We start from the raw sequence: 70,080 nt of genomic DNA on the forward strand, positions 1-70,080 counted from the left end.
CATTCTTTCCGACCGATGACGCCATGACTCAGCACTGTTTGGTTTAGTGGGAGGTTTCATGACTTCAGGGTCTCTTAAATACTTGTGGAGTGAAGCTATGGGGCGCTGACCCCCGGCTTGACACGACAGATGACATAGCCTCCATCTGACTTGGAGTTTGCCTGTTAATTAAGCCTGTAAACAGGTGGGTGACAGAGGCTTTGTAGCTGGCTTTGTGCTTGACAATCAAACTTCCTCTTAAGGATGTTTACCTCTTTATGTCTTGCCTTGAAGGATGGAAATGTTCCTTTGACCGAGCACACAAACACAGGTCCAAACGCAGACACACAATCACACGCGATGTGCGGAATACCCATTCAGCTGCTTGTTTTATAACATCAAGTGTTCTTTCTCTCTTTAGTTGCTTCCACGGCAGAATTTCATAAACAACATTTTTAACTTGGCATGAATAATATGCCTGATGAAAATGTGGCTTTTTGTTAAACTACTAGGAAGATGTGGTATATTCTGCCAGTTACAGAAAACATGAAGCATAGCCTTTTTTGCAAAAACTGCTAAGTATAAGGCTAACGCCTTATCTGCCGTGCTGAAGAAATCTCCCCAAAAATTCCTGGATTATCCGGATGACTTCAAAATTGAATGACTTCTTCCTTTGATTGTGTCCAAACCCTCATCAAAGTGTCAGTGCTATAATTTTGACACAAGCCTGCTAACAAAACAAAAAAAATGCCAATGAAAACAATAGAATGGTGCTCAGAAAAGTGCATATACCTCCACTAAGGCCCAACTCAAGTCAAACAAATTTCACACACATCAGCCCCTTAAGTACTTGATTTACTTTTTATTTTTATCAAGATCCATGAATATATTTTGAGCATGTTCACTGCAGCGGAAAGATGGTGCTTCATTTAATTTTGAGCTTTATGCTAATATATAATACATGCACACCTAATTAGATACAGGGAGTCAAATCTAAAAGAAAAAGTGAAAACGATCGGCCCTCAATTCCAATGTCAGGACAGGTTGTGATCACTGCATCAGTTAAAGATTAGATGTGTGAAGACTGAGATGATTTTTCCTATTTTATAATATCTGTCACACTCGGAGCAAATCAAGTAGAAATGTTAAAAATTTAAAAAACTAAAACATGCATATATTTTTAATAGAAGTAAATATTTCCTTGAATACTTGAAATGTGTGGAACTATAATGGGCCTGGAAAACAGGAAAGAAGTGGAGTGTGGGGGCTCCTAGCAGCTGCTGTTATATTACAATATGCACATAGTTAGATATCTGAGGAGTCGCAATATCTGGCGTCCTCTGTCGGAATAAAGTGGCATCACAGTTTAGTCCTTCAACTGGAATTAGGTCAAACATTGTCCACGAGGGAGAATTCCATCTAACCCAGGAGCACCGTTTTCACTGTATGCCTCCAGTTGTTGTCTTAGCCCGGTCTCAGACAGAGAGTGTGTTAAGATCGGATGCCTTGTACTGTTGTCTTTAAGCTTACAGCTGGAAAGTTGACTGGCTTCACTCTGGGGGTCTGAGGGAGAACTGATGCCAAAAATAACAGACAAAAAGAATGAGAAACAACAGCAGAGAGCTCGAGGAATGCTCCAGGAGAGAAATTAATAGAGGAACAGAGACAGAGAGCTTGCATGTGAGAGCTTCCCAGCAGTCGTCCTCAGGGGGATGAGAACAGAGCCTGTGTTGTGTTGGCAGCCACAGGGGGCCGACAAAACACCTGGCAGAGGGAAGAGCAGGATGACAGGGAGTGTCAAGGCTCACTGAGACAAGGGACAAGAAGGCGGTCAAGAGAGTGTGTACTGATGAGACTTTGTGTGTGTGTGTGTGTGTGTGTGTGTGTGTGTGTGTGCTAATGAGAAGAAACAAAAAGAGATAATCAGATGAAAGACACATATATATAAATATATGAGCCTGTCTATGCCCTTGTGTGTCTGGTGAAACAGGTAATGGGTAAAAGTGGGACATGAGTCTGGGTATTTATGCACATGTGCTTTTTCGTGCTCTGTAATCTGCAGTCAGGGTCCCGTGGGAAAATTCAGTGTGTGTGTGTGTGTGTGTGTGTGTGTGTGTGTGTGTGTGTCTGTGTGTCTGTGTGTCTTCTGGAGGAGCCCCGCCCCAGCCCTGGCTGAAATGTGACTGTGCTCCAGCCAGGTCCTCAGCAGCTCAGCCAGGCTCAGAGCCGCCACGGCTGCTGCTGCTGTGAAGCACTGGTTTCCTGTACACATTCCCCACCTCACCGCCTGTGTTATTGTTGGCCCAGACAGAGGGGTACACAGTTAAGAACCAGGGGCCTCCTGAGGCCCTTCACGGTCCCTACGACTCATGGCCTTCAGAGCCCCAATGAGACTGGATGTGAGTGGTGGATCCTCTGCAGGGAGGGTTGCTGTGTGCAGCAGCAATGTTGTCCAACAACTGAATGGGCCGCTATGGACTGCTAAAACAGACATTAAAGACTGGATAAATCATGACAGAACTTATCCTCTATGGCGCCACCAGCAGGTAGACATGTGTTGTTCTGAGTGAAATGTCTCATGGGACGGGTTTCCACGACATTTGGAGCACACGTTCACTTTTTATGCAAATCGTTTTCATATGCTGAGGCCCCCTTGTGGCTGCAATATGGCGCAGGGTATTGGCCAGATCAGGAGCTGGTTTATGCAAGGATACACCTCCGCCAATTTAATTTCATACCTTAATCTACACCATACTGCAGGTCACACTAAGAACAAAGTGCATTCACTCAGTAGAAAGTAAGAGAAAGCGTTTATCAGATAGGAGAGGATGGTTTAAGGGAGCAGAGCTGAACAAGGTAACAGAACACAGCTGTGTAGGTCATTCAGACTCCACAGGGAACAAGAAAGGGCAGCGGAGAATCCAAGTTTCTGAAAATGTCCATAAAATCTTTATAATGCAGACCAGGCTACTTTTACACATGACTTTAAGTTGAACAAATTCAAAGTGCTGTTCTGTATGTTCAGCAATGATTAATATTTAGTACCTTATCCATTGTACTGCATCTCTGCATCAGTTGTTGTGATTGGCTTTAAAAGAGGAAATGAACTCACTAGCCGTCATACTCGTTTGGAAACCAATGTTCCACTCATTATACCAATCATGCAGCAGTTATCCAACGCACACACACACACACGCACACATATACACACACAAATACACACCACAAGTCCCACTGAGGCATGTCTGGGCACATACACAAAACAACACCAGCTTCCATGTGAAAACCACTCTATAAAAACACATGCTCTCACTTCAATCCAAACACTGATTTTAATTTTTTGCATTTTACAAAATATTGTAGAATATTCGTTATATTTAACGTTTTTCTCTCCATAGTATGGAGAGTGTGTTTTTTTACTTTCTCCCAGCCTGATCGACAGATTACTAACTTATTATTCTAGACAGTCCACATTCCTCCAGCAGTTTTAATATCATAATCATGTCTCGCAGATAAAACTACATGAAGGTAAAAAGGGGTGGGGCATGTGCAAAAGTTTTTTCGTGTACATACACTTCTATGCAACAGTGAGGGCATGACAAGCATTAGCTGTGGCATGTGAAAAACACAACAGCTAGTCAACACTTGTGCAGTGATAACAGAACACACCCAGCTCAGTGACACACATCCCTGCCATTATTTTAGAGATGGTATCATCATGGTGACACACTGTCAAAATGGCTTATCAGGGTGTCACACAGAAAAGTATTCATAGTTCTGAAAACAGGTTTTTAACCGTAGTTTTAGATTCTCTGCATTGTGAGTATTCAGTATCTAATAATTCGCCCCGAAGTGCAACTCCCAACAACATATTAGACAACACAACAAATTAAGAAGATATAACAGCAAATCCCAACACGCAGCCACATATAACAAAACACAAAAACAAAACACAACAAATCACAACAACAAATATAATCCCTCCACCAAAAAGATCGGATAGATTTTGTCAAATCTTGAACTTAAATATAATAATTTAGTTATATTTACATCTACACCTGCAGTAACCCTACCTGCTGGTTAATGGTTTGAAATAAACGTCACACTAGGGAGTCAGAAATGTCTGTCTGTGCAGCGGTTTCCTTGTGTTTCTGTGAGAAGAAAAAGAAAGTACATTTTTATATTTTTAAGGTGCATGTTATAAATTAGGTGTTGTTTTCTGATAATCTAATGTTCATTACATATTGTATTACATGTTAATACCACCCTCTGCCTCGAAACGTGACATAGCGATTCATATAATCAAAGTTTTTGAAAATAAAAAGAGTGAGTTTGTTTATTCTATTTAAAACAAGGGAGTAGAATACAGTATGACTGGCATGGATGGCAGCGTCATGTGAGCATGGCTTTAAATCTTATCCTATATAGTGTGACAGGATTGCACACACATGAAATTGAAATGGCACGAATAGAAAAAGATTATTGCACAGGTAAATTATAACTGAGTAAGATAATATAAAGTCCAGTATTTCTTGTTTTACAGTGTTACAGCAGCAGGAAGTAAATGACAAGCATGCTGTCACATTCATATGATCCTCATAGTAGGTGTTGATGATGGGGATGATGATGATATAGGTGATGATGATATAGGTGATGATGATATAGGTGATGATGATGATGATGGTGGTGTTGGTGGTCTCCCTCTCTCTCTCTCTCTCTCTCTCCCCCCTCCCTCTCTGTCTCCACCCCTCAGCAGCAGCAGGAGCTGGTTGCGTCAAACACGCTCCTCCTCCTCCTCCTCCTCCTCCTCCTCCTCCTCCTCCTCCTCCTCCTCCTCCTCCTCCTCCTCTCCTGTGGCTCCGCTGAGCGCTGGACATCCTGGTCACCACCATCACCTTCATCACCTTCATCACCATCAGAGGAGCGCAGACAGGTAACCGCAATGTCGCACTTGTTTTCTTCTGTGGAGGCTTCTCTGTGCTCTCTGACTCAGTCAATAGATCCGTGCAGGGTCACGGTGTTGTTGAGGCTGCTCATCAGGATGTGAGGGAGGAATTCCTCATTGCGACTTCTGCGCATCAACTATATGTCGTTTAACGTTTAGCCTCGTTTGTTTGTTGCAGTGTGTGTGTGTGTGTGTGTGTGTGTGTGTGTGTGTGTGTGTGTGTGTGTGTGTGTGTGTGTGTGTGTAGAGGCGTCTCACTGTGAACTGCATTATGTGTTTGTTTTGTTGCGCAGAGGATCTGACATGTTGTTATCATTGTGTACAACCAGGCTGTGTGTGTGTGTGTGTGTGTGTGTGTGTGTGTGTGTGTGTGTGTGTGTGTGTGCGTGTGTGTGTGTGTGAAGAACTCCTTTCATGCATACATTTGTGAGTTATTGTGTATTTGTTGGTATACATGTAGAGAATAATGGACCCACTGTGTTTGTTTCCATGCCTTGCAAACTAATAACTATATGTGATCCAGAGCCCAAGTTCTATTAGTTAATTAATTAGTTAATTGACAGAAAATAATCAATTCATTGTTTCTGTCATTTTCCCAAGAAAAGCGAAAAAAAGTGTAGCATGCGGAGCATCTGTTTCCCTCAGTCACATACTATTATAAGTGAGTGTCTTTGGGTTCAGGACCGATTTAAAACCTTGGTCTTTGGGAAATTCAAATTTAATTTCACCTCTTTTTTAATGTTTATTTGTATTTTATAGACCATCAATCAATCATTTTGGATCAAGAGATAAAGATATTAACCTGCTGATGAATGTGTGAACAAGACACAGCTTCATTCCCTCTAATCTTTCATCTGTTATTTCAAATCTTTAGAGTCTCAACTGCTGTTTGGCATAAATATGAATAAGGCATCAATGTTTCAAAAGCTCAGGTCGTCGAGGGAGTCCAGCAAACAGTCACACGGAACACTGTTCTCCTCCTCTCCTCTCCTCTCCTCAGAATGGAGGCCCTGTTAAACGAGTGGCTGTGGCAGGAGAAGTACTGGCTTCCTCCTGGTATCCGCTGGCAGGACATTGAGATGAAGGAGGAAGATGGACGCTTTCCTCTACCCAGGGATCTCATCTACACCTTGCCTCTGGCCTTTGCCTTCATAGCCCTCAGATATGTCTTTGAGAGGTGAGAAACTCCTTCCGGATCTCGGTTGGACCATAAAATCACAACTTAATCTCACTTCTTAATTGTTTTCATCAACTTGACATGTGCTATGCCTGTTTTACCGGAGCAGCAATTTGTGAATATAGACGTTTTCAGACATGAACTATCTTTTTACTTTTTTTCAGTTTCTTGTGTAAGAACATCATCAGTGTGCCCACTTGCTCACAGTGAATCCTCAGGATAATCTCCTGCTATATTCTCACATGATCTCAATCTGACATTATCCAGGAGAAACTCCAGAGAATGTCCTCCCTAACTCAGATACTTCGGATACTTTGAGGAGATTATCCAGAGTTCTGTGCAGGAGTTATTTATGATAGGCCTGCAAGCTTGAAATTAAATATTACAGTTTTATAGGAGTCAGCTGTAGTCAAGTTATTTGGATCTGTCACCACATTAAAGAGAACATTTTAATATAGTAATATCCTCTGATTTCATCTCATTTTGCTCTGCTGGTGTTGTTTTACTGACTGGCTGCCTTGCTGCTTATAAAACTGCTTGTGTGGCTCAGGATAATGACTCCTCTCCTCTTCATTAGTCCTCAGAGTAGATGGAGGCTGCAGATCAGACTTGCAGCAGGAGGCCGGCATCATGAGTAGACAGTTTCAGCTGCTGACAGTGCGAAAGCCCTTTCTCCTTCTAGAGGGATTGCACTGTACTGAGCAGATTAAAAATGTGTGTGTTTATTGAGGAAAAGGAGGATAACGACTGTAATATCTAGCTGATGGGCTGAGATAATGGTAAATTAAGCTTTTTAATGTCAGCCGCCAACTGATAAAACAACACCCTCTGCAATCTCTTATAGTTAAAACTACCACCAGAAGTCACGATGTATAAAAACAGATGGGAAAAGGTTATTGTGAATCCCCAAGTAGTGCTTTTTATGAGAATCCTGCTCCTGGAACATCAAGACACTTTGTGGTTAAAGGTCAAAAAACACTTCTGTGGTGACGACAAGAGAGAATCTGTGGACTAGCTTTGTAAAAGAAATTAATAGGATTTAGAGCTGCAAAGATAAAAAGAATATACATTTATTCAACCTACATATATTTTAGATTTGTTTGTGTTTTTCTAACTTGTTTTATTACCTCAATGTAATTTCCAAGTGTCCTTGCAGCTGTTGAAAGGATTTACATTTCTTGCGACAATACAATTTATTAATTCATTGATGGGCAATAATATTTAAATGCAGCCTCTGTATGACTGTTAAAATACTTGGGCGACGCACATTCCCAGGAAAATTTGACTCCCCTGATCACAAAAAGTTTTCAGATATCTGATCATTTGATGACAGTGCATTTCTTTATCACTTTCCTACACCAGTGTATAAAAAAGATTGTGGGATGTTATTGAACTGGAAAATTAGATATATTGAACCCCCCAACATAATGTTAATTTACTCATATTCATATCAAATTTTAGAATCCAATCATATTGAAAGCAATTACCACACACAAGTCAGAAATTAGTCATCATGATTAATTAAAAATCTTATACTGTCTTTAAAACAAGTAGTAGTGTAAGCTCATGCATGTAAAACTGTAAAACCCAACCTTAGGGACAGTGTACCTGTACATTTACAGTAACTTGTTCTGCTGGTAATAAGACAGGAATCGTGAATGATGGAGACAATGTGTATGAGCATGTGATGGATGGACTGACGTCTTTGCAAGCTGTCCCCTTATCAGCTGTATCTGTTGAAACTATGTGAGCATGTTTGACTGAAAGATTAGTGCTATTGTTTGGTTTAAAGTGGATTTTCATGTCGCCTTTACTCGTATGAGTGGTAATATTAAATGTATTACTAGCAGCCAGCAGTGAGTGTGTAATAGCATGTGCTGAATATCGTGCTTGTGTGTTGTCGAGTTGGGCATCTGTGTATTTTGCTTTTGTGGTAGTTGTGAGAGTTGTGGTGGATTTTTGTGATGTTATTTGTGTCTGAGGAGCAGGCAGTCAGCAGAACGGTCTAAAGGTGTGTTTTCATTTCATCATCCCAGACCACAGCTGTTTAGTGTGTGTGTGTGTGTGTGTGTGTGTGTGTGTGTGTGTGTGTGTGTGTGTGTTATGATGTTGTAACCTGAGACTGTGTTTGTCTAATGCAAAGCTGTCCTACCCTTCTCATTCTCTCTAGTCTCCCCCCTCCCTGCTGACTTCAGGGTGATTATCTCTGAGATAAAGTTACTGTACACACGTGATTATGCACCTGCACATGCACACACACAGACACACACACAGATCAAAACATCTCACCGGTACTTTTACACTCACACACATGCAGATCAAATGTCTCTTGATGCCATATCAGCTAATGATAAAAGCTGCCTGGCCAAATGTCACAGCATGTCCCATGGGAGTGGCCATGTCACCAGTAGAGTAATGAGCTATCTTGTTGCCATTACTCTGCATTGTGCTGTGATAACATCACACAGGACAGCTGTTGATGTCACCTCACACTAATTCCTCTGGAATTATAATATATTAAAATAAGATTGATTGTTGACGTAGAAAATTAATTTAACTTCTCTCTCCTGCTCTCTGTCCTCTCAGGCTCGTCGCCGTCCCCTTCAGCAGACTTTTAGACGTGAAGGATCAGGTTCGGATCCGAGCCACTTCCATCCCAAAGCTGGAGACCTTCTACAAACAGAACAGTCGGCAGCCATCGCAAGTTTGTATTTATATTTTTTCCTCCTTCCCTTCTTTTGCTCATGACGGAAAATCCCTCTTGTCTCAAAGCAGAATTTTCCAACAACCGCGTACTTACCAGCACCTTTTATCTGTGTTCTTATCACATATCTACACTCCAGAAATATACGTACAAAAAAAAAGTCATTTATACTTGTAGCCTTCAAAACAATTTTGTCATCATTATTTTAAAAAGCAAGTTAGACAAATAATGTAGTAATTACTTTATACTATACTTAAAGCAGTAGAAAATCAAAAATAGAGATCATTAGTGGATACAATAAGAAGAGAAGAGAATGTAGCTCTAAGACTTCTCTTTTTTATGTGGACTGGTTGTAGTTGAGTTGTAGCTGTCTCTAGTTGGAACAAGGAAAGGAAGCTTCAGTAAATTCATGAGTCACGCTGAGGAGAAGTGGTGGATGTGTTACAAAGGTAAAATGATTATTCAACACAGGAACTTTAGGTGAGTTGTGTAGGGTGTGTTTACTGTACAGTGTGTGAGGCTGTCATTTCCATTAAGATGCTTAACTATCAGAATGCTGTCTGGTCTCTTCAGTCACAATCATCACTTCCTCATGTCACTGTTTCCTCCTTTTAAGCTGCTTAATAGAAAAGTAAATGAACCTCTGCATCAGGAAACAGAACAGAATAAAATGTTATTGCAGTTTTTGTCTTTTGTCTTATTTTTTCCTTCTATTGGTAAATAGGTGTGCACAAGTAACGTTTGGCATCATGACACTGATGTCTCTGCGAGGACAAGCAGGGTTTTTCTCCTGTCACAACAAGACGTGACTTGATATGTCAAATGAAAATCCACAAGGTCACAAGTACTTGCTCATCACTCCGATCGTATCTATGTTATCATATCTGAGGGATTAAGTCGGAGACTAGACGCCAAAGAATAACCTGTTCTAGCGTTGCAATGAACATTTGAACGTGAGTTGTCTGACTGAACTCTGAATAACACACTCTTCATTCAGTACAAGGACTCTTTCCAAGGTAACACAACACTTTGAAAAGTATCTGGTTGCAGAAAGAGAGAGCAGGCAGTGTCGGATAAACAGTTGTCTGGTTACAGGCTCATCAGTACAGAACAAATTGTTTGATTAAGCACATTTAACATGTCCATGTTGACAGGTACAATGTGCAGCTTGTATGATCTGAATTTTCCTGTGATGATGTTGAAACACAACTGACAGAGAGATCAGCATGTTGCTCAGGCCAGTGATAGCTCACATGGGAAATACTGCATCTCAGACAGTGAGAGGACAGCTCGCAGCTTTGAAGTATGAACCTAAATATATGAAAAAAGTGCTAAATTCCGTCTAAACTCAAGCCCCACACATGACGTGTAACCATGTGTGTGTGTTTGTGTGTACTCAGAGTGAGCTGCTGAGTCTGGGGAAGCAGTGTGGCCTCTCTCAGAGAAAAATACAGACGTGGTTCAGACACAGACGGAACCAGGATCGACCCAGCAACACCAAAAAGTTCTGCGAGGCCTTGTGAGGTTTTTTTTCTACTTAAACACTGTTGAATAAATGAAACAAACTAAAGCTGCAGTAGGTTAAATGTTTTGGAAGGGTTCACTGGAGTGGATTTGTGGCAGAGACGAACATCACACCATTCACACTCTTATTGTGAAGATTTGGTCACAACTAAACAGCAGGAACTTAGACATTAGTGCAAAGATTTCTGATGCTGCAGCTAAGTTTATTTTAAATTCTATTTAGTCATCTATGCTTTATAAACTGAGGCTAGTTTCACAAAGAACATGTTGATATTAAATTCAATTTATCGTGATGTCATGCAAATGTGTATGATCATATATTATTTGCCTATTTTATCTATTAGTTATTGATTATTTTCAGTCTCTAACACAGGATGTTCATGTTTATCTTTGCAGCTGGCGGTTTCTCTTCTACATGGTTGCATTCACCGCTGGGCTCGCCTCTTTATTTAATGTAAGTCTGTTGGTCACCTGCTTTTGAATTTCTTATCCTGAATTACACTTGTGAACAATTTATTCAATGTGTATGAATATAAATGTGAGGAGGTTGTTGGGCGTGAGTGTGATGGATTTAGTATTTTATATATATGTACAAGTACAATATAATATATATGTACAAGTATATATGTACAAGTACAATATAATATATATATGTACAAGTATATATGTACAAGTGTTTTATATATATGTACAAGTGTTTCATAATCCTAAACCTATGTATATTGTGAATAATCTTCTGTTTTCTAATGAAGTTTAAATCTTGTCCAGGCTACAACTAAATTATTTTTCCTTGGTTCTTCAGAGTGAGTGGTTGTGGGATCACAGAGAGTGTTGGAGGGGATATCCCAAACAGGTGAGCAGGAAACACTGTGATTTGAGAGGAAGGATTCTTATGATGTTGTTGATTATAAAAAGATCAGTCACCAAATTTTCATTTTCAAAGAAACAATCTACTACCAATGAAGGTCAGTTAGACAATCTACTACAATTAGAGTTGGTTAGACACAGATGTTTTGTTCTGGAATTCTGGAATAACAAAGATTAGTTAGACTAAGTGACAGAAAATGTCAACAGTTTTGAATTTTTTCAAGCAAAAATGTCAAAATGTTTCCTTGCTATTCAAATGTGAGGTTTTGCTCGTTTCCTTCATTTTATTTGATTGGAAATGTTATCCTTGTTTTTGTTGATCATAAAACTGGAGTTGGACTCCTCAAACTCGTAACAGGCATCTTTCACTATTCTTTAACTTCTCAGATGTTTATAGACTGAATCATTGAGCAACATAATGGAACCAAATAGAGCACATACCTCCGCCAAAGCCCAACAGTCCCCTTAAACTTAATTAGGCCTCATGATATTGCACATACTCATAGATATTAGTTCCCTAAACGAGCCTGATTTTAATCATCAAGATTAATGAATTTAATGGGATGGGATATTGGCGAAGATGTTGGCCACCTCACTAAAGAAAGTGAAAAAAATAATCCTGGATCCAGCCCTTTACACATGAATGGTTTCTTTCTTGGACCATGTTTCAACCAAGTTTTCTGGAGATTCTATCTCAACACTAATACTAACAAAAAGTAACAGAAAAAACATTAGCTGGGTGTCAACCAACCTAACAAAGTCCTGAGTCTGTAAAGGAGTTTGTCCGCAGCAGATTTGGATTTCTATCAGAGATTGGTCAGATCTCTCTATCCACCAACTAACTAAAAATCTTCATTCCTTTCACTTTCTTTACAGTAAGCTCGAAAGCTTCTATGTTCCTAGATGTGTTCACATGAGTAAGACAGCTAATCTCTCCGCGCTGATGACAGTTACGTATGCCTGCAGGTTAGCATTCCTCAGGGGAAGCCAGCAATCTCTAGAGAGGTCATGACCACGAACGAAAAGAAAAAAATGTAAAAAAGAAAAATGCAAAGCCACATATCTCTCTATCTGCTGTTTGATTGATTACAGCTCCTGCAGGCAACACTGCTGCTGACCTTTTTCCAGAGCACTGTGGTCTCTGACAGAGAAAAGAAGGATGTGTTTTCAGGACTTAAACGCCTCAGTCAACTTCCTGTCATTGTGTTGCTGCAGACTGTGTTTGGATTTGAGATAGCACACCACCACTTTCTTTGAATGAAAACACTTACCCATTTAGCTGTTTAACACTTTTGTTGAGGTCTCTATAGGAATGGTTAGGTGTTTTTTTATTTGACCATCCAGAGCTTTGGAAAATCTGAACTGTGCATGCTGCTGGGGCCAAAATCAGTGCCAATGTCAGTTCATTACATTCGTTTAGCTTTCACAATATGCAGTGAGACTGTTCTGCTGCACAAAATCTCCAGGAAACATCCACAGTGGGTTTTCCTGAGGCGACACAGATGTTGGAAATGCTTTTGTTGCACATAGCACTGCATGTAGACTCTGACTCATTGATTCTCTCTTCCTCTCATTTTTCAGCCCGTGGCCGAGGCTCATTACTGGTATTACATCCTGGAAATGGGTTTTTATTTGTCGCTGCTGATGTGCGTCTCTGTTGATGTCAAGCGAAAAGTGAGTGTGACTTTCAAAATCACACACACACACACACACACACACACACACACACACACATCTACTGCAGTTTCCTCTGTACCTTCTTTTCGTTTTAATCAAATGGTCAAAACCTCAAAAAAGCTAAATGTCATCACTTGCTCACTTTTTTTTCACAAAACCCTGTTTTTCTCTGGCATGATTACATTTAATACAGATAATTTGTTGGATTATCTGCTATTACCTCGTAATACTGAGTACTCTGCGTTTGCAGGATTTAAAATCTTTCATTAACTTCATGACACATAGTGAAAAATAAAACACAGCAGACACACACATTAACTCTTCAGGTAACTTTGCTCTACAATATTTCATTCCTTTTATTCTGCTGTTGTCCAAAAATCTTTTGTTTCTGAAGGAGACCTTAAATTTTTTTAGGCAATTTTTGAATTTACTGAGAGGACCGCCCCCTTGAGATGTCGCATCTAATTTTTGAGCGGGTCCTATTAACACAAATGCAGAGTTAAGAAAACATGCGAACATACAGCCGACAGCCTGCTCACCCTCTCCCACCCACACCCACAGACCTCAGCTACTGGACAACAACAAAATTACAGAAAATCTAGCATTTCGAGGATTAGAAAATAAAGATAACCTGAATCCACAAAAAGAGATTATAGATCTCAAAAAAAGGGTAAAATTATTTCAGTCAGAGGAAGCTTTGTTATATTGCAGATGTCTCAGTGGACATGAAGACCTTCGAATAAGAGGGACAATTATAATCAACACATTTCAAAATGAACTGAACCCTGTGAAATTGCCTTCTGGGTTTGGGCTGCAACCACTTATGTGATTCAAACATGAAACATTCAAACATTCAAACATGGGCACAAGATTCAAGTTTTCACATGAGAGCCAGAGGTGTTTTGATAAATAATATCAGTCAGTAATGGGTGAAATCTATTTCTTTAAACTTGAATGAATATTCAGTTTTGTGTGATTCACAAGAGACTAAAAGCTGCTGCTCAGAGACATCTGACCTTTAACAACGTGTAAGCAAATGACTGCAGTCAACATGTAAATCTGACTTTGCTCACATGGGCACATCAGACCAACAAGAAAACGATCTGCTAGGTACTGATGTCGTGGTTTGACTCCTGTTCTTCTCTCTCATGCTGTGTGACGTGTGTGTTCACTTGTGTGTTCCAGGATTTCAGGGAGCAGGTCATTCATCACATCGCCACCATATTCCTCATTGGTTTTTCCTACTGTGCCAACTATGTGAGGGTTGGCACTTTGGTGATGCTGGTGCACGACTCCTCTGACTTCCTGCTCGAGGTAAAACACCAAACTGTAATTTGCATATTTTCCACCCTACCCCTCCCTCTTTGCATTGTCGTATATTGTGGTGGAACGTTGCATAAATCTGAACTTGTAAGTAAGAGGAAAAGGAAGGAGGAAATACTGTACATCATTATGATATATTTAAATGTGCAATGCTTTGGAATTTCACAAAGGGAACTTGACTTGAAAACAGTTTTTTTTTAGGTTTTCTTCCTCTTACAAACTTCACTCATTACACCACTTTGTCTAGTATAACACACAGAATATCATTATGGTCTGTGCTAAACATTAAAATACCATTAGCTAAAAAATAATTCTTACCTCCACATTGCTTGCTGATGCAACAGGCCCATTGTTCCTTGGTTGTCTTATGTCACATTTCACCGATAACATCTGAAAAACAAAGATTGTCAGTATCATCTCAGAGCTGAGGAAATATTTGGAATTTGTTATGTGAGTACAGACGTGACTGGGTGTAGTCTGGTGTCTGATAAGTCATAAAGGGACAATAACTCAGTCAGTGACTCTGCATAGGCTGGTACATGTTTTCTGAAGAGAAACATTTGGTAGCTTTTGTTGCTACTGAAGCTTTAACCTCAGATTTAAAGTATGTTTCATATTTAGAATATAAACTGTTCCATTGCTTTAATGATTAAATTAAACATTTGAACATTTAAATAGTGGAGAGTGGAGTGCCTAAATTATCACAAATCCAGAAACAGATGGCAATACAATCCTGCAGCTAAAACATTGTAGTACAACCACTGGAGTGGACTCTTTTGTTGCCCACCCTCTGTAAATTAAAATAGGGGCGTTGCAACAGGGAAGGCAAAGCAGGCAACAGCCTGGGCCAAGGTCAATTTTCTGAGAACCCTCTTAAATTCTATGACCGACCTTGAACAGGTGCATTGTAATTGTAGAGGTTTGGTTAAAGACTAGAACTTCTAAATGTGAATGTATGATGATCCTGTATGTATGGTAAGATCTGAATTGTTTGAAGATTGAAATTATGTGGTTTGGTAACATATGCCCCCACCCCCCCAGGTTCCCTTTGCCAGGTCCCTTGAATCATCCTGCTTGAATTAGATTCAGACTCTTAATATGTGGTCACACCTTCTGTGATTAGTAGATCTCAACAAGAACATTTATCTGTCTTTTTCATACACCAGTCTGCTAAGATGTTTCACTATGCCGGTTGGACGAAGACGTGTGACTCACTTTTTGTGGTCTTCGCTCTCGTCTTCCTTGTCACAAGGCTGGTGGTGTTTCCTAGCAGGTAGGACCTTTTACTGTATATCAGCTGATTTCAGCTTATTGCAGATACATTGGAAACACTGTGGAAATTACATGGTAAGTCCACCAGAGGGCACTGACAAGTTGATTTGTCCTGTGTCGCATGTCCAACCCAGTGTGTATCATGATGTTTGATTGATCAAGATGTTTATGATATATATGAGTTGGAATTGTGTTACCATATATTGGAATTTGCTGCGTCAAACAAGTCATATCACACATTACCTCAAACTTGCCAAACTGTTTTATGCTGTGGTCATTTGGTTAAATATCTGGTTTAAAATTACCACAGCAAACGTTTATGTGCTCCATCATCCACCATCTTGTTTAAGACATGGTTTTTGTAGTCTCTGCAGTCTGCAGTAATGTTTTGTTTGTGAATCTGCTCTCCATTGTTCTGGATCACCAAAGTGTTTCTCATATTTCCAACATGCATCTTGTCTCTGTTTTTCCCACCAACTTCACATAATTGGTTTCTTACCTGAGAACAAAATGTGAATAGATCCTTGCAAAGAGTTTATTTGGTCATTTGAGAAACAGAACGTCGGAGGTCGAAATGCTCTCAACTTCTCAAGTATTGAACAACACTGAGAACAGGTCAAAGCTGACTGTGTCTTATTGTTTCTGTTGTACAGAGTCGTCCACACAACCCTGGTGGTGTCTTCACAATTTTTCGAGCCCTTCTTCGGTTATTATTTCTTCAATGCTCTGCTCTTAGTGCTGCAAGCCCTGCACGTCTTCTGGGCATATCTCATTCTGCGCATGGTCTATAAATTTGCGTTCTCGGGCAAGGTAAGAGGATGACGTTGTTCAAACAGCACCTTATGGGACGGGGGAATACAAATATGTTCATCACCCTTTAGTTTTCTCCTTAGGTGGAGCGTGATGAACGCAGCGATGCAGAGAGCGAAGTGGAGGATGAAGAGGAGGAGCCTGAGGAAGAAGGGGACGAATGCAGCTGGGAGCAAAGGAAGGGGGCCATCAACTCCAAACTGGCATCACTGGCGAACAACTGTGTCCTGAACAACCTGACCCACCAGAGGAATATAAACAGCAGACTGCCTAAAGCCAGATAGTGGAGAAGCCCCCAACTCCTCGTCCACCAAGCCTCACTGGAAAAACAGTTGTTTCACCCCGTCGCTGATTGGAAATGAACTTCTTTGTGACGTATGATACACACCTGGCTTGTGAACACATAACAAGGTCCATTGATGATTTCGGGTAAGTCTGCATCCTATTTATCTTCACAAAATAAAGAGGGGAAAGAAGCACCGATGATTGTAAATCTTTGGAAGACACGCCATCATGAGTGTCACCCTGACTATTGTAAATTCGCAAAACGAGGAGAGAGTAAAAATTTCCTTTACGTCTACTCAAAAGTGTTCTTTTTGCAGATTTTGTATTTATGCTGTTTGTTTTCATTGAATGACATTAACTTGTTTGTAAATACCTCAGTGTAGAAACTCTGTTATGATTCATTTATCCTTTCTTTGGTCAACAAGATAAACTGAATATTTTATATCAAGCAGTTATCTAATATGTATTATAAGGTGTTTTAAAATAAAGCTAGAATGATGTAGTAATGCGCTCCCCCAGCTTTCACATGCACATTATGGTTGATTGTACTGAGGCTGTTAAAAACATTGATTGTAGTAAAAGTCATCAAACCACTTAATAGAATATTTTTATGAACCATTTACCCAACAGATAATTTGTATTTTGTTTTAATCTGTGACAGAATCGATAAAAGATCTTTAGACATTAAAAAAGATATATTTTAATGGCAGAGTTTGATTTGCTCTGTGGATTCAGTCTGTTATGTTGAAGAGATGTGGCGCCTTTGGGAAGAAAACTACTTAAATCAGGTGTGTATGTACGAATGTGTGTGTGTGTGTGTGTGTTTATAAATGTGTATGCCTGTGTGCATGTGTGTGTGGCACCATTAATTCTCAAAGATGTTTTTGTTGAGGTTTGACCGACTGTTGTTTTGTTTTATGGCTTGGCTGCTGTTTTTACACTGTTCTGTGACGAGCACTCGATATGTGACGCTCTGTGTTGGTAGGATTATGTTTACTGGACAAACACATGGACCAGGTCTTACTGTGACTATAGTTTCAATGTTAGTGAGTTGGTGGTGACACCTGGGTAAGCCATGATAAACAGTATATGGGCACTATAAAGACATGAGGGGAATGTTAGATATTTTAGGTGGTTAAGTTGTCTCCAACGGTCCAATAATAACAGGCTCAGATCAACGAAAGTCTTGCTGAAATGTAAGGATTTTGCTGTTTTTATAAAAGCTTATTTTGATACGACTTGACAGACACTAACACTATACTGGAAAAGAGAGATTTTTTAATTTTACATATATTTATCCAACACCCTGGAACAATGATCTGACATCAGTCATGTTCTATAATATGTATATAATGTGGTTTGGCTCCAGGTTATCATTTCACTGCTCTTCTCGTACACAGTTTGTCATCCACTATCAAAAACTGAACTGGTACAGTGCAACGTGGGATTTAAAATGACAAAGAAGAACTTAAAGGGCTGATCCACTGAATGACACACCTGTGATGCCACAAAGATATACTAATATTTATAAAAGAGAGAAATATAAAGTGCATAACCAGCAAATGGCAGGAGATATGTCATGTTACCATCTATTGAGTTACATTTAACTGTTCTCTTATGAGTGTACAAGGAGGCTCTATTGATTGTGTGGAAAGTTTCAATAAATTATATTGAAGAAACAAGCACTGGTGCCTTATGTTATCTTGAATATCTTTTAATTAAGTCAATATTTGTTTTCATTTTTATGCCTCCATGCCGGCACAGCCACAGACCATGAGGTATTATGTTTTTGTGTTGTCTGTCCATCCCACTGTTGTATCTCAAGTATGCCCAGATGGATTTTTTTTCATATGCTCAGTTTGACTCAAAGATAAACTGATTAGATTTTGGTTTTCAAAGGTCAAGGTCAGGCTGTTCTCACAAAACTATATTTCCTCATGAAAGTGTTATCATAAGAAGGCCTTGAGAGAATCTTTTCAAATTTGGCAAAAATGTTCACTTGGAATGAAGGATTAACTGAGTAGATCTGGGTGATCAAAGATCAAAGAACAAGGTCTTAGTTGACTCACAATGCAGGTTTTTGGTCTCTTAAACATAATTTCTCAAGTCTGGAATTTCTACACAGTTTGGCCAGTTGTCACTTGGACTCCAAGATGAACTGATTTGATTTCAGTGGTCAAAGGTCAAAGGTTGCCGTGACATCATATGAGTCTGGAAAAAAAAAAATGTAGACTTAAACCGCACTGGTTGGAGGGGGCCTATAACAATATGGTTTTATTTATTTCACCAAGAAATCACAACCTGTTACATAGAAATCTACTTGTTCTCTTCAAAGCAAGAATGGCACTTGTATTATACATAACTGCACATAGAGTTATAAGAGTATTTCATTCACATATCCATTCTCATGGTGACACACCCTCTGATAGGCACGGGGCAGGGTATGGCATCGTCTACCTCAATGCATGTGTCTATATAAGGGTCCATCAGCACCATGTTAGGAAATGCTTTGTTACTCCTCCTCTCACTGACCAGGTATATCTGTCCACCGACTGTGGTGCAGCCACAGAAGAACTTCCTGTCCATAGATTCCTCCTCCAGCACAGTCCACTCGTCTGTCTCCACGTCAAAACGTAAGCTTTGGCCTCCAAACAGGTAGAGGGCACCGTTGAGCTCAGCGGAAACCAGGTCATACCTATAGGAGGGTTTCTTTAAGCAATTATCATGTTTAGTAAAGAATGCAATTTTACTTTGACAATGTCAAAGTGGTGAGAAGTCCTTGCTTTATTGAAAATGTACTCACCTTGGAAATGGAGAATAGGAGACTACATCCCACTGATCCTCCTTCACCAGATACCTCTGAATTCCACCGTACACCTCCCCGTTTTCATCTAGGCCACATGCCACATAAATACACGACCCAAGAGCAGCAGTGGCTGCCCTCTCCACGGCCCTAACCATGGGGCTGACCCCCTCCCAACCCTCCTCTGACCCCAGGACCAGCCTTTCCACATCAGCGACAAGCCCTTCGTCCATGCTGCCACCAAGGACGTACAGCACTGAGTCCAGCCCTATGGAGCAGTGGCTGTGCCTGGATTTCTGCAAGGCCGGCGCATCCACCCAGCGTTGGTTCCCACATTCATACATCCTGACCCAGTCCACGCTGAACCACAGCACATCCCGGAAGTAGCCACCTGTTACGACCACATTGTCTCCTACATGATGAGAACATCAACAAAGTCAATACATGATGATTTCATTGTCCAGTGTATTGTTTGGTTACTTTGCCTAATGAGAATAAAAGCAGAAGACTGATGAAATCTTGTATTTGCAGACTTTGACAATAAATACACTTTCAGCTGCTCACATCTTAATCATTTTCATTATCATCCTCATATCCAAAATCATTCTCCTCACCCAAACATTACCTACTGCAGCTACCGAGTACTGTGTAAGGTTCTTCCTCTGCAGAGGCGCACAGCTTTGCCATCTACTGCTGTGAGGGTGAAACTGGTACAGAGCCTGTTGCTCCTGATCGTGAGGTCCACCCAGGACAAAGAGGGTCTCTCTGGCCCCCATCCTCCTCAATGACCTGCCCATTGACCAAGACGCTGGGAAATGTTCATTCAGCATGCAGACGAGCTTTGCTCTGGGGTCAGAGCTTTTCATTCTGGTCAGAAGTTCAGTTATAAACGGTAAAGAGAGAGACTCGGGCCTCACCAGCTCAATGAGCTCCAGAAAGTGTTCTTCTCGTTTAGGGTCAAATGATGCCCAGCGTAGAGTGGCCTCAACGGCCAGATCTTCTTTATTGATAGCCAGGTCTTCACTTGCGAGAAGATCTGCTATGCTCTCCTTGGACAGGGACAGGAAGTCCTCTTCAGCGATAACAGCAGAAAAGTGTGTGAGCACCACCTGTCGTGCAGCGGTGTACAGCTGAGTGCAGCCCAGCCACCAGGCGTAAGTCATCATTTCCAAACAGTTAGTAAGGTGCAGCTCACGCTCCAGGAACTTGCAGCACAGCAGCCGGGCTCGCTCAAGCTGGAGGAAGTCTGCGGTCTCGAGGATCCCTAGAACATTTTCTCTTTCCAACACCAGCCTGGACGTCCTGCTGTGCTCCATCAAAACCCTGAACGGCTGCAGACACACGCCTTTAATCTCCACTTTCCTCTTGCTGCTTTCTACACCACAGCCAAAGAACAGAGCCCTGAAGTAGGGACTCTGCTGGGCCAGACGGCAGCGGTTGACATAGAAACTCTCACCCTCTACCAGCAGAGTAACATCAGGAATATCAGGATCAGGGTGTTTCAGGTGTTCAGATGATTCCTCCTGTTCTTCAGAGAGAACTGTCATTTTAAAGCTCTGAGGCGTTGGCTCAGTGTCCGCTCTGCAGGCCATGTTCCAACAGCCGGTCTCTGCCTCGTTCTCCTTCTGGTCCTCAACACACCAGCTGCTGGTAAAAATAGACTGACTGTGCCCCTGACATCACAGTAAAAGCAGGTCAGTTTAAAAACAAATACTGATTAAAACGTAAACAGGCTAATAACTTATAATTCAACACTTGATCTTTTCTTAAGTTAAATGACCATTTTCTCCTCTTCTTTCTTGGTGTCTTTTATAGAACAGTCAACAAACCAGTTACGTCACCTACAGGCGCTCAACGATTTGATTGGTGGGGCGTCCCCGGGGTCAGGGTTTAACTTCCGTGTCACGCAGCTAACATGGCGGTGAGTTCGCCTTGTGTTCATCTTTCATTCAAACACGTTTTTACCAGTTCGCACACAAACACACTGAGGGTGTATTCTCCACCATGAGTGGTTTCATACGAGCATGAGCTGAGACGCAGCGCTGCTCTAACGTAGCTAGCCGAGAGAAGCTAACCTCAGAGCTAGCTCAGTGTTTGTGTGCAGCTAGCTCGCGTGTGACTCCTAACTATGTCCTCTTCTTCCACTGTGCAGGATAAAGAGAAGAAGAAGAAGGAGAGCATCTTCGACTTGTCCAAATACATCGACAAGCCGATTCGTGTCAAGTTTCAAGGAGGACGAGAGGGTAGGTGGACGCCGCTTGCTAATATGCTAATGCTAACATGATTTAGGTAACAGGAGCTAAAGTTATATGTTTGAGCTTTATCCCCTGAAAGTTTAGTTAATCTGATCCTGACCAAAGCTCCATTCATAATGTGTGTGTTTCAGCCAGCGGTGTCCTGAAAGGGTTTGATCCCTTGTTGAACCTGGTGCTGGACGGTACAATCGAGTACATGCGTGGTAAGTGGATATAAAACATACTTAAAAAGATATTCAAACATAATATTATCCCTCTCATATACTTGTTTTGGTTTAGCTTGACATCATGATCATGTCATATGTGTTTGTTGGTTAGAGGGTTTGTGAACAAACCACATGGTGAAAAGCATGAAATCAAATAAATAAAAATATATTTAAGAATAAAGAGAGGGTGTAGAAAGATGTCACAACTTCAATTTGAGAGAAACCCACCATTTATACAGTTAGGGTTAGAAAACTTTACCAACTTATTCAGCCTATGATAAAGTCTGTATCACCTTTAATTTGTTTCTTTAACCTGAACCAAGCTTGAAACCCAAACAAGTCATCTCTGCATTCCTGAATTATAACCTCATCAGCCTTGGATAAACCCCAATCCCACCACTGAGGCCAGCACTACAGGAGACACTATTTAGATAGAGGGGAAGTTGATTTTGTATCTGCATCTTCTTTCAGACATGCACTGATTATCTGAAGTTTTCTGGAGGGGCAGTATGTGAGAACACAGATGTCTGAGTCACTTTCTCCAGACATATTCTGGATCTTTTCTTACCTTTCAGCCCTTATAAAAAGAAATCCTTAAAATTCATAGCAAGCGGGTGGGTGTTTAGATGATGTTTCTAACACGTCACCAACCTAAAACTGGAAGAATATAAATATCTCAGTATGAACATTGTTGCAATACGTGTAAAAAAAAATGCCTTGAAGTATTGTTGTCAACACAAAAACAGACATTAAGGCTAAACCAGTAGCTGCTTCTTCCACCATCTTGATGATCTTGATATGCTGCAAACAAAAACACTCCCCAGGCATCACTCAACACCTGAATGTTCTGAAAATATTTGTGTTGTTGTGTGTGACTCGAACAATGTCCTGCAAAATCTAGAAATATAATCATTGTTAAAGATGAAATAAGGCAAGGGATATATATTATAGTGGCTCATACAACGTTAAATCTTAAATTCAATACAGTTTTATTTGATTAGTTTATTAAACCACAGCATACATTATCGCCAAATTTATTTATTTTTTTGCTAAGGTCAAGACCATTACAATATTATCAGATGATGTACTTTAAAGCCCAGTTTTGAATCAGATTGCACAACTGACCTAATAATAGTAAGTGTTTTGCTCAGCAGTTGAAAGCATGGAGTAACTAATTTTAATAATTAGTTGATTAATTTGAAATGACTTCCAATAATGTTCAACTTTACATGGTGTGTGATTTGTGTCTGTAACCATTGTGTATCCAGATCCAGACGACCAGCTGAAGCTGACAGAAGACACCAGACAGCTGGGACTGGTGGTCTGCAGAGGAACGTCCGTAGTGCTAATCTGTCCTCAGGATGGCATGGAGGCCATACCGAACCCTTTCATACAGCAGCAGGACGGCTAACACACACACAAGCCTGTTGCCTGCTGAGTTACACACTCGCACAAGTTTTTGTTGTTTTAATCATAACAGTGATAATGCATACAACAAAGGAATTTTCTGTTGTTAACAACATAAGTTGATCAGCTGAGGACACTTCACTTTTGTTTCAGTCAGTGGTGTGCAAATGTTCAAAAGATTTGAGTTGCAAGGAGCCTTCATGTTTTGGAGGCATTGACAGGACTGTTTTCTTTTTATCCAGGATAAGTTAACTTTTTAGTATTCTTTGTTGTTTTTGATAAGAAAATAAAATGAAAAAAATACGTTGGCTCTTGTTCAATTTTTTTTTTCTTGCTTTTGTACATTTTGTATGGCTGGAGAAGTAAAGGCTGAAATATCACCTAATTCTAATAATACATTTAGTTTCTCACAATTTGAGAGGGGATGTTTCAAGAACTAGATTTAAATTTAAATTATTTCCGAAATTAGTGATGTTTCCGATTTCAACATCCTGCCAAAACATCTACAGCTCAGAACAGGCCCATAAGATTAGTGAAAGGTCTTCTTGCTGCAATCTTCCACTTATTACACAGATGTAGATACCGGGGGGGCAGCAATTTTAGACATATGTTAAACTATAATCCTCATTGTACAGCAAAAACTAAAGGAATTTATTGTACTGGACTGAGAGTTTTTTAGGGGAAATTCTGAATTTTTTGCAATTGTAGTAGGTCTTGATCAAGAGTGATAAGAGTGTTTAGAAGAATAAATTGTGTGTGTGTGTGAGAGAGAGAGAGAGAGAGAGAGAGGGAGAAGATAAGCCATTCAAGCCTGTGTGCACACTGACAAAGAGACATTTGTGGTATTAACTGCTTTGGGGGAGGTGTTTTAAGCAGGGTGGAGAAATATTGTAAGTAAACTGATTTAGTGTTTCTTTAGGGGAGTTGTCAGGAGATTTACTTGTGTTTCACATGTGAATAATTTTAGGCTGTCACTAAAATAATGATCAGAGGTTAATTACTGTACTGTATTTTTTTTTCAGGAAAAGTTGCCTTCATGCTGAGAGGCTCCAGATTTTACTTATATTCTGGACTGTTGTAGTTTACTAGGTGTTGGGAACCTGAAGTAAAAAGGTTGGATTCCAGGAGTCTTCGCTCCTCCTCTGCTGCTCAGTCACTGTGTCAATGGAGCACACACAGACAGCGACTACTGAGCTCACCTCAGGATTAAAGAATCTTTTTTAATGCCCAGTGTTTTCAGTATAAGTTGTTTGGTAAACGCGTCTCTCCCTTTGGTTGTTTACCAGGAGACACGATGGAAGCTCTGAGGTGACAGTGGAGATGCTTGTGCACATCGAGGTGTAACCAAGAGGATCAACACCGATGGGTGGAGGGTCGGCCGGAGATTTCTGTAGCCGAGTCGACTTCCTAAAGTAAACTGAAGAAGGTGAGCTACCTGCGGGACGCGCACGACACGCCCCTCCCGGCCAGGTGGAACAAATAGCGGACCTCTCTTGTCTCTGTCTCTCGTCTTCCTCCATCCTTCCATGTGTTCCTGTGTGCACCCGGTCACGCACTGCGCTAAGGACCGCGTTATATGTTGAAAGTCAGTGTGCAGAGGAAGGAGAAAAGGAAGAGGTGAGTGTGTTTGCTTCAGAACATAAAGACTGTATTGTTGAATGTGCCACCGTGAGACCCACCGAGTCACCGTGCGCACTGTGTGTGCACTGAGTTATCCTCAACACTGGAGTTAATGCATTTCTATCTCGTTATCCGTAAATTGAATGTCATCTGATTCTCGTGTGTTTGTTTTATGTTGTGTGATCTTCCTCCACATCTGATTTGCAACATGGCCACCATGGTCTCTTTTTTACGCGCAGCCAACAGCCCTGCGCTCTCTCCACTCCTCTCGCATATGGAAGTTTAAAATACTTTGATCAGGTGCATGTCTTTTTTTAGATATTGACCAGACAACTGGATTTACTTTTAAACAGTTTTTCCACAGTTTGCTACAATTTGATTGTAAAATTAAAAAAATCCTGGATCCGCCCAATCATTTGGTTCTGCTCCAAGATTTATAAGATACTGCCATAACACATACTGCATCCTTCCATCACGTTATGTAATTAATATATTGTATTATCCAAGCTATTGTTTTATAATATTTCTTCTTAATTTCATATCATAGTGTCTTTTAAGTTTTGGGGACAAACTCAGTATATTGTTGTCATGTTCTCAGGCCTGGATCGTTTTGTCTGTCAGCCTTGATGATGCTGGAGTCAGTGGAATGTGAGTTGTGAGGTTGGTGCTTTGAAGCCAACATGGAGGGAAAGAGGGATGGAGGAGGAGGAGAAGGGCAGTGGTCCTCTTCTGCCTCCTTCTGCAGGAGCAGCCTCATAGCCCTGCTCCTCTTCTTCCTCGCTATCGGAGTCAGTGTAGGCCTGTTGATCGGTGAGTTCACAAACTATATACTTTCAATTTGTAATATGTGACGACTCTGTAAAGCCCCAATCCACAGTTTTTAAAATGTTTTCTAAACTTTAGGAAACATGCAGTCTTAAATGACAGAAGCCACCTTTAGGTGCTAATCATTTCTTACTTGTTACTTGTTACCAGCGTACCTGGTCCAGGAGGAGCATTATTTCATGGATACAGTGGAGCTGAAGGGTCTGAAGTATGATCCGGCTTTACAGGATAGGGACTCTGGTTTCTCTTTAGTACTGTCCTCAGTCTTAAAGTCCAAGGTTAGTTCTGTCGTCACCTGAGTGAGAGGTCAATTCTTCCTTCAAACTGTACTAAACTGCTCATTTCACTTTCTTTCAGATTGACAATGTCTTCACTGCCTCATCAACATCACATCACTATGTTGATTGTAATATTGTTGCCTATGGGTAAGTTAGAGCTCAACTGAGAGAGATTATTTATTCCAAATGAAAAATAAAGGCTCTGACATTAAATTAACACTGCTCTTGGTCTTCCCTCCCAGTAACAGTAATGGTGATGTGATGGTGACCCTCAGATTGGTCTTCAGGGTCTCCAAGGTACAGCAGTACTCAGATAATTTCATTCAGGACTTGCTGAGAGCTGGACTCAGCTCAGTCATGCACGGGAAGCCGCTAGAGGTGCCAGAATTTGGAAAGATCAGCGCTATCATCTTGCTGGGTAGTAAAACTACTGTGGTCAGCTGACTGTGTGTGGCGGTCTGGAGTGGAAGTGACAAATATTGTCTGCAGGCCTCCACAGATTGCACTCAATCAAATATTTTACTCTCTCCTTCTAGGTGCCAGTGGGAAGTCATTTTATGCAGTTGGAGATGAGATGATAGGTAAGTTAAACCACATAAAATATTACCTGTAAATATCTAGAATAGTTGTGTTTTGGGTCTTTTAAATTCACTGAATATTATTAGGAATAAATTGTAAAGCAAGTCATCCATTTTCTGTCTAAACACATCATCAACTTTTCATGAGCAAAGAAAACAGCTTTGTTTTCTAAGTTTTGAAACATTTATATTCAGTTTAGCTGTTGAGACTTGCTGTATGGGGGCTGCATCTTGTGTACACATCGCATTAATTCCTGAGAATGTGCACAACCTACACACCAAACAGATGCACGATCCATAAAACAGCCATATTGAGTGGGAATATTTTCTATTAAGATGTTTAGAAAAAAGGTTTGTTGGGAAGTGACCTTCAGAGAAATTGAGTAATCGTCAGTATTATACATTATTTCTTACAAAAAGATTGTTCTTCTGTTTATATTGTCACCTTTTCTCCAGCCAGGTGTCCTGACAAAACTTTCACTTGTGACAACGGAGAATGTGTCACCAAATTAAATCCAGAGTGTGACTTCATCCCTGACTGTGCAGATGGATCTGATGAAGCTCGTTGTGGTAAGTGACACTGAAACTATACATTTGAGCCTTTTACTATCCTTTCAAGCTTCATTATTTAATTATTTTTCAAACGTTTTTCATATTTGAAAAAATAAGCATTTTACTAATATCTCCAGCAGAGTATACTGGAACTGCCTGGTCATAATTTAGGTTAATTACAATTAAAATGGGAAAATCTGAAAAAACATAACTGCATTCTCTCTTACTCATACCCACATGGTTGAACTTCCCTCCTCAGCCTGTGGAACTCGTCCTGCCATGGGTAGTCGGGTGGTTGGCGGTGAGGATGCTCGACAAGGCGAGTTGCCGTGGCAGGTCAGTCTACGCTTCCATGGACGCCACACCTGCGGAGCATCCATCATCAATGACCGCTGGCTGGTCAGCGCAGCACATTGCTTTGAGAGGTAAGCATGGATCGTCATCTCTCAAGGAGATATTTGTAAATCTATCAAGTTGTGGTGTAAGAGCAGCATTGAGATATTAATGGATGAAAGACCCTAGTGACTTGTATGTATTTTTATTTAAAGTTTTGTTATCTCTTTCTTTTCTTTTTCAAGGGACAATGACCCCAGAGAGTGGACGGCCCTGGTTGGAGCCAGACTGGTGAGTGGTGAGGAGTCGGGGACCAGGACGATCAACATCAAATCACTGGTTGTGTCTCCAGACTACAACCCCATGACCACTGACAATGATGTAACAGTGCTGGAGCTGGAGACCCCTCTCACCTTCAGCTCTTACATCCAGCCAGTCTGCATGCCCTCGCCCTCGCACATCTTCGCTCCAGGCCAGACCTGCATGGTGTCGGGTTGGGGCGCATTGCACCAGTTTAACTGTAAGGCTCTGCATACAAGCGTACACCAATTTGTTGTGAAAATGAATACATTTTAGTTCAGACAGAGAGAGTTATCATCACATTTTTGTTTCTGTCAAAACCAATGCATCAATAATATGTTGATATTTTGGGACTAATCTTTGAAACAATATTATCCGCTAATAGATAAGATATATCATAAGATATATCATAGCATATATCATAACATTTGTGTATATTAAGATGTATAGGATCACACATCATCATATCTTGTACATTAATAAATTAAAGAGTTAAATGAAATAATCATTTCAAATTTGTGCAGCAGGATTAAAAGCTGAAATATGATCATTGTGAGTAAAGAGTAATTCAGTTGTTCTACGTAATGCTCTCCTTTAGTCGAGGTGCCTCCTACACTGCAGAAAGCTGTGGTGAAAATCATCGACTCCAAGGTGTGCAACAAGTCGTCGGTGTACAGAGGTGCCGTTTCTCACAACATGATGTGTGCCGGATTCCTGCAGGGCAAGGTGGACTCATGCCAGGTCAGTGCTGTTTCTGCAGTTCACATACGGTAGCCACAATAGCATCAGCTATCAACTAACATGTTCTTACAATACTTTCTTGTCTTAGGGCAGAGTTTTGTCTTTTATTTTCTATCTTGAAACTAGAAGAAACCTGTATGTTGACACTGCTCATGCCCTGTGGCCTGTAGGTTGTTTTTGTTACGTGCATCTAAGAATGACATAATGATGAGTGTTGGTACTAGGAGGAGGACAGAGGGTGAGAGTCTCTCCCACTTCAGGCCCTGTCCCAATCTCTCAATACAATTTAATCAACTAAATTAATCTCGACTAAACTAACCTGTGCAGGGTAATTAATCTCAGTGTAGAAAGATTACCTTTCCTTGCACGCATCATAAAATAGAAGGAACAACTTTCTTTCAAAAAATGACACAATGACAACTCAAAGGTTTGTATGGGACATGCTGAATTATCATCTCTTGCGTGACAAAGTCTTGTGTTTTCCCTGCAGGGTGACTCTGGAGGGCCTCTGGCATGTGAGGGGGCCCCAGGACGGTTCTTCCTGGCTGGGGTGGTGAGCTGGGGTATGGGCTGTGCCCAGATTAACAGGCCTGGGGTTTATTCCAGGGTCACCAGGCTCCGCAACTGGATTCTAAGTCACACAGACCCCAGCCTGGTCCATTATTACTCCCCGAATGTTCCCACTGTGCCAGTTACTGTGAAAGAACTGAGTTTTAATAATCCACCAGTACCAGTGACAACAGACATGGATGTGTTGTCTCCACTGATATCATCTGGTAAAATAATACCAAAAGAAACTATTTGAATACAATGTCACAAATTTGAAAGTCACTCATTCATTTTAATCCTAATAGCCAAGCTTTACTTTCCATCATGTCCTCCAGTCTCGAACTGCAGTGGAAACTTCCAATGTAGCGCCACCTCCTGCATCAATAAGGTAAACCCAGAGTGTGACGGAGTCCCTGACTGTCCCAACCAGGCAGACGAGAGAAACTGTGGTATGTTTACATCAAATGCATGAAGAAGACTACATGTGTAATTAAAAAGAAAAGCTTCTGAGGTGTTTCTCTTTCAGTCTGTGGTGTGCGTCCTGCGTTGGGCTCCCAAAGGATTGTGGGTGGAGTGACAGCTCGAAGAGGGGAGTGGCCTTGGATTGGTAGTCTACAGTACCAGAGGCTTCACCACTGTGGCGCCACACTCATTCACAGTAAATGGATACTGACTGCAGCGCACTGCTTCAAAAGGTACTTTGCTTTTAACTAGATCTAAAAACTATGACTTTATAATCTTACTGAAAATAACCTAACTACATAAATTAAATAACATGATAGAATATTAAATGTTCAAGTTAACTTAAAACACACCATTTATTATATTGATATCAACAGTGACCCTAGTCCCACTAACTGGGCTGTGGTCCTGGGATCTGTGCTGCGCTCTGGGGTAGGAGCCCTCGTCATCCCCATCCAGAGGGTCATCATTCACCCAGCTTTCAATGGCACCAACATGGATTATGACCTGGCTCTGTTGGAGCTGGCAGTGCCAGCCCCTGTGTCCTACACCGTCCAATCTGTCTGTCTCCCCTCACCAGTGCACCTCTTCATGGCGGATGCAGAGTGCTACATCACAGGCTGGGGATCCATGAGGGAAGGAGGTGAGAGATATCCAGAAAGCATCGTACAACTCCTTAGTGTCATAAACAAATTGGGTTTGAAACCATTATGTCAGTGGAATTTTAAACCAGATGTATTATTTCCTTTCCTCTAATTTGTTATACAAGTTTGTGTGTGAATGTAAAAGGTCTTCAAAAGTCTGAGGGTAAAGTTTGAACATCGGAGCAAGTCAAGTAACCCAAATTAAAATGATGAACCTAAATATGAGCTGTAATTAGAATCCGTTACGACCAGAAGCTTCCACATTGTTATGACTCTTAGGACCTGAAACATTGTGAACATGTATAACTCACCTATATAATTATCTTTTTATTACCTTTCACCAGGTTCATTGACCAACCTGCTGCAGAAAGCTGCAGTGAACATCATCGAGCAGGCAGACTGCCAGCACTCATACGGAAACGTGTTGACTCCTAACATGATGTGCGCCGGTAACATGGAGGGAGGCAGGGACACCTGTTTGGTAAGAAGCTGTACATTTAAAAAAATAATTTTTTCCCATCCTGGACATGGGCGAGACTTCTGTATTACCAGAGTGGTAAGATTGGGGACCAAGATTACACGAGTGCTCCGAGGCTCTGGGAAACAGGGCAATGGCTCGGAAAAATCTTTTCACAGTGGATGGTTAACCAGGTCAAACCATCGCAACTGTTGCCCTTTAGTCTTTAGAAGTTTTTTTCACAAAACAGTCAAACCATATGAATAAACATGTTATAATTATAGTGCAGTGTGATGGATAAAAACTAGACTTCCTTGTTCAGGAACATTGAGGCACAAGTCAGAGACAGAGATGCTTATCTGATGGGAGAGAGTAGACTTTTATTGCCTAAAAATACAGACACCCCCCCCCCCACTTACCAGCTCCCTCTCTGTAATCTTCTTATGTAAGGAAATCCACATGCATTCCTGTCTCGGTCAGAGCACCTGGCATCTCAGCAGCCTTCCAAGTGACATTCTCTCAGTACCTGCTGTGTCTCGTATTCTCTCTCTTTCACTCCTCCTCCTTAATCAATTGTTTTTTATTCTAATCATAAGAGCACTGAAGTAAATTTAATTTCTTACAAAATAATAACTAACTTTCCTTTGTCATCATTCAGGGAGACTCTGGAGGCCCCCTGACTTGTCGTCAGCCCTCTGGCCAGTGGTTTATTGCTGGAGTGACCAGCTGGGGACATGGATGTGGGCGAATAGGATTTCCAGGGGTTTACACCAGAGTCACATCTGTCAGGAAATGGATATCGACATACATGCCTTTCTGAAGAGGTATAAAAAGCAGCTGTACCATCAAAGAGATGACAAACCATGTGGACACATCTTCTCCAGAACGTTGTACTGTACAAGCACTCAAGTCATCCTGAAAGCCAGAAACATATACTCAGTTACCACAGTACTGACCTGTTCGATCAACAGGTCATAGTTGCTGTGTGTAAAAATGAGAATCCTGAACTGTTACTTACAGACAAAGTGCTAGAAATATGCATGACTGTAAGTATTTATTTCAGTTATTTATTTTCCTGAACGTTAACTGTATGATGTGAGGGTTTTTTTTTCATTTTGTGTGGGGTTCATATTATATGTGGTTCATTTATGGGTACATTTTCTTGTCTTTTTTGTATCTGTTCCAATGTAGTAGTAGCTGTTGATAGGTGGGTTTTTCTGGGGGAAAATAGATCTGTATGGCATTGGAATTGGATTTAAAGGAATTATCCTTTTCACTTCAGTTTTTTAGTCAACGTGGTGCTTTTTAATTGATCTTCTTGATAAGAATTACAAGAGAAGAACCTGTTTAAGAAGCTTTATTCTCATGGAAATCATTGAATTCGCTTCAGTCACACCTCAGATAACCTTTAGATGGTTTTCTGGTTCTTACTTTCCTACACAGATTTAGGAGGGTAGAGAAGAAAATGATTCTGGTTCTCAGACATTTCACTAACTGTGCACCAAAAAGAATGGGAAAGGTTCAGTACCCCAGCCACAGCAAGGCAGACCCTGCTCAAACAAGCCCACTACTGTGGAGGGCAGCATATAGAGTGACAACTGGAAAACAGGTCAGACAAAACTGTTTTGTTCTCCAGGCGTACTCGAGCACTGATATCTGACTGTTTGAGGCTTGTGAATGTCAAGTTCACGGTTGTGGGAACACCAAGCGGCTCAATTCTTCCTGCTGATTTAAATTTGGTTTTTCAGAGTAAAAGCATGTTAAGGTAAGACTGTTGTCCTTAAAAGGGGTCCAGTGTGCTGCTTTAAGGAGAAACTGTTGTGACTGAGTCCTGTTTACAATTTTCATCATGTGTCCTAATGATACAGGCTGTTGAAAACAAGAAAAATTCAAACTCAGCCTGAATGAAGTTTTTTTATTGAAGCCCCAGTGTTGTAGTTATAAATGTGCCAAACAACAATGGCAGTTGAATAATTTAACTGCCACATTTCAACAGCACATTTTTAAAATTGCTTATTCTACTCAGGAGCATTGGGGGCCAGAGCATATCCCAGAATGCACTGTGCACAAGACACAGAGCTGACATGTAAAGACAAACACATTCACACCCATGATGACTAGCAAGTTCGAGATTCTGATTCAGTGATCCACACTGCAGCTTAGACCAGTGCATTTTTACTTGTGAACAAGAAGATTTAATATTTATAACATAAAAACATATTGAAGCAAACGTGGCTCCTGAACTGTTCCTCAAGGCATGATGTTGTTATGGCTAGAGTCTGCAGGCTGTCCCTGCCTGTCTGTGAGGTATGATGATAGATATTGTAGGTGTGCTGCTTCCAGGACACACACACACGTGCACAGCCTGTGACCTCCAGTGGTGCACTGTGCTCCTCCACACTGTAAAGCAGCAGTCTGGTGAAAAGAGGGATGTTCACATGCGAGCTCTTTCCTTCTGTAATCTGGCGTTGTATGTTCGAGACACAGTGTTCCAGGCATCCATATACCGATCCATACACATGGCAATACATTTCTGTAAGGACAAGAGCGGTGAGGTTAAGGGAGGATCAAACTGCGAAATGTTCAGTGAGGAATCTTTTTCATGGTTGCAGGTCAGTTAATTTCATTACCTCTGCCAACAAGGTTATCATTATATTAGCAAGATTAAGCAAAAACTACTCAAACGATTTTCTTGAAACTTGGTGGGAGGACAGGGTATGGGCCAATGAAGAACATGTTCATTTTTGGAGCACATTCAATTATAAAGGGGCAAATTAACAGTTATATAAGGTGCATTTTTTAGTATGTCTAGAAATCTTTATAAAATAAAATCAGTCATGTGTAGTGTGCAACTAGCTATGGACAAGTGCTGTGTATCTGGACTCAATACATCTATATGCAATATAATGATAAAGCTGTTAAAATTAGGCTAAGTGTTAGGTATGTGTTTTTATTATTATTATTTTTTTTAAAGATGGTGAATATCCCAAACACCAGCAGATGTCAGAGACCATCAAAGGATGTTAGGGATGTGTCATCAGTTGTGTACCTTTGCATCATCAGGTGTTTTGGTCTGTTAATCCCCAGACACTCTCTGCTAAGGCAAGCCCATCACAGGCTAATCAAACCTGTGTGTGTGTGTCCCTAACATCTTGGGGCCCTTTTGGGGTATTTAGATTAATGATTAAATAATGTTAGATTAATGTGCCATTTAAAATATACAGACACCACCCATTAAAAATACCAAAAACTTAGTTTGACATATCCAAATTGCTTTTCAGGTTTACTATTACAGGAACGCAGCAAATCCTCACATTTGAGAGGCTTGAGCCGGTTACTTTTGGTTAGGAAAAAAATGACTTGAATACCTGATTGATTATGAACACTTTGTACAGCTTGTTGTTTCAGCATCACCAAGTAAACAGGTTGATCTCTTAAGGCCCAACACACATACCTGCTCAGAGTTGTCCAGTGTGCTCCCAGGTTTCCCTATACACTTCTTGAAGCATTTGTCTGTCATTCTCTGAAACATGAAGAAAGATATTACTCGGGATTGTGCTCAATCTAATACAGACAGCTGTGAAAACCCCATGAGGCTATTAGAGTAAAACTGGGTTCAAAGCATGTGGTTAAAGATTTAAAGCTTATGTTGAGAACATTTAAAGATGGTAACATTTGAGGTTTAATAGCTGAATATGATCTTCTACCAGGATCAACACATCTTCTCATTAAGCCCATATTAAAACCTTACTGCAGCATCTTCAATGTTCTCAGCTCCAGTTTACTGCTGTTAGCTTAGCATCGCTACTTCACCTGCAGCAGCTCCTGAGCATTAGCCACAGCGATCTGGACCTTGACCTGCTCCATGATGGCACCGGGGTCCACTTTACCTCCCGAGCCCCCGGCAGCGAAGTCTGAGCCGAATCCGTCCATTGCTTTAACCCGGTTCTCTGTATACACACGTGTGGACAGAAGCTACAGCGTGAACACACCGATAACATTAAGTTTCCTGTGCCCTTGACGGCAAAGGAAAGCTGCAGACGTCATTTCCGCTTAGGTTGAAGGGGTCATGGGAAATGTAGTTTTTAGTGTGTGGACCTCTTTATAGACAGTCTGTGGAGTGGACACGGCTGAGTTCTATTGAAAAGTGCCCAACCCCAAAACACACGCACACACACGCACATTTTTAACTTCTATCTTAGTGAGGACACTCATTTGACATAATACAATTAATAATTCCCATACCCTAACCCTAACTTAAACCTAATTGTAACCCCTAACCCTCAAGCCATGTCTTAACCCTCAAACAGTCCATTGAAAAAGTGAGGACCAGTCAAAATGTCCTCACTTTCCAAATATGTCCCCACTATGTGGGGTCTATGCTTAAAATGGTCCTCACAGAGATATAAGTACAGGAACACACACATACCTTCTTGTACTTCTTTTCCTTAGTGAGGACACTCATTAGCAAAATGCGTTACCTAGCTCCTTACCCTAACTTTAACCATTGCTATGTGCCTTATCTTAACCTTTACACCAATCTAAACATGATGCTAACCCTAAAATCTAAAGTCAAAACCCTTTAACAGCCCCCTGAAAGAGTAAGGACCAGCTAAAATATCCTTAGTCCGCAGGGTCTGAGCTCAGTTGGTCCTCACAGAGATGTAAGCACAAGTAGAGAACTTATCGGCTTCATTCATTGTGGACAGCCAAACCCAAACCTTTTTCCAAACCATATCCTTGACCAATGCACGCCTAACCCTAACTTTAACCCTATGCATCATCACATCTTACCTGTGACCCTAACCAGGACCTCAGAAATTAACTTCTACTTCATTAGGATCAGTCTTTGGCCCCCATTAGGTCTACTGGTCCTGACAAGGTCTGGGAAAGGTCCATACACACACACAAATGCATGTTTGCCACACGGTGGTGATATACTCCTCTAAATCTTTTGTCGAGAGTGAACAGCCTCAAGTTTTACCTCTTTTTCTGAATATGTTTGGAACAACAGTTTGATTTTAATATACTCATTGTTACATTTAGACTTTGATTATTATTTTTTAATTAAAGTACCCTAATAATCCATTTCTCTCACACTGTAACAAGTAGGCTGTAATATATCAAGTCACTGCAGTGTAGTATGGGTATGGGATAGTAATGTCCAGTAATGAGGGGCCAAGTGGGGCTGTGGTAATTGGATTACTCTTATTCACAAAACAATAGTACACTCATTTATTTTGTTTTGTACGTTTCAGCTGAATGTTTTGTACAATTAAAATAGAAAAATCAATAAAAAAAAAACACTGTGCCCAATTTGAATGGCCCTACTATTTCTACTTTAATACTTTACTGATTTGTGTGTGTTTTTTAAAGGAAACATAAACTTGAAGAGCTTTTGTTTGACCTTCATATGGGCACAGTCATGGAAATCGCAGTGGAGTGCTGCTTAAAACTGTCCACTACTACCCTATTTCTATTTATATTCTACGTAAATAGAAAGGGATAATAACCTCTGCCTTGTTTTGTAGTGAGTCCTGAGCATGTGGATGACTTGCTCTGAAGACCCCTCTCCGTATATTTCAGATGGGATGACCTCATAGAGGAGGCCACCTGCCTTGAGTGAACAAAAAATGTGGTACAGAGAGTCTGCAGGCAAAAATGCAGCAACCCAGTGAATGCTTTGTGGCAATGCTGGGGGCATTGAGGAGGGATTGTGGGGGGTCTGATTAGTGGTGTGTCTGCCACAGAGTAATTAATGACCAGTTACACAATGCACATGCAAACACACACATGTGCACACACATGTCCTAAGACCAGTTTGGCCTCAAGCCATGCAGGCCTGACTAGGGGGCAGGGGAGGATTGGGTTAAAGTGCGGCAAAGTGAATTAACCCAAGATTACACTCATGAGTTCATTAATCTAATCTTTTTAAATTCTTAATCTCCTGTAGGCACACTTGAGTGTATAAAACCATTTTGCCCAGTCAGCCTCAAGGGAGGCTCCAACAAGCACCCGTAACAATGGTTATGAAAGTGTACACTGAAACCCATTGGGGATCAAGATATTCTTGATAAAGATCAAAATATTCTTGAATAACTTTTTTTCTGAAGGTCATAGAGACTTGGAAGGTGGTTCGATCTCAACTAATGTGGGTATGCCCGATCCATTGGTACCATCAGAGAGATTCTACGACCTTTGGAAGGGGTCAAACCCCCAAATCCTAAATCAAAAGTACAAGATATTTTTGAATAACTTTTTTTCTGAAAGGCATAGAGACTTGGGCATTTGACACATAGTAAAGGGGAGACAGCCACGCACCCACACCAAATTTCAGCACGTTTCGCGCAAGCAGCGCAGAGTTATTCACTCTATGGTGAATAGGGTTAGGGCTGAAATGAGGGTTAGGGTTAGGGTTGCAGCCAGGGTTAGGGTTAGGGTTGGGGAGGAAAACCCATTGGAGATCAAGATATTCTTGAATAACTTTTGTTCTGAAGGTCATAGAGACTTGGAAGTTGGTTCCATCTGGACTAATGTGGGGATGCCCGATCCATTGGTACCAGCCCCGAGCTTCTACGACCTCTGGAAGGGGTCAAACCACCACATCTCAACAAAAAAGTACACGATATTCTTGAATAACTTTTTTTCGGAAAGTCGTAGAGACTTTGGCATTTCACACATAGTAAAGGGGAGACAGCCACACACCCACACCAAATTTCAGCACGTTTCGCGCAAGCAGCGCAGAGTTATTCACCCTATGGTGAATAGGGTTAGGGCTGAAATGAGGGTTAGGGTTGCAATTAGGGTTAGGGTTGCAGCCAGGGTTAGGGTTAGGGTTGGGGAGGAAAACCCATTGGAGATCAAGATATTCTTGAATAACTTTTGTTCTGAAGGTCATAGAGACTTGGAAGTTGGTTCCATCTGAACTAATGTGGGGATGCCCGATCCATTGGTACCAGCACCGAGCTTCTACGACCTCCGGAAGGGGTCAAACCACCAAATCTCAACAAAAAAGTACACGATATTCTTGAATAACTTTTTTTCGGAAAGTCGTAGAGACTTGGGCATTTCACACATAGTAAAGGGGAGACAGCCACACACCCACACCAAATTTCAGCACGTTTCGCGCAAGCAGCGCAGAGTTATTCACCCTATGGTGAATAGGGTTAGGGCTGAAATGAGGGTTAGGGTTAGGGTTAGGGTTGCAATTAGGGTTAGGGTTGCAGCCAGGGTTAGGGTTAGGGTTGGGGAGGAAAACCCATTGGAGATCAAGATATTCTTGAATAACTTTTGTTCTGAAGGTCATAGAGACTTGGAAGTTGGTTCCATCTGAACTAATGTGGGGATGCCCGATCCATTGGTACCAGCGCCGAGCTCCTACGACCTCCGGAAGGGGTCAAACCACCAAATCTCAACAAAAAAGTACACGATTTTTTTCAATAACTTTTTTTTGGAAAGTTGTAGAAACTTGGGCATTTCACACATAGTAAAGGGGAGACAGCCACGCACCCACACCAAATTTCAGCACGTTTCGCGCAAGCAGCGCAGAGTTATTCACCCTATGGTGAATAGGGTTAGGGCTGAAATGAGGGTTAGGGTTAGGGTTGCAATTAGGGTTAGGGTTGCAGCTAGGGTTAGGGTTAGGGTTGGGGAGGAAAACCCATTGGAGATCAAGATATTCTTGAATAACTTTTGTTCTGAAGGTCATAGAGACTTGGAAGTTGGTTCCATCTGAACTAATGTGGGGATGCCCGATCCATTGGTACCAGCCCCGAGCTTCTACGACCTCTGGAAGGGGTCAAACCACCAAATCTCAACAAAAAAGTACACAATTTTTTTCAATAACTTTTTTTTGGAAAGTTGTAGAGACTTTGGCATTTCACACATAGTAAAGGGGAGACAGCCACACACCCACACCAAATTTCAGCACGTTTCGCGCAAGCAGCGCAGAGTTATTCACCCTATGGTGAATAGGGTTAGGGCTGAAATGAGGGTTAGGGTTAGGGTTAGGGTTGCAATTAGGGTTAGGGTTGCAGCCAGGGTTAGGGTTAGGGTTGGGGAGGAAAACCCATTGGAGATCAAGATATTCTTGAATAACTTTTGTTCTGAAGGTCATAGAGACTTGGAAGTTGGTTCCATCTGAACTAATGTGGGGATGCCCGATCCATTGGTACCAGCGCCGAGCTTCTACGACCTCCGGAAGGGGTCAAACCACCAAATCTCAACAAAAAAGTACACGATATTCTTGAATAACTTTTTTTCGGAAAGTCGTAGAGACTTGGGCATTTCACACATAGTAAAGGGGAGACAGCCACGCACCCACACCAAATTTCAGCACGTTTCGCGCAAGCAGCGCAGAGTTATTCACCCTATGGTGAATAGGGTTAGGGCTGAAATGAGGGTTAGGGTTAGGGTTAGGGTTGCAATTAGGGTTAGGGTTGCAGCTAGGGTTAGGGTTAGGGTTGGGGAGGAAAACCCATTGGAGATCAAGATATTCTTGAATAACTTTTGTTCTGAAGGTCATAGAGACTTGGAAGTTGGTTCCATCTGAACTAATGTGGGGATGCCCGATCCATTGGTACCAGCGCCAAGCTTCTACGACCTCCGGAAGGGGTCAAACCACCAAATCTCAACAAAAAAGTACACGATATTCTTGAATAACTTTTTTTCGGAAAGTCATAGAGACTTGGGCATTTCACACATAGTAAAGGGGAGACAGCCACACACCCACACCAAATTTCAGCACGTTTCGCGCAAGCAGCGCAGAGTTATTCACCCTATGGTGAATAGGGTTAGGGCTGAAATGAGGGTTAGGGTTAGGGTTAGGGTTGCAATTAGGGTTAGGGTTGCAGCCAGGGTTAGGGTTAGGGTTGGGGAGGAAAACCCATTGGAGATCAAGATATTCTTGAATAACTTTTGTTCTGAAGGTCATAGAGACTTGGAAGTTGGTTCCATCTGAACTAATGTGGGGATGCCCGATCCATTGGTACCAGCGCCGAGCTCCTACGACCTCCGGAAGGGGTCAAACCACCAAATCTCAACAAAAAAGTACACGATTTTTTTCAATAACTTTTTTTTGGAAAGTTGTAGAAACTTGGGCATTTCACACATAGTAAAGGGGAGACAGCCACGCACCCACACCAAATTTCAGCACGTTTCGCGCAAGCAGCGCAGAGTTATTCACCCTATGGTGAATAGGGTTAGGGCTGAAATGAGGGTTAGGGTTAGGGTTGCAGCTAGGGTTAGGGTTAGGGTTGGGGAGGAAAACCCATTGGAGATCAAGATATTCTTGAATAACTTTTGTTCTGAAGGTCATAGAGACTTGGAAGTTGGTTCCATCTGAACTAATGTGGGGATGCCCGATCCATTGGTACCAGCCCCGAGCTTCTACGACCTCTGGAAGGGGTCAAACCACCAAATCTCAACAAAAAAGTACACGATATTCTTGAATAACTTTTTTTCGGAAAGTCGTAGAGACTTTGGCATTTCACACATAGTAAAGGGGAGACAGCCACACACCCACACCAAATCTCAGCACGTTTCGCGCAAGCAGCGCAGAGTTATTCACCCTATGGTGAATAGGGTTAGGGCTGAAATGAGGGTTAGGGTTAGGGTTAGGGTTGCAATTAGGGTTAGGGTTGCAGCCAGGGTTAGGGTTAGGGTTGGGGAGGAAAACCCATTGGAGATCAAGATATTCTTGAATAACTTTTGTTCTGAAGGTCATAGAGACTTGGAAGTTGGTTCCATCTGAACTAATGTGGGGATGCCCGATCCATTGGTACCAGCGCCGAGCTTCTACGACCTCCGGAAGGGGTCAAACCACCAAATCTCAACAAAAAAGTACACGATATTCTTGAATAACTTTTTTTCGGAAAGTCGTAGAGACTTGGGCATTTCACACATAGTAAAGGGGAGACAGCCACACACCCACACCAAATTTCAGCACGTTTCGCGCAAGCAGCGCAGAGTTATTCACCCTATGGTGAATAGGGTTAGGGCTGAAATGAGGGTTAGGGTTAGGGTTAGGGTTGCAATTAGGGTTAGGGTTGCAGCCAGGGTTAGGGTTAGGGTTGGGGAGGAAAACCCATTGGAGATCAAGATATTCTTGAATAACTTTTGTTCTGAAGGTCATAGAGACTTGGAAGTTGGTTCCATCTGAACTAATGTGGGGATGCCCGATCCATTGGTACCAGCGCCGAGCTCCTACAACCTCCGGAAGGGGTCAAACCACCAAATCTCAACAAAAAAGTACACGATTTTTTTCAATAACTTTTTTTTGGAAAGTTGTAGAAACTTGGGCATTTCACACATAGTAAAGGGGAGACAGCCACGCACCCACACCAAATTTCAGCATGTTTCGCGCAAGCAGTGCAGAGTTATTCACCCTATGGTGAATAGGGTTAGGGCTGAAATGAGGGTTAGGGTTAGGGTTAGGGTTGCAATTAGGGTTAGGGTTGCAGCCAGGGTTAGGGTTAGAGTTGGGGAGGAAAACCCATTGGAGATCAAGATATTCTTGAATAACTTTTGTTCTGAAGGTCATAGAGACTTGGAAGTTGGTTCCATCTGGACTAATGTGGGGATGCCCGATCCATTGGTACCAGCCCCGAGCTTCTACGACCTCTGGAAGGGGTCAAACCACCAAATCTCAACAAAAAAGTACATGATATTCTTGAATAACTTTTTTTCGGAAAGTCGTAGAGACTTGGGCATTTCACACATAGTAAAGGGGAGACAGCCACACACCCACACCAAATTTCAGCACGTTTCGCGCAAGCAGCGCAGAGTTATTCACCCTATGGTGAATAGGGTTAGGGCTGAAATGAGGGTTAGGGTTAGGGTTAGGGTTGCAATTAGGGTTAGGGTTGCAGCCAGGGTTAGGGTTAGGGTTGGGGAGGAAAACCCATTGGAGATCAAGATATTCTTGAATAACTTTTGTTCTGAAGGTCATAGAGACTTGGAAGTTGGGTCCATCTGAACTAATGTGGGGATGCCCGATCCATTGGTACCGGCGCCGAGCTTCTACGACCTCCGGAAGGGGTCAAACCACCAAATCTCAACAAAAAAGTACACGATATTCTTGAATAACTTTTTTTCGGAAAGTCGTAGAGACTTGGGCATTTCACACATAGTAAAGGGGAGACAGCCACGCACCCACAACAAATTTCAGCACGTTTCGCGCAAGCAGCGCAGAGTTATTCACCCTATGGTGAATAGGGTTAGGGCTGAAATGAGGGTTAGGGTTAGGGTTAGGGTTGCAATTAGGGTTAGGGTTGCAGCTAGGGTTAGGGTTAGGGTTGGGGAGGAAAACCCATTGGAGATCAAGATATTCTTGAATAACATTTGTTCTGAAGGTCATAGAGACTTGGAAGTTGGTTCCATCTGAACTAATGTGGGGATGCCCGATCCATTGGTACCAGCCCCGAGCTTCTACGACCTCTGGAAGGGGTCAAACCACCAAATCTCAACAAAAAAGTACACCATTTTTTTCAATAACTTTTTTTTGGAAAGTTGTAGAAACTTGGGCATTTCACACCTAGTAAAGGGGAGACAGCCACGCACCCACACCAAATTTCAGCACGTTTCGCGCAAGCAGCGCAGAGTTATTCACCCTATGGTGAATAGGGTTAGGGCTGAAATGAGGTTTAGGGTTAGGGTTAGGGTTGCAATTAGGGTTAGGGTTGCAGCCAGGGTTAGGGTTAGGGTTGGGGAGGAAAACCCATTGGAGATCAAGATATTCTTGAATAACTTTTGTTCTGAAGGTCATAGAGACTTGGAAGTTGGTTCCATCTGAACTAATGTGGGGATGCCCGATCCATTGGTACCAGCGCCGAGCTTCTACGACCTTTGGAAGGGGTAGGGTAGGGTTAGGGTTGTGATTAGTGTTTGATTTTTTGGTTGTGATTAGGGTTAGGGTTAGGGATGAAAACCTATAGGAGTTAAGATATTGTTCAATAACTTTTTTTCTGAAGGTCATAGAGACTTGGGAGTTGGTTCCATCTACACTAATGTGGCTCTGCCCGATCCATTGGGACCATCCCCGAGCTTCTACGACCTTCGGAAATGGTGAAACCACCAAATCTATAAAAAAAAGTACAAGATATTTTTGAATAACTTTTCTTCTGAAAGTCCTAGAGACTTGTGCATTTCATGATTAATAAAGGGTGGCCTGCCACGCAACCACACCGAATTTCAGCATGTTTCGAGCAAGCAGCGCAGAGTTATTCCAATTAATCCCTAATATGGGTTAGGGTTGCAATTAGGGTTAGGGTTAGGGTTGTGATTAGGGTTAGGGTTAGGGTTGCTATTAGGGTTAGGGTTAGGGATGAATACCCATTGGAGCTCAAGATATTCTTCAATAACTTTTTTTCTGTAGGTCATAGAGACTTGGAAGTTGGTTCCATCTCCACTAATGTGGCTATGCCCGATCCATTGGTACCACCCCCGAGCTTCTACGACCTTTGGAAGGGGTAGGGTTAGGGTTGTGATTAGTGTTTGATTTTTTGGTTGTGATTAGGGTTAGGGTTAGGGATGAAAACCTATAGGAGTTCAAGATATTGTTCAATAACTTTTTTTCTGAAGGTCATAGAGACTTGGGAGTTGGTTCCATCTCCACTAATGTGGCTCTGCCCGATCCATTGGGACCATCCCCGAGCTTCTACGACCTTTGGAAATGGTGAAACCACCAAATCTATTAAAAAAAGTACAAGATATTTTTGAATAACTTTTTTTCTGAAAGTCCTAGAGACTTGTGCATTTCATGATTAATAAAGGGTGGCCTGCCACGCAACCACACCGAATTTCAGCATGTTTCGAGCAAGCAGCGCGGAGTTATTCCAATTAATCCCTAATATGGGTTAGGGTTGCAATTAGGGTTAGGGTTAGGGTTAGGGTTGTGATTAGGGTTAGGGTTAGGGTTGCTATTAGGGTTAGGGATGAATACCCATTGGAGCTCAAGATATTCTTCAATAACTTTTTTTCTGTAGGTCATAGAGACTTGGAAGTTGGTTCCATCTCCACTAATGTGGCTATGCCCGATCCATTGGTACCACCCCCGAGCTTCTACGACCTTTGGAAGGGGTAGGGTTAGGGTTGTGATTAGTGTTTGATTTTTTGGTTGTGATTAGGGTTAGGGTTAGGGATGAAAACCTATAGGAGTTCAAGATATTGTTCAATAACTTTTTTTCTGAAGGTCATAGAGACTTGGAAGTTGGTTCCATCTCCACTAATGTGGCTCTGCCCGATCCATTGGGACCATCCCCGAGCTTCTACGACCTTTGGAAATGGTGAAACCACCAAATCTATTAAAAAAAGTACAAGATATTTTTGAATAACTTTTTTTCTGAAAGTCCTAGAGACTTGTGCATTTCATGATTAATAAAGGGTGGCCTGCCACGCAACCACACCGAATTTCAGCATGTTTCGAGCAAGCAGCGCGGAGTTATTCCAATTAATCCCTAATATGGGTTAGGGTTGCAATTAGGGTTAGGGTTAGGGTTGTGATTAGGGTTAGGGTTAGGGTTGCTATTAGGGTTAGGGTTAGGGATGAATACCCATTGGAGCTCAAGATATTCTTCAATAACTTTTTTTCTGTAGGTCATAGAGACTTGGAAGTTGGTTCCATCTCCACTAATGTGGCTATGCCCGATCCATTGGTACCACCCCCGAGCTTCTACGACCTTTGGAAGGGGTAGGGTTAGGGTTGTGATTAGTGTTAGATTTTTTGGTTGTGATTAGGGTTAGGGTTAGGGATGAAAACCTATAGGAGTTCAAGATATTGTTCAATAACTTTTTTTCTGAAGGTCATAGAGACTTGGGAGTTGGTTCCATCTCCACCAATGTGGCTCTGCCCGATCCATTGGGACCATCCCCGAGCTTCTACGACCTTCGGAAATGGTGAAACCACCAAATCTATAAAAAAAAGTACAAGATATTTTTGAATAACTTTTCTTCTGAAAGTCCTAGAGACTTGTGCATTTCATGATTAATAAAGGGTGGCCTGCCACGCAACCACACCGAATTTCAGCATGTTTCGAGCAAGCAGCGCAGAGTTATTCCAATTAATCCCTAATATGGGTTAGGGTTGCAATTAGGGTTAGGGTTAGGGTTGTGATTAGGGTTAGGGTTAGGGTTGCTATTAGGGTTAGGGTTAGGGATGAATACCCATTGGAGCTCAAGATATTCTTCAATAACTTTTTTTCTGTAGGTCATAGAGACTTGGAAGTTGGTTCCATCTCCACTAATGTGGCTATGCCCGATCCATTGGTACCACCCCCGAGCTTCTACGACCTTTGGAAGGGGTAGGGTTAGGGTTGTGATTAGTGTTTGATTTTTTGGTTGTGATTAGGGTTAGGGTTAGGGATGAAAACCTATAGGAGTTCAAGATATTGTTCAATAACTTTTTTTCTGAAGGTCATAGAGACTTGGGAGTTGGTTCCATCTCCACTAATGTGGCTCTGCCCGATCCATTGGGACCATCCCTGAGCTTCTACGACCTTCGGAAATGGTGAAACCACCAAATCTATAAAAAAAAGTACAAGATATTTTTGAATAACTTTTCTTCTGAAAGTCCTAGAGACTTGTGCATTTCATGATTAATAAAGGGTGGCCTGCCACGCAACCACACCGAATTTCAGCATGTTTCGAGCAAGCAGCGCGGAGTTATTCCAATTAATCCCTAATATGGGTTAGGGTTGCAATTAGGGTTAGGGTTAGGGTTGTGATTAGGGTTAGGGTTAGGGTTGCTATTAGGGTTAGGGTTAGGGATGAATACCCATTGGAGCTCAAGATATTCTTCAATAACTTTTTTTCTGTAGGTCATAGAGACTTGGAAGTTGGTTCCATCTCCACTAATGTGGCTATGCCCGATCCATTGGTACCAGCCCCGAGCTTCTACGACCTTTGGAAGGGGTAGGGTTAGGGTTGTGATTAGTGTTTGATTTTTTGGTTGTGATTAGGGTTAGGGTTAGGGATGAAAACCTATAGGAGTTCAAGATATTGTTCAATAACTTTTTTTCTGAAGGTCATAGAGACTTGGAAGTTGGTTCCATCTCCACTAATGTGGCTCTGCCCGATCCATTGGGACCATCCCCGAGCTTCTACGACCTTTGGAAATGGTGAAACCACCAAATCTATTAAAAAAAGTACAAGATATTTTTGAATAACTTTTTTTCTGAAAGTCCTAGAGACTTGTGCATTTCATGATTAATAAAGGGTGGCCTGCCACGCAACCACACCGAATTTCAGCATGTTTCGAGCAAGCAGCGCGGAGTTATTCCAATTAATCCCTAATATGGGTTAGGGTTGCAATTAGGGTTAGGGTTAGGGTTGTGATTAGGGTTAGGGTTAGGGTTGCAATTAGGGTTAGGGTTAGGGTTGTGATTAGGGTTAGGGTTGCTATTAGGGTTAGGGTTAGGGATGAATACCCATTGGAGCTCAAGATATTGTTCAATAACTTTTTTACTGAAGGTCATAGAGACTTGGAAGTTGGTTCCATCTCCACTAATGTGGCTCTGCCCGATCCATTGGAACCATCCCCGAGCTTCTACGACCTTCGGAAATGGTGAAACCACCAAATCTATAAAAAAAAGTACACGATATTTTTGAATAACTTTTTTTCTGAAAGTCCTAGAGACTTGTGCATTTCATGATTAATAAAGGGTGGCCTGCCACGCAACCACACCGAATTTCAGCACGTTTCGAGCAAGAAACGCGGAGTTATTCCAATTAATCCCTAATATGGGTTAGGGTTGCAATTAGGGTTAGGGTTAGGGTTGTGATTAGGGTTAGGGTTAGGGTTGCTATTAGGGTTAGGGTTAGGGATGAATACCCATTGGAGCTCAAGATATTCTTCAATAACTTTTTTTCTGTAGGTCATAGAGACTTGGAAGTTGGTTCCATCTCCACTAATGTGGCTATGCCCGATCCATTGGTACCACCCCCGAGCTTCTACGACCTTTGGAAGGGGTAGGGTTAGGGTTGTGATTAGTGTTTGATTTTTTGGTTGTGATTAGGGTTAGGGTTAGGGATGAAAACCTATAGGAGTTCAAGATATTGTTCAATAACTTTTTTTCTGAAGGTCATAGAGACTTGGGAGTTGGTTCCATCTCCACTAATGTGGCTCTGCCCGATCCATTGGGACCATCCCTGAGCTTCTACGACCTTCGGAAATGGTGAAACCACCAAATCTATAAAAAAAAGTACAAGATATTTTTGAATAACTTTTCTTCTGAAAGTCCTAGAGACTTGTGCATTTCATGATTAATAAAGGGTGGCCTGCCACGCAACCACACCGAATTTCAGCATGTTTCGAGCAAGCAGCGCGGAGTTATTCCAATTAATCCCTAATATGGGTTAGGGTTGCAATTAGGGTTAGGGTTAGGGTTGTGATTAGGGTTAGGGTTAGGGTTGCTATTAGGGTTAGGGTTAGGGATGAATACCCATTGGAGCTCAAGATATTCTTCAATAACTTTTTTTCTGTAGGTCATAGAGACTTGGAAGTTGGTTCCATCTCCACTAATGTGGCTATGCCCGATCCATTGGTACCAGCCCCGAGCTTCTACGACCTTTGGAAGGGGTAGGGTTAGGGTTGTGATTAGTGTTTGATTTTTTGGTTGTGATTAGGGTTAGGGTTAGGGATGAAAACCTATAGGAGTTCAAGATATTGTTCAATAACTTTTTTTCTGAAGGTCATAGAGACTTGGAAGTTGGTTCCATCTCCACTAATGTGGCTATGCCCGATCCATTGGTACCACCCCCGAGCTTCTACGACCTTTGGAAGGGGTAGGGTTAGGGTTGTGATTAGTGTTTGATTTTTTGGTTGTGATTAGGGTTAGGGTTAGGGATGAAAACCTATAGGAGTTCAAGATATTGTTCAATAACTTTTTTTCTGAAGGTCATAGAGACTTGGAAGTTGGTTCCATCTCTACTAATGTGGCTCTGCCCGATCCATTGGGACCATCCCCGAGCTTCTACGACCTTTGGAAATGGTGAAACCACCAAATCTATTAAAAAAAGTACAAGATATTTTTGAATAACTTTTTTTCTGAAAGTCCTAGAGACTTGTGCATTTCATGATTAATAAAGGGTGGCCTGCCACGCAACCACACCGAATTTCAGCACGTTTCGAGCAAGAAACGCGGAGTTATTCCAATTAATCCCTAATATGGGTTAGGGTTGCAATTAGGGTTAGGGTTAGGGTTGCAATTAGGGTTAGGGTTAGGGTTGTGATTAGGGTTAGGGTTAGGGTTGCTATTAGGGTTAGGGTTAGGGATGAATACCCATTGGAGCTCAAGATATTCTTCAATAACTTTTTTTCTGTAGGTCATAGAGACTTGGAAGTTGGTTCCATCTCCACTAATGTGGCTATGCCCGATCCATTGGTACCACCCCCGAGCTTCTACGACCTTTGGAAGGGGTAGGGTTAGGGTTGTGATTAGTGTTTGATTTTTTGGTTGTGATTAGGGTTAGGGTTAGGGATGAAAACCTATAGGAGTTCAAGATATTGTTCAATAACTTTTTTTCTGAAGGTCATAGAGACTTGGGAGTTGGTTCCATCTCCACTAATGTGGCTCTGCCCGATCCATTGGGACCATCCCTGAGCTTCTACGACCTTCGGAAATGGTGAAACCACCAAATCTATAAAAAAAAGTACAAGATATTTTTGAATAACTTTTCTTCTGAAAGTCCTAGAGACTTGTGCATTTCATGATTAATAAAGGGTGGCCTGCCACGCAACCACACCGAATTTCAGCATGTTTCGAGCAAGCAGCGCGGAGTTATTCCAATTAATCCCTAATATGGGTTAGGGTTGCAATTAGGGTTAGGGTTAGGGTTGTGATTAGGGTTAGGGTTAGGGTTGCTATTAGGGTTAGGGTTAGGGATGAATACCCATTGGAGCTCAAGATATTCTTCAATAACTTTTTTTCTGTAGGTCATAGAGACTTGGAAGTTGGTTCCATCTCCACTAATGTGGCTATGCCCGATCCATTGGTACCAGCCCCGAGCTTCTACGACCTTTGGAAGGGGTAGGGTTAGGGTTGTGATTAGTGTTTGATTTTTTGGTTGTGATTAGGGTTAGGGTTAGGGATGAAAACCTATAGGAGTTCAAGATATTGTTCAATAACTTTTTTTCTGAAGGTCATAGAGACTTGGAAGTTGGTTCCATCTCCACTAATGTGGCTCTGCCCGATCCATTGGGACCATCCCCGAGCTTCTACGACCTTTGGAAATGGTGAAACCACCAAATCTATTAAAAAAAGTACAAGATATTTTTGAATAACTTTTTTTCTGAAAGTCCTAGAGACTTGTGCATTTCATGATTAATAAAGGGTGGCCTGCCACGCAACCACACCGAATTTCAGCATGTTTCGAGCAAGCAGCGCGGAGTTATTCCAATTAATCCCTAATATGGGTTAGGGTTGCAATTAGGGTTAGGGTTAGGGTTGTGATTAGGGTTAGGGTTAGGGTTGCAATTAGGGTTAGGGTTAGGGTTGTGATTAGGGTTAGGGTTGCTATTAGGGTTAGGGTTAGGGATGAATACCCATTGGAGCTCAAGATATTGTTCAATAACTTTTTTACTGAAGGTCATAGAGACTTGGAAGTTGGTTCCATCTCCACTAATGTGGCTCTGCCCGATCCATTGGAACCATCCCCGAGCTTCTACGACCTTCGGAAATGGTGAAACCACCAAATCTATAAAAAAAAGTACACGATATTTTTGAATAACTTTTTTTCTGAAAGTCCTAGAGACTTGTGCATTTCATGATTAATAAAGGGTGGCCTGCCACGCAACCACACCGAATTTCAGCACGTTTCGAGCAAGAAACGCGGAGTTATTCCAATTAATCCCTAATATGGGTTAGGGTTGCAATTAGGGTTAGGGTTAGGGTTGCAATTAGGGTTAGGGTTAGGGTTGTGATTAGGGTTAGGGTTAGGGTTGCTATTAGGGTTAGGGTTAGGGATGAATACCCATTGGAGCTCAAGATATTGTTCAATAACTTTTTTTCTGTAGGTCATAGAGATTTGGAAGTTGGTTCCATCTCCACTAATGTGGCTATGCCCGATCCATTGGTACCACCCCCGAGCTTCTACGACCTTTGGAAGGGGTAGGGGTAGGGTTGTGATTAGTGTTTGATTTTTTGGTTGTGATTAGGGTTAGGGTTAGGGATGAAAACCTATAGGAGTTCAAGATATTGTTCAATAACTTTTTTTCTGAAGGTCATAGAGACTTGGAAGTTGGTTCCATCTCCACTAATGTGGCTCTGCCTGATCCATTGGGACCATCCCCGAGCTTCTACGACCTTTTGAAATGGTGAAACCACCAAATCTATTTTAAAAAGTACAAGATATTTTTGAATAACTTTTCTTCTGAAAGTCCTAGAGACTTGTGCATTTCATGATTAATAAAGGGTGGCCTGCCACGCAACCACACCGAATTTCAGCACATTTCGAGCAAGCAACGCGGAGTTATTCCAATTAATCCCTAATATGGGTTAGGGTTGCAATTAGGGTTAGGGTTAGGGTTGTGATTAGGGTTAGGGTTAGGGTTGCTGTTAGGGTTAGGGATGAATACCCATTGGAGCTCAAGATATTCTTCAATAACTTTTTTTCTGTAGGTCATAGAGATTTGGAAGTTGGTTCCATCTCCACTAATGTGGCTATGCCCGATCCATTGGTACCACCCCCGAGCTTCTACGACCTTTGGAAGGGGTAGGGGTAGGGTTGTGATTAGTGTTTGATTTTTTGGTTGTGATTAGGGTTAGGGTTAGGGATGAAAACCTATAGGAGTTCAAGATATTGTTCAATAACTTTTTTTCTGAAGGTCATAGAGACTTGGGAGTTGGTTCCATCTCCACTAATGTGGCTCTGCCTGATCCATTGGGACCATCCCCGAGCTTCTACGACCTTTGGAAATGGTGAAACCACCAAATCTATTTTAAAAAGTACAAGATATTTTTGAATAACTTTTCTTCTGAAAGTCCTAGAGACTTGTGCATTTCATGATTAATAAAGGGTGGCCTGCCACGCAACCACACCGAATTTCAGCACATTTCGAGCAAGCAACGCGGAGTTATTCCAATTAATCCCTAATATGGGTTAGGGTTGCAATTAGGGTTAGGGTTAGGGTTGTGATTAGGGTTAGGGTTAGGGTTGCTGTTAGGGTTAGGGATGAATACCCATTGGAGCTCAAGATATTCTTCAATAACTTTTTTTCTGTAGGTCATAGAGATTTGGAAGTTGGTTCCATCTCCACTAATGTGGCTATGCCCGATCCATTGGTACCACCCCCGAGCTTCTACGACCTTTGGAAGGGGTAGGGGTAGGGTTGTGATTAGTGTTTGATTTTTTGGTTGTGATTAGGGTTAGGGTTAGGGATGAAAACCTATAGGAGTTCAAGATATTGTTCAATAACTTTTTTTCTGAAGGTCATAGAGACTTGGGAGTTGGTTCCATCTCCACTAATGTGGCTCTGCCCGATCCATTGGGACCATCCCCGAGCTTCTACGACCTTCGGAAATGGTGAAACCACCAAATCTATTTTAAAAAGTACAAGATATTTTTGAATAACTTTTCTTCTGAAAGTCCTAGAGACTTGTGCATTTCATGATTAATAAAGGGTGGCCTGCCACGCAACCACACCGAATTTCAGCACGTTTCGAGCAAGCAACGCGGAGTTATTCCAATTAATCCCTAATATGGGTTAGGGTTGCAATTAGGGTTAGGGTTAGGGTTGCAATTAGGGTTAGGGTTAGGGTTGTGATTAGGGTTAGGGTTAGGGTTAGGGTTAGGGTTAGGGTTAGGGATGAATACCCATTGGAGCTCAAGATATTCTTCAATAACTTTTTTTCTGTAGGTCATAGAGATTTGGAAGTTGGTTCCATCTCCACTAATGTGGCTATGCCCGATCCATTGGTACCACCCCCGAGCTTCTACGACCTTTGGAAGGGGTAGGGGTAGGGTTGTGATTAGTGTTTGATTTTTTGGTTGTGATTAGGGTTAGGGTTAGGGATGAAAACCTATAGGAGTTCAAGATATTGTTCAATAACTTTTTTTCTGAAGGTCATAGAGACTTGGGAGTTGGTTCCATCTCCACTAATGTGGCTCTGCCCGATCCATTGGGACCATCCCCGAGCTTCTACGACCTTCGGAAATGGTGAAACCACCAAATCTATTTTAAAAAGTACAAGATATTTTTGAATAACTTTTCTTCTGAAAGTCCTAGAGACTTGTGCATTTCATGATTAATAAAGGGTGGCCTGCCACGCAACCACACCGAATTTCAGCACGTTTCGAGCAAGCAACGCGGAGTTATTCCAATTAATCCCTAATATGGGTTAGGGTTGCAATTAGGGTTAGGGTTAGGGTTGCAATTAGGGTTAGGGTTAGGGTTGTGATTAGGGTTAGGGTTAGGGATGAATACCCATTGGAGCTCAAGATATTCTTCAATAACTTTTTTTCTGTAGGTCATAGAGATTTGGAAGTTGGTTCCATCTCCACTAATGTGGCTATGCCCGATCCATTGGTACCACCCCCGAGCTTCTACGACCTTTGGAAGGGGTAGGGGTAGGGTTGTGATTAGTGTTTGATTTTTTGGTTGTGATTAGGGTTAGGGTTAGGGATGAAAACCTATAGGAGTTCAAGATATTGTTCAATAACTTTTTTTCTGAAGGTCATAGAGACTTGGAAGTTGGTTCCATCTCCACTAATGTGGCTCTGCCCGATCCATTGCGACCATCCCCGAGCTTCTACGACCTTTGGAAATGGTGAAACCACCAAATCTATAAAAAAAAGTACACGGTATTTTTGAATAACTTTTTTTCTGAAAGTCCTAGAGACTTGTGCATTTCATGATTAATAAAGGGTGGCCTGACACGCAACCACACTGAATTTCAGCACGTTTCGAGCAAGCAACGCGGAGTTATTCCAATTAATCCCTAATATGGGTTAGGGTTGCAATTAGGGTTAGGGTTAGGGTTGCAATTAGGGTTAGGGTTAGGGTTGTGATTAGGGTTAGGGTTGCAATTAGGGTTAGGGTTAGGGTTGTGATTAGGGTTAGGGTTGCTATTAGGGTTAGGGTTAGGGATGAATACCCATTGGAGCTCAAGATATTGTTCAATAACTTTTTTTCTGTAGGTCATAGAGATTTGGAAGTTGGCTCCATCTCCACTAATGTGGCTATGCCCGATCCATTGGTACCACCCCCGAGCTTCTACGACCTTTGGAAGGGGTAGGGGTAGGGTTGTGATTAGTGTTTGATTTTTTGGTTGTGATTAGGGTTAGGGTTAGGGATGAAAACCTATAGGAGTTCAAGATATTGTTCAATAACTTTTTTTCTGAAGGTCATAGAGACTTGGAAGTTGGTTCCATCTCCACTAATGTGGCTCTGCCCGATCCATTGCGACCATCCCCAAGCTTCTACGACCTTTGGAAATGGTGAAACCACCAAATCTATTTTAAAAAGTACAAGATATTTTTGAATAACTTTTCTTCTGAAAGTCCTAGAGACTTGTGCATTTCATGATTAATAAAGGGTGGCATGCCACGCAACCACACCGAATTTCAGCACATTTCGAGCAAGCAACGCGGAGTTATTCCAATTAATCCCTAATATGGGTTAGGGTTGCAATTAGGGTTAGGGTTAGGGTTGTGATTAGGGTTAGGGTTAGGGTTGTGATTAGGGTTAGGGTTAGGGTTGCAATTAGGGTTAGGGTTAGGGATGAATACCCATTGGAGCTCAAGATATTCTTCAATAACTTTTTTTCTGTAGGTCATAGAGACTTGGAAGTTGGTTCCATCTCCACTAATGTGGCTATGCCCGATCCATTGGTACCACCCCCGAGCTTCTACGACCTTTGGAAATGGTGAAACCACCAAATCTATTAAAAAAAGTACAAGATATTTTTGAATAACTTTTTTTCTGAAAGTCCTAGAGACTTGTGCATTTCATGATTAATAAAGGGTGGCCTGCCACGCAACCACACCGAATTTCAGCACGTTTCGAGCAAGAAACGCGGAGTTATTCCAATTAATCCCTAATATGGGTTAGGGTTGCAATTAGGGTTAGGGTTAGGGTTGCAATTAGGGTTAGGGTTAGGGTTGTGATTAGGGTTAGGGTTAGGGTTGCTATTAGGGTTAGGGTTAGGGATGAATACCCATTGGAGCTCAAGATATTCTTCAATAACTTTTTTTCTGTAGGTCATAGAGACTTGGAAGTTGGTTCCATCTCCACTAATGTGGCTATGCCCGATCCATTGGTACCACCCCCGAGCTTCTACGACCTTTGGAAGGGGTAGGGTTAGGGTTGTGATTAGTGTTTGATTTTTTGGTTGTGATTAGGGTTAGGGTTAGGGATGAAAACCTATAGGAGTTCAAGATATTGTTCAATAACTTTTTTTCTGAAGGTCATAGAGACTTGGGAGTTGGTTCCATCTCCACTAATGTGGCTCTGCCCGATCCATTGGGACCATCCCTGAGCTTCTACGACCTTCGGAAATGGTGAAACCACCAAATCTATAAAAAAAAGTACAAGATATTTTTGAATAACTTTTCTTCTGAAAGTCCTAGAGACTTGTGCATTTCATGATTAATAAAGGGTGGCCTGCCACGCAACCACACCGAATTTCAGCATGTTTCGAGCAAGCAGCGCGGAGTTATTCCAATTAATCCCTAATATGGGTTAGGGTTGCAATTAGGGTTAGGGTTAGGGTTGTGATTAGGGTTAGGGTTAGGGTTGCTATTAGGGTTAGGGTTAGGGATGAATACCCATTGGAGCTCAAGATATTCTTCAATAACTTTTTTTCTGTAGGTCATAGAGACTTGGAAGTTGGTTCCATCTCCACTAATGTGGCTATGCCCGATCCATTGGTACCAGCCCCGAGCTTCTACGACCTTTGGAAGGGGTAGGGTTAGGGTTGTGATTAGTGTTTGATTTTTTGGTTGTGATTAGGGTTAGGGTTAGGGATGAAAACCTATAGGAGTTCAAGATATTGTTCAATAACTTTTTTTCTGAAGGTCATAGAGACTTGGAAGTTGGTTCCATCTCCACTAATGTGGCTCTGCCCGATCCATTGGGACCATCCCCGAGCTTCTACGACCTTTGGAAATGGTGAAACCACCAAATCTATTAAAAAAAGTACAAGATATTTTTGAATAACTTTTTTTCTGAAAGTCCTAGAGACTTGTGCATTTCATGATTAATAAAGGGTGGCCTGCCACGCAACCACACCGAATTTCAGCATGTTTCGAGCAAGCAGCGCGGAGTTATTCCAATTAATCCCTAATATGGGTTAGGGTTGCAATTAGGGTTAGGGTTAGGGTTGCAATTAGGGTTAGGGTTAGGGTTGTGATTAGGGTTAGGGTTAGGGTTGCTATTAGGGTTAGGGTTAGGGATGAATACCCATTGGAGCTCAAGATATTGTTCAATAACTTTTTTTCTGTAGGTCATAGAGATTTGGAAGTTGGTTCCATCTCCACTAATGTGGCTATGCCCGATCCATTGGTACCACCCCCGAGCTTCTACGACCTTTGGAAGGGGTAGGGGTAGGGTTGTGATTAGTGTTTGATTTTTTGGTTGTGATTAGGGTTAGGGTTAGGGATGAAAACCTATAGGAGTTCAAGATATTGTTCAATAACTTTTTTTCTGAAGGTCATAGAGACTTGGAAGTTGGTTCCATCTCCACTAATGTGGCTCTGCCTGATCCATTGGGACCATCCCCGAGCTTCTACGACCTTTGGAAATGGTGAAACCACCAAATCTATTTTAAAAAGTACAAGATATTTTTGAATAACTTTTCTTCTGAAAGTCCTAGAGACTTGTGCATTTCATGATTAATAAAGGGTGGCCTGCCACGCAACCACACCGAATTTCAGCACATTTCGAGCAAGCAACGCGGAGTTATTCCAATTAATCCCTAATATGGGTTAGGGTTGCAATTAGGGTTAGGGTTAGGGTTGTGATTAGGGTTAGGGTTAGGGTTGCTGTTAGGGTTAGGGATGAATACCCATTGGAGCTCAAGATATTCTTCAATAACTTTTTTTCTGTAGGTCATAGAGATTTGGAAGTTGGTTCCATCTCCACTAATGTGGCTATGCCCGATCCATTGGTACCACCCCCGAGCTTCTACGACCTTTGGAAGGGGTAGGGGTAGGGTTGTGATTAGTGTTTGATTTTTTGGTTGTGATTAGGGTTAGGGTTAGGGATGAAAACCTATAGGAGTTCAAGATATTGTTCAATAACTTTTTTTCTGAAGGTCATAGAGACTTGGGAGTTGGTTCCATCTCCACTAATGTGGCTCTGCCTGATCCATTGGGACCATCCCCGAGCTTCTACGACCTTTGGAAATGGTGAAACCACCAAATCTATTTTAAAAAGTACAAGATATTTTTGAATAACTTTTCTTCTGAAAGTCCTAGAGACTTGTGCATTTCATGATTAATAAAGGGTGGCCTGCCACGCAACCACACCGAATTTCAGCACATTTCGAGCAAGCAACGCGGAGTTATTCCAATTAATCCCTAATATGGGTTAGGGTTGCAATTAGGGTTAGGGTTAGGGTTGTGATTAGGGTTAGGGTTAGGGTTGCTGTTAGGGTTAGGGATGAATACCCATTGGAGCTCAAGATATTCTTCAATAACTTTTTTTCTGTAGGTCATAGAGATTTGGAAGTTGGTTCCATCTCCACTAATGTGGCTATGCCCGATCCATTGGTACCACCCCCGAGCTTCTACGACCTTTGGAAGGGGTAGGGGTAGGGTTGTGATTAGTGTTTGATTTTTTGGTTGTGATTAGGGTTAGGGTTAGGGATGAAAACCTATAGGAGTTCAAGATATTGTTCAATAACTTTTTTTCTGAAGGTCATAGAGACTTGGGAGTTGGTTCCATCTCCACTAATGTGGCTCTGCCCGATCCATTGGGACCATCCCCGAGCTTCTACGACCTTCGGAAATGGTGAAACCACCAAATCTATTTTAAAAAGTACAAGATATTTTTGAATAACTTTTCTTCTGAAAGTCCTAGAGACTTGTGCATTTCATGATTAATAAAGGGTGGCCTGCCACGCAACCACACCGAATTTCAGCACGTTTCGAGCAAGCAACGCGGAGTTATTCCAATTAATCCCTAATATGGGTTAGGGTTGCAATTAGGGTTAGGGTTAGGGTTGCAATTAGGGTTAGGGTTAGGGTTGTGATTAGGGTTAGGGTTAGGGTTGCTATTAGGGTTAGGGTTAGGGATGAATACCCATTGGAGCTCAAGATATTCTTCAATAACTTTTTTTCTGTAGGTCATAGAGATTTGGAAGTTGGTTCCATCTCCACTAATGTGGCTATGCCCGATCCATTGGTACCACCCCCGAGCTTCTACGACCTTTGGAAGGGGTAGGGGTAGGGTTGTGATTAGTGTTTGATTTTTTGGTTGTGATTAGGGTTAGGGTTAGGGATGAAAACCTATAGGAGTTCAAGATATTGTTCAATAACTTTTTTTCTGAAGGTCATAGAGACTTGGGAGTTGGTTCCATCTCCACTAATGTGGCTCTGCCCGATCCATTGGGACCATCCCCGAGCTTCTACGACCTTCGGAAATGGTGAAACCACCAAATCTATTTTAAAAAGTACAAGATATTTTTGAATAACTTTTCTTCTGAAAGTCCTAGAGACTTGTGCATTTCATGATTAATAAAGGGTGGCCTGCCACGCAACCACACCGAATTTCAGCACGTTTCGAGCAAGCAACGCGGAGTTATTCCAATTAATCCCTAATATGGGTTAGGGTTGCAATTAGGGTTAGGGTTAGGGTTGCAATTAGGGTTAGGGTTAGGGTTGTGATTAGGGTTAGGGTTAGGGTTGCTATTAGGGTTAGGGTTAGGGATGAATACCCATTGGAGCTCAAGATATTCTTCAATAACTTTTTTTCTGTAGGTCATAGAGATTTGGAAGTTGGTTCCATCTCCACTAATGTGGCTATGCCCGATCCATTGGTACCACCCCCGAGCTTCTACGACCTTTGGAAGGGGTAGGGGTAGGGTTGTGATTAGTGTTTGATTTTTTGGTTGTGATTAGGGTTAGGGTTAGGGATGAAAACCTATAGGAGTTCAAGATATTGTTCAATAACTTTTTTTCTGAAGGTCATAGAGACTTGGAAGTTGGTTCCATCTCCACTAATGTGGCTCTGCCCGATCCATTGCGACCATCCCCGAGCTTCTACGACCTTTGGAAATGGTGAAACCACCAAATCTATAAAAAAAAGTACACGGTATTTTTGAATAACTTTTTTTCTGAAAGTCCTAGAGACTTGTGCATTTCATGATTAATAAAGGGTGGCCTGACACGCAACCACACTGAATTTCAGCACGTTTCGAGCAAGCAACGCGGAGTTATTCCAATTAATCCCTAATATGGGTTAGGGTTGCAATTAGGGTTAGGGTTAGGGTTGCAATTAGGGTTAGGGTTAGGGTTGTGATTAGGGTTAGGGTTGCAATTAGGGTTAGGGTTAGGGTTGTGATTAGGGTTAGGGTTGCTATTAGGGTTAGGGTTAGGGATGAATACCCATTGGAGCTCAAGATATTGTTCAATAACTTTTTTTCTGTAGGTCATAGAGATTTGGAAGTTGGCTCCATCTCCACTAATGTGGCTATGCCCGATCCATTGGAACCATCCCCGAGCTTCTACGACCTTCGGAAATGGTGAAACCACCAAATCTATTAAAAAAAGTACAAGATATTTTTGAATAACTTTTTTTCTGAAAGTCCTAGAGACTTGTGCATTTCATGATTAATAAAGGGTGGCCTGCCACGCAACCACACCGAATTTCAGCATGTTTCGAGCAAGCAGCGCGGAGTTATTCCAATTAATCCCTAATATGGGTTAGGGTTGCAATTAGGGTTAGGGTTAGGGTTGTGATTAGGGTTAGGGTTAGGGTTGCAATTAGGGTTAGGGTTAGGGTTGTGATTAGGGTTAGGGTTGCTATTAGGGTTAGGGTTAGGGATGAATACCCATTGGAGCTCAAGATATTGTTCAATAACTTTTTTACTGAAGGTCATAGAGACTTGGAAGTTGGTTCCATCTCCACTAATGTGGCTCTGCCCGATCCATTGGAACCATCCCCGAGCTTCTACGACCTTCGGAAATGGTGAAACCACCAAATCTATAAAAAAAAGTACACGATATTTTTGAATAACTTTTTTTCTGAAAGTCCTAGAGACTTGTGCATTTCATGATTAATAAAGGGTGGCCTGCCACGCAACCACACCGAATTTCAGCACGTTTCGAGCAAGAAACGCGGAGTTATTCCAATTAATCCCTAATATGGGTTAGGGTTGCAATTAGGGTTAGGGTTAGGGTTGCAATTAGGGTTAGGGTTAGGGTTGTGATTAGGGTTAGGGTTAGGGTTGCTATTAGGGTTAGGGTTAGGGATGAATACCCATTGGAGCTCAAGATATTGTTCAATAACTTTTTTTCTGTAGGTCATAGAGATTTGGAAGTTGGTTCCATCTCCACTAATGTGGCTATGCCCGATCCATTGGTACCACCCCCGAGCTTCTACGACCTTTGGAAGGGGTAGGGGTAGGGTTGTGATTAGTGTTTGATTTTTTGGTTGTGATTAGGGTTAGGGTTAGGGATGAAAACCTATAGGAGTTCAAGATATTGTTCAATAACTTTTTTTCTGAAGGTCATAGAGACTTGGAAGTTGGTTCCATCTCCACTAATGTGGCTCTGCCTGATCCATTGGGACCATCCCCGAGCTTCTACGACCTTTGGAAATGGTGAAACCACCAAATCTATTTTAAAAAGTACAAGATATTTTTGAATAACTTTTCTTCTGAAAGTCCTAGAGACTTGTGCATTTCATGATTAATAAAGGGTGGCCTGCCACGCAACCACACCGAATTTCAGCACATTTCGAGCAAGCAACGCGGAGTTATTCCAATTAATCCCTAATATGGGTTAGGGTTGCAATTAGGGTTAGGGTTAGGGTTGTGATTAGGGTTAGGGTTAGGGTTGCTGTTAGGGTTAGGGATGAATACCCATTGGAGCTCAAGATATTCTTCAATAACTTTTTTTCTGTAGGTCATAGAGATTTGGAAGTTGGTTCCATCTCCACTAATGTGGCTATGCCCGATCCATTGGTACCACCCCCGAGCTTCTACGACCTTTGGAAGGGGTAGGGGTAGGGTTGTGATTAGTGTTTGATTTTTTGGTTGTGATTAGGGTTAGGGTTAGGGATGAAAACCTATAGGAGTTCAAGATATTGTTCAATAACTTTTTTTCTGAAGGTCATAGAGACTTGGGAGTTGGTTCCATCTCCACTAATGTGGCTCTGCCTGATCCATTGGGACCATCCCCGAGCTTCTACGACCTTTGGAAATGGTGAAACCACCAAATCTATTTTAAAAAGTACAAGATATTTTTGAATAACTTTTCTTCTGAAAGTCCTAGAGACTTGTGCATTTCATGATTAATAAAGGGTGGCCTGCCACGCAACCACACCGAATTTCAGCACATTTCGAGCAAGCAACGCGGAGTTATTCCAATTAATCCCTAATATGGGTTAGGGTTGCAATTAGGGTTAGGGTTAGGGTTGTGATTAGGGTTAGGGTTAGGGTTGCTGTTAGGGTTAGGGATGAATACCCATTGGAGCTCAAGATATTCTTCAATAACTTTTTTTCTGTAGGTCATAGAGATTTGGAAGTTGGTTCCATCTCCACTAATGTGGCTATGCCCGATCCATTGGTACCACCCCCGAGCTTCTACGACCTTTGGAAGGGGTAGGGGTAGGGTTGTGATTAGTGTTTGATTTTTTGGTTGTGATTAGGGTTAGGGTTAGGGATGAAAACCTATAGGAGTTCAAGATATTGTTCAATAACTTTTTTTCTGAAGGTCATAGAGACTTGGGAGTTGGTTCCATCTCCACTAATGTGGCTCTGCCCGATCCATTGGGACCATCCCCGAGCTTCTACGACCTTCGGAAATGGTGAAACCACCAAATCTATTTTAAAAAGTACAAGATATTTTTGAATAACTTTTCTTCTGAAAGTCCTAGAGACTTGTGCATTTCATGATTAATAAAGGGTGGCCTGCCACGCAACCACACCGAATTTCAGCACGTTTCGAGCAAGCAACGCGGAGTTATTCCAATTAATCCCTAATATGGGTTAGGGTTGCAATTAGGGTTAGGGTTAGGGTTGTGATTAGGGTTAGGGTTAGGGTTGCTGTTAGGGTTAGGGATGAATACCCATTGGAGCTCAAGATATTCTTCAATAACTTTTTTTCTGTAGGTCATAGAGATTTGGAAGTTGGTTCCATCTCCACTAATGTGGCTATGCCCGATCCATTGGTACCACCCCCGAGCTTCTACGACCTTTGGAAGGGGTAGGGGTAGGGTTGTGATTAGTGTTTGATTTTTTGGTTGTGATTAGGGTTAGGGTTAGGGATGAAAACCTATAGGAGTTCAAGATATTGTTCAATAACTTTTTTTCTGAAGGTCATAGAGACTTGGGAGTTGGTTCCATCTCCACTAATGTGGCTCTGCCCGATCCATTGGGACCATCCCCGAGCTTCTACGACCTTCGGAAATGGTGAAACCACCAAATCTATTTTAAAAAGTACAAGATATTTTTGAATAACTTTTCTTCTGAAAGTCCTAGAGACTTGTGCATTTCATGATTAATAAAGGGTGGCCTGCCACGCAACCACACCGAATTTCAGCACGTTTCGAGCAAGCAACGCGGAGTTATTCCAATTAATCCCTAATATGGGTTAGGGTTGCAATTAGGGTTAGGGTTAGGGTTGCAATTAGGGTTAGGGTTAGGGTTGTGATTAGGGTTAGGGTTAGGGTTAGGGTTAGGGTTAGGGTTAGGGATGAATACCCATTGGAGCTCAAGATATTCTTCAATAACTTTTTTTCTGTAGGTCATAGAGATTTGGAAGTTGGTTCCATCTCCACTAATGTGGCTATGCCCGATCCATTGGTACCACCCCCGAGCTTCTACGACCTTTGGAAGGGGTAGGGGTAGGGTTGTGATTAGTGTTTGATTTTTTGGTTGTGATTAGGGTTAGGGTTAGGGATGAAAACCTATAGGAGTTCAAGATATTGTTCAATAACTTTTTTTCTGAAGGTCATAGAGACTTGGGAGTTGGTTCCATCTCCACTAATGTGGCTCTGCCCGATCCATTGGGACCATCCCCGAGCTTCTACGACCTTCGGAAATGGTGAAACCACCAAATCTATTTTAAAAAGTACAAGATATTTTTGAATAACTTTTCTTCTGAAAGTCCTAGAGACTTGTGCATTTCATGATTAATAAAGGGTGGCCTGCCACGCAACCACACCGAATTTCAGCACGTTTCGAGCAAGCAACGCGGAGTTATTCCAATTAATCCCTAATATGGGTTAGGGTTGCAATTAGGGTTAGGGTTAGGGTTGTGATTAGGGTTAGGGTTAGGGATGAATACCCATTGGAGCTCAAGATATTCTTCAATAACTTTTTTTCTGTAGGTCATAGAGATTTGGAAGTTGGTTCCATCTCCACTAATGTGGCTATGCCCGATCCATTGGTACCACCCCCGAGCTTCTACGACCTTTGGAAGGGGTAGGGGTAGGGTTGTGATTAGTGTTTGATTTTTTGGTTGTGATTAGGGTTAGGGTTAGGGATGAAAACCTATAGGAGTTCAAGATATTGTTCAATAACTTTTTTTCTGAAGGTCATAGAGACTTGGAAGTTGGTTCCATCTCCACTAATGTGGCTCTGCCCGATCCATTGCGACCATCCCCGAGCTTCTACGACCTTTGGAAATGGTGAAACCACCAAATCTATAAAAAAAAGTACACGGTATTTTTGAATAACTTTTTTTCTGAAAGTCCTAGAGACTTGTGCATTTCATGATTAATAAAGGGTGGCCTGACACGCAACCACACTGAATTTCAGCACGTTTCGAGCAAGCAACGCGGAGTTATTCCAATTAATCCCTAATATGGGTTAGGGTTGCAATTAGGGTTAGGGTTAGGGTTGCAATTAGGGTTAGGGTTAGGGTTGTGATTAGGGTTAGGGTTGCAATTAGGGTTAGGGTTAGGGTTGTGATTAGGGTTAGGGTTGCTATTAGGGTTAGGGTTAGGGATGAATACCCATTGGAGCTCAAGATATTGTTCAATAACTTTTTTTCTGTAGGTCATAGAGATTTGGAAGTTGGCTCCATCTCCACTAATGTGGCTATGCCCGATCCATTGGTACCACCCCCGAGCTTCTACGACCTTTGGAAGGGGTAGGGGTAGGGTTGTGATTAGTGTTTGATTTTTTGGTTGTGATTAGGGTTAGGGTTAGGGATGAAAACCTATAGGAGTTCAAGATATTGTTCAATAACTTTTTTTCTGAAGGTCATAGAGACTTGGAAGTTGGTTCCATCTCCACTAATGTGGCTCTGCCCGATCCATTGCGACCATCCCCAAGCTTCTACGACCTTTGGAAATGGTGAAACCACCAAATCTATTTTAAAAAGTACAAGATATTTTTGAATAACTTTTCTTCTGAAAGTCCTAGAGACTTGTGCATTTCATGATTAATAAAGGGTGGCATGCCACGCAACCACACCGAATTTCAGCACATTTCGAGCAAGCAACGCGGAGTTATTCCAATTAATCCCTAATATGGGTTAGGGTTGCAATTAGGGTTAGGGTTAGGGTTGTGATTAGGGTTAGGGTTAGGGTTGCTATTAGGGTTAGGGTTAGGGATGAATACCCATTGGAGCTCAAGATATTGTTCAATAACTTTTTTTCTGAAGGTCATAGAGACTTGGAAGTTGGTTCCATCTCCACTAATGTGGCTATGCCCGATCCATTGGTACCACCCCCGAGCTTCTACGACCTTTGGAAGGGGTAGGGTTAGGGTTGTGATTAGTGTTTGATTTTTTGGTTGTGATTAGGGTTAGGGTTAGGGATGAAAACCTATAGGAGTTCAAGATATTGTTCAATAACTTTTTTTCTGAAGGTCATAGAGACTTGGGAGTTGGTTCCATCTCCACTAATGTGGCTCTGCCCGATCCATTGGGACCATCCCTGAGCTTCTACGACCTTCGGAAATGGTGAAACCACCAAATCTATAAAAAAAAGTACAAGATATTTTTGAATAACTTTTCTTCTGAAAGTCCTAGAGACTTGTGCATTTCATGATTAATAAAGGGTGGCCTGCCACGCAACCACACCGAATTTCAGCATGTTTCGAGCAAGCAGCGCGGAGTTATTCCAATTAATCCCTAATATGGGTTAGGGTTGCAATTAGGGTTAGGGTTAGGGTTGTGATTAGGGTTAGGGTTAGGGTTGCTATTAGGGTTAGGGTTAGGGATGAATACCCATTGGAGCTCAAGATATTCTTCAATAACTTTTTTTCTGTAGGTCATAGAGACTTGGAAGTTGGTTCCATCTCCACTAATGTGGCTATGCCCGATCCATTGGTACCAGCCCCGAGCTTCTACGACCTTTGGAAGGGGTAGGGTTAGGGTTGTGATTAGTGTTTGATTTTTTGGTTGTGATTAGGGTTAGGGTTAGGGATGAAAACCTATAGGAGTTCAAGATATTGTTCAATAACTTTTTTTCTGAAGGTCATAGAGACTTGGAAGTTGGTTCCATCTCCACTAATGTGGCTCTGCCCGATCCATTGGGACCATCCCCGAGCTTCTACGACCTTTGGAAATGGTGAAACCACCAAATCTATTAAAAAAAGTACAAGATATTTTTGAATAACTTTTTTTCTGAAAGTCCTAGAGACTTGTGCATTTCATGATTAATAAAGGGTGGCCTGCCACGCAACCACACCGAATTTCAGCATGTTTCGAGCAAGCAGCGCGGAGTTATTCCAATTAATCCCTAATATGGGTTAGGGTTGCAATTAGGGTTAGGGTTAGGGTTGTGATTAGGGTTAGGGTTAGGGTTGCAATTAGGGTTAGGGTTAGGGATGAATACCCATTGGAGCTCAAGATATTGTTCAATAACTTTTTTACTGAAGGTCATAGAGACTTGGAAGTTGGTTCCATCTCCACTAATGTGGCTCTGCCCGATCCATTGGAACCATCCCCGAGCTTCTACGACCTTCGGAAATGGTGAAACCACCAAATCTATAAAAAAAAGTACACGATATTTTTGAATAACTTTTTTTCTGAAAGTCCTAGAGACTTGTGCATTTCATGATTAATAAAGGGTGGCCTGCCACGCAACCACACCGAATTTCAGCACGTTTCGAGCAAGAAACGCGGAGTTATTCCAATTAATCCCTAATATGGGTTAGGGTTGCAATTAGGGTTAGGGTTAGGGTTGCAATTAGGGTTAGGGTTAGGGTTGTGATTAGGGTTAGGGTTAGGGTTGCTATTAGGGTTAGGGTTAGGGATGAATACCCATTGGAGCTCAAGATATTGTTCAATAACTTTTTTTCTGTAGGTCATAGAGATTTGGAAGTTGGTTCCATCTCCACTAATGTGGCTATGCCCGATCCATTGGTACCACCCCCGAGCTTCTACGACCTTTGGAAGGGGTAGGGGTAGGGTTGTGATTAGTGTTTGATTTTTTGGTTGTGATTAGGGTTAGGGTTAGGGATGAAAACCTATAGGAGTTCAAGATATTGTTCAATAACTTTTTTTCTGAAGGTCATAGAGACTTGGAAGTTGGTTCCATCTCCACTAATGTGGCTCTGCCTGATCCATTGGGACCATCCCCGAGCTTCTACGACCTTTGGAAATGGTGAAACCACCAAATCTATTTTAAAAAGTACAAGATATTTTTGAATAACTTTTCTTCTGAAAGTCCTAGAGACTTGTGCATTTCATGATTAATAAAGGGTGGCCTGCCACGCAACCACACCGAATTTCAGCACATTTCGAGCAAGCAACGCGGAGTTATTCCAATTAATCCCTAATATGGGTTAGGGTTGCAATTAGGGTTAGGGTTAGGGTTGTGATTAGGGTTAGGGTTAGGGTTGCTGTTAGGGTTAGGGATGAATACCCATTGGAGCTCAAGATATTCTTCAATAACTTTTTTTCTGTAGGTCATAGAGATTTGGAAGTTGGTTCCATCTCCACTAATGTGGCTATGCCCGATCCATTGGTACCACCCCCGAGCTTCTACGACCTTTGGAAGGGGTAGGGGTAGGGTTGTGATTAGTGTTTGATTTTTTGGTTGTGATTAGGGTTAGGGTTAGGGATGAAAACCTATAGGAGTTCAAGATATTGTTCAATAACTTTTTTTCTGAAGGTCATAGAGACTTGGGAGTTGGTTCCATCTCCACTAATGTGGCTCTGCCTGATCCATTGGGACCATCCCCGAGCTTCTACGACCTTTGGAAATGGTGAAACCACCAAATCTATTTTAAAAAGTACAAGATATTTTTGAATAACTTTTCTTCTGAAAGTCCTAGAGACTTGTGCATTTCATGATTAATAAAGGGTGGCCTGCCACGCAACCACACCGAATTTCAGCACATTTCGAGCAAGCAACGCGGAGTTATTCCAATTAATCCCTAATATGGGTTAGGGTTGCAATTAGGGTTAGGGTTAGGGTTGTGATTAGGGTTAGGGTTAGGGTTGCTGTTAGGGTTAGGGATGAATACCCATTGGAGCTCAAGATATTCTTCAATAACTTTTTTTCTGTAGGTCATAGAGATTTGGAAGTTGGTTCCATCTCCACTAATGTGGCTATGCCCGATCCATTGGTACCACCCCCGAGCTTCTACGACCTTTGGAAGGGGTAGGGGTAGGGTTGTGATTAGTGTTTGATTTTTTGGTTGTGATTAGGGTTAGGGTTAGGGATGAAAACCTATAGGAGTTCAAGATATTGTTCAATAACTTTTTTTCTGAAGGTCATAGAGACTTGGGAGTTGGTTCCATCTCCACTAATGTGGCTCTGCCCGATCCATTGGGACCATCCCCGAGCTTCTACGACCTTCGGAAATGGTGAAACCACCAAATCTATTTTAAAAAGTACAAGATATTTTTGAATAACTTTTCTTCTGAAAGTCCTAGAGACTTGTGCATTTCATGATTAATAAAGGGTGGCCTGCCACGCAACCACACCGAATTTCAGCACGTTTCGAGCAAGCAACGCGGAGTTATTCCAATTAATCCCTAATATGGGTTAGGGTTGCAATTAGGGTTAGGGTTAGGGTTGCAATTAGGGTTAGGGTTAGGGTTGTGATTAGGGTTAGGGTTAGGGTTGCTATTAGGGTTAGGGTTAGGGATGAATACCCATTGGAGCTCAAGATATTCTTCAATAACTTTTTTTCTGTAGGTCATAGAGATTTGGAAGTTGGTTCCATCTCCACTAATGTGGCTATGCCCGATCCATTGGTACCACCCCCGAGCTTCTACGACCTTTGGAAGGGGTAGGGGTAGGGTTGTGATTAGTGTTTGATTTTTTGGTTGTGATTAGGGTTAGGGTTAGGGATGAAAACCTATAGGAGTTCAAGATATTGTTCAATAACTTTTTTTCTGAAGGTCATAGAGACTTGGGAGTTGGTTCCATCTCCACTAATGTGGCTCTGCCCGATCCATTGGGACCATCCCCGAGCTTCTACGACCTTCGGAAATGGTGAAACCACCAAATCTATTTTAAAAAGTACAAGATATTTTTGAATAACTTTTCTTCTGAAAGTCCTAGAGACTTGTGCATTTCATGATTAATAAAGGGTGGCCTGCCACGCAACCACACCGAATTTCAGCACGTTTCGAGCAAGCAACGCGGAGTTATTCCAATTAATCCCTAATATGGGTTAGGGTTGCAATTAGGGTTAGGGTTAGGGTTGCAATTAGGGTTAGGGTTAGGGTTGTGATTAGGGTTAGGGTTAGGGTTGCTATTAGGGTTAGGGTTAGGGATGAATACCCATTGGAGCTCAAGATATTCTTCAATAACTTTTTTTCTGTAGGTCATAGAGATTTGGAAGTTGGTTCCATCTCCACTAATGTGGCTATGCCCGATCCATTGGTACCACCCCCGAGCTTCTACGACCTTTGGAAGGGGTAGGGGTAGGGTTGTGATTAGTGTTTGATTTTTTGGTTGTGATTAGGGTTAGGGTTAGGGATGAAAACCTATAGGAGTTCAAGATATTGTTCAATAACTTTTTTTCTGAAGGTCATAGAGACTTGGAAGTTGGTTCCATCTCCACTAATGTGGCTCTGCCCGATCCATTGCGACCATCCCCGAGCTTCTACGACCTTTGGAAATGGTGAAACCACCAAATCTATAAAAAAAAGTACACGGTATTTTTGAATAACTTTTTTTCTGAAAGTCCTAGAGACTTGTGCATTTCATGATTAATAAAGGGTGGCCTGACACGCAACCACACTGAATTTCAGCACGTTTCGAGCAAGCAACGCGGAGTTATTCCAATTAATCCCTAATATGGGTTAGGGTTGCAATTAGGGTTAGGGTTAGGGTTGCAATTAGGGTTAGGGTTAGGGTTGTGATTAGGGTTAGGGTTGCAATTAGGGTTAGGGTTAGGGTTGTGATTAGGGTTAGGGTTGCTATTAGGGTTAGGGTTAGGGATGAATACCCATTGGAGCTCAAGATATTGTTCAATAACTTTTTTTCTGTAGGTCATAGAGATTTGGAAGTTGGCTCCATCTCCACTAATGTGGCTATGCCCGATCCATTGGTACCACCCCCGAGCTTCTACGACCTTTGGAAGGGGTAGGGGTAGGGTTGTGATTAGTGTTTGATTTTTTGGTTGTGATTAGGGTTAGGGTTAGGGATGAAAACCTATAGGAGTTCAAGATATTGTTCAATAACTTTTTTTCTGAAGGTCATAGAGACTTGGAAGTTGGTTCCATCTCCACTAATGTGGCTCTGCCCGATCCATTGCGACCATCCCCAAGCTTCTACGACCTTTGGAAATGGTGAAACCACCAAATCTATTTTAAAAAGTACAAGATATTTTTGAATAACTTTTCTTCTGAAAGTCCTAGAGACTTGTGCATTTCATGATTAATAAAGGGTGGCATGCCACGCAACCACACCGAATTTCAGCACATTTCGAGCAAGCAACGCGGAGTTATTCCAATTAATCCCTAATATGGGTTAGGGTTGCAATTAGGGTTAGGGTTAGGGTTGTGATTAGGGTTAGGGTTAGGGTTGCTATTAGGGTTAGGGTTAGGGATGAATACCCATTGGAGCTCAAGATATTCTTCAATAACTTTTTTTCTGTAGGTCATAGAGACTTGGAAGTTGGTTCCATCTCCACTAATGTGGCTATGCCCGATCCATTGGTACCACCCCCGAGCTTCCACGACCTTTGGAAGGGGTAGGGTTAGGGTTGTGATTAGTGTTTGATTTTTTGGTTGTGATTAGGGTTAGGGTTAGGGATGAAAACCTATAGGAGTTCAAGATATTGTTCAATAACTTTTTTTCTGAAGGTCATAGAGACTTGGAAGTTGGTTCCATCTCCACTAATGTGGCTCTGCCCGATCCATTGGGACCATCCCCGAGCTTCTACGACCTTTGGAAATGGTGAAACCACCAAATCTATTAAAAAAAGTACAAGATATTTTTGAATAACTTTTTTTCTGAAAGTCCTAGAGACTTGTGCATTTCATGATTAATAAAGGGTGGCCTGCCACGCAACCACACCGAATTTCAGCATGTTTCGAGCAAGCAGCGCGGAGTTATTCCAATTAATCCCTAATATGGGTTAGGGTTGCAATTAGGGTTAGGGTTAGGGTTGTGATTAGGGTTAGGGTTAGGGTTGCTATTAGGGTTAGGGTTAGGGATGAATACCCATTGGAGCTCAAGATATTCTTCAATAACTTTTTTTCTGTAGGTCATAGAGACTTGGAAGTTGGTTCCATCTCCACTAATGTGGCTATGCCCGATCCATTGGTACCACCCCCGAGCTTCTACGACCTTTGGAAGGGGTAGGGTTAGGGTTGTGATTAGTGTTTGATTTTTTGGTTGTGATTAGGGTTAGGGTTAGGGATGAAAACCTATAGGAGTTCAAGATATTGTTCAATAACTTTTTTTCTGAAGGTCATAGAGACTTGGGAGTTGGTTCCATCTCCACTAATGTGGCTCTGCCCGATCCATTGGGACCATCCCTGAGCTTCTACGACCTTCGGAAATGGTGAAACCACCAAATCTATAAAAAAAAGTACAAGATATTTTTGAATAACTTTTCTTCTGAAAGTCCTAGAGACTTGTGCATTTCATGATTAATAAAGGGTGGCCTGCCACGCAACCACACCGAATTTCAGCATGTTTCGAGCAAGCAGCGCGGAGTTATTCCAATTAATCCCTAATATGGGTTAGGGTTGCAATTAGGGTTAGGGTTAGGGTTGTGATTAGGGTTAGGGTTAGGGTTGCTATTAGGGTTAGGGTTAGGGATGAATACCCATTGGAGCTCAAGATATTCTTCAATAACTTTTTTTCTGTAGGTCATAGAGACTTGGAAGTTGGTTCCATCTCCACTAATGTGGCTATGCCCGATCCATTGGTACCAGCCCCGAGCTTCTACGACCTTTGGAAGGGGTAGGGTTAGGGTTGTGATT

The 70,080-nt window shown here is 41.9% G+C and overlaps 5 protein-coding genes across 6 annotated transcripts; 3 read left to right on the plus strand and 2 right to left on the minus strand.

Moving 5' to 3' along the window:
- The first annotated feature begins 4,789 nt into the window (after window positions 1-4,789).
- LOC109625338 (ceramide synthase 2-like) lies at window positions 4,790-18,245 on the plus strand. Its single transcript, XM_020080548.2, has 11 exons — window positions 4,790-4,912; window positions 5,925-6,101; window positions 8,688-8,805; window positions 10,206-10,324; window positions 10,726-10,783; window positions 11,132-11,182; window positions 12,778-12,870; window positions 14,059-14,187; window positions 15,363-15,469; window positions 16,122-16,278; window positions 16,362-18,245. Exons 2-11 carry the CDS (start codon window positions 5,926-5,928, stop codon window positions 16,560-16,562), a joined length of 1,209 nt encoding a protein of 402 aa, XP_019936107.1. The 5' UTR covers window positions 4,790-4,912; window position 5,925; the 3' UTR covers window positions 16,563-18,245.
- A 103-nt stretch (window positions 18,246-18,348) lies between these two features.
- Window positions 18,349-21,073, minus strand: LOC109625244 (kelch-like protein 23). The gene is made up of 3 exons (XM_020080404.2): window positions 19,992-21,073; window positions 19,367-19,778; window positions 18,349-19,258 (listed from the first exon to the last, which is right to left on the minus strand). Exons 1-3 carry the CDS (start codon window positions 20,956-20,958, stop codon window positions 18,955-18,957), a joined length of 1,683 nt encoding a protein of 560 aa, XP_019935963.2. The 5' UTR covers window positions 20,959-21,073; the 3' UTR covers window positions 18,349-18,954.
- Window positions 21,074-21,187: 114 nt separating this feature from the next.
- Window positions 21,188-23,537, plus strand: lsm7 (LSM7 homolog, U6 small nuclear RNA and mRNA degradation associated). Its single transcript, XM_020080406.2, has 4 exons — window positions 21,188-21,287; window positions 21,519-21,609; window positions 21,753-21,824; window positions 23,096-23,537. The coding sequence occupies exons 1-4, from the start codon at window positions 21,282-21,284 to the stop codon at window positions 23,236-23,238; spliced, it is 312 nt and encodes a 103-aa protein (XP_019935965.1). The 5' UTR covers window positions 21,188-21,281; the 3' UTR covers window positions 23,239-23,537.
- A 139-nt stretch (window positions 23,538-23,676) lies between these two features.
- On the plus strand, window positions 23,677-32,471 carry tmprss9 (transmembrane serine protease 9). 2 transcript variants are annotated; one of them, XM_020081165.2, is made up of 16 exons: window positions 23,677-24,851; window positions 25,453-25,664; window positions 25,830-25,957; window positions 26,037-26,104; window positions 26,200-26,375; window positions 26,494-26,538; window positions 26,992-27,105; window positions 27,347-27,512; window positions 27,666-27,940; window positions 28,319-28,461; window positions 28,952-29,237; window positions 29,346-29,459; window positions 29,537-29,705; window positions 29,850-30,115; window positions 30,461-30,597; window positions 31,232-32,471. In XM_020081165.2, exons 2-16 carry the CDS (start codon window positions 25,535-25,537, stop codon window positions 31,391-31,393), a joined length of 2,379 nt encoding a protein of 792 aa, XP_019936724.2. In that variant the 5' UTR covers window positions 23,677-24,851; window positions 25,453-25,534; the 3' UTR covers window positions 31,394-32,471. The 2 variants fall into 2 exon arrangements, with proteins under 2 accessions (XP_019936724.2, XP_069378109.1); XM_069522008.1 differs by having other exon boundaries at window positions 23,677-24,660.
- Window positions 32,472-32,473: 2 nt separating this feature from the next.
- timm13 (translocase of inner mitochondrial membrane 13 homolog (yeast)) lies at window positions 32,474-34,612 on the minus strand. Its single transcript, XM_020081167.2, has 3 exons — window positions 34,387-34,612; window positions 34,028-34,096; window positions 32,474-33,106 (listed from the first exon to the last, which is right to left on the minus strand). The coding sequence occupies exons 1-3, from the start codon at window positions 34,504-34,506 to the stop codon at window positions 33,008-33,010; spliced, it is 288 nt and encodes a 95-aa protein (XP_019936726.1). The 5' UTR covers window positions 34,507-34,612; the 3' UTR covers window positions 32,474-33,007.
- Between the last annotated feature and the right edge of the window lie 35,468 nt (window positions 34,613-70,080).

Source organism: Paralichthys olivaceus, chromosome 3 (genome assembly GCF_024713975.1).
Source record: "Paralichthys olivaceus isolate ysfri-2021 chromosome 3, ASM2471397v2, whole genome shotgun sequence".
In the NCBI taxonomy this organism is placed as follows: Eukaryota; Metazoa; Chordata; class Actinopteri; order Pleuronectiformes; family Paralichthyidae; genus Paralichthys; species Paralichthys olivaceus.

What these genes read in the sequence shown, in the direction of transcription:
- LOC109625244 (XM_020080404.2), bottom strand. Translation starts at nt 20,958, where the DNA reads ATGGCCTGCAGAGCGGACACTGAGCCAACGCCTCAGAGCTTTAAAATG. An exon ending in GTACTCGGTAGCTGCAGTAG is followed by an intron (nt 19,779 to 19,991) that starts GTAATGTTTGGG and finishes CTCATCATGTAG; the next exon opens with GAGACAATGTGGTCGTAACA. An exon ending in TCCTATTCTCCATTTCCAAG is followed by an intron (nt 19,259 to 19,366) that starts GTGAGTACATTT and finishes ACCCTCCTATAG; the next exon opens with GTATGACCTGGTTTCCGCTG.
- lsm7 (XM_020080406.2), top strand. An exon ending in GTTTCAAGGAGGACGAGAGG is followed by an intron (nt 21,610 to 21,752) that starts GTAGGTGGACGC and finishes TGTGTGTTTCAG; the next exon opens with CCAGCGGTGTCCTGAAAGGG. An exon ending in TACAATCGAGTACATGCGTG is followed by an intron (nt 21,825 to 23,095) that starts GTAAGTGGATAT and finishes TTGTGTATCCAG; the next exon opens with ATCCAGACGACCAGCTGAAG.
- timm13 (XM_020081167.2), bottom strand. Translation starts at nt 34,506, where the DNA reads ATGGACGGATTCGGCTCAGACTTCGCTGCCGGGGGCTCGGGAGGTAAA. An exon ending in ATGCTCAGGAGCTGCTGCAG is followed by an intron (nt 34,097 to 34,386) that starts GTGAAGTAGCGA and finishes TTCATGTTTCAG; the next exon opens with AGAATGACAGACAAATGCTT. An exon ending in CACTGGACAACTCTGAGCAG is followed by an intron (nt 33,107 to 34,027) that starts GTATGTGTGTTG and finishes TTGTCCTTACAG; the next exon opens with AAATGTATTGCCATGTGTAT.
- tmprss9 (XM_020081165.2), top strand. Translation starts at nt 25,535, where the DNA reads ATGGAGGGAAAGAGGGATGGAGGAGGAGGAGAAGGGCAGTGGTCCTCT. An exon ending in GCAAGGTGGACTCATGCCAG is followed by an intron (nt 28,462 to 28,951) that starts GTCAGTGCTGTT and finishes TTTTCCCTGCAG; the next exon opens with GGTGACTCTGGAGGGCCTCT. An exon ending in GGCAGACGAGAGAAACTGTG is followed by an intron (nt 29,460 to 29,536) that starts GTATGTTTACAT and finishes TTTCTCTTTCAG; the next exon opens with TCTGTGGTGTGCGTCCTGCG.
- LOC109625338 (XM_020080548.2), top strand. Translation starts at nt 5,926, where the DNA reads ATGGAGGCCCTGTTAAACGAGTGGCTGTGGCAGGAGAAGTACTGGCTT. An exon ending in AAAAAGTTCTGCGAGGCCTT is followed by an intron (nt 10,325 to 10,725) that starts GTGAGGTTTTTT and finishes TTATCTTTGCAG; the next exon opens with CTGGCGGTTTCTCTTCTACA. An exon ending in GGCTCGCCTCTTTATTTAAT is followed by an intron (nt 10,784 to 11,131) that starts GTAAGTCTGTTG and finishes TTGGTTCTTCAG; the next exon opens with AGTGAGTGGTTGTGGGATCA.